Raw genomic sequence first — 72,089 nt, forward strand, 5'->3', positions numbered from 1 at the left:
GTACGAGCCCCATGGACCCACTTGCGAATTCTCACCCCCATCGGATGTGGACGGGCGTGATGTACGAACCAAACCCCCTTTTTTTCATAAGTTACCCCTTGGGTACTATGCAAAAAATAGTGGGTGGCAATACACCATCCCACCCATCTGGTGTTCGATGAGGGTAAAACTTTATGAGTGGAGGGTTAGTAGCCACATGGACCCACTTATAAATTTTCACTCCCATTGGACACTGGATGAGCGTGATGTCCCAACAAAACCGGCTCTTTTTTGCATAAGGACTCCTTGGGCACTATGCAAAAAGAGCAGGTAACAACACACCATCCTACCCATCCGGTGTCTAATCGAGGTGAAAATTTATGAGTGGAGAGGTAGCAGTCCCATTTATCCACTCACAAAGTTTCACCCCCATGGGTGTGATGTCCCACCCAAACCCGCTCTTTTTTTCATATGGGACCCCTTAGGCAACATATCGTCCCTCCCACCTAGCGTCCTGCCCACACACCGTCCCACCCATTTGGAATCAGATGGTGGGGATAAAACTTTGTGAGTGGAGGGGTAGCAGCCCCATGGACCCACTCACAAAATTTCACCCCCATTGGATGCGGTCACACAGGCGTGATGTCCAACCTAAACCCACTCTTTTTTTGCATAAGAGACCCGTCTCACCCATCTGGTATTTGCCGATGGGGGTGAAACTTTGCGAGTGGAGGGGTATCCATGCTCTTTTTTACATAGGGACCCCTTGGGCACTATGCAAAAAAGAGGGGTTGGTACCACATGAGTACCACATCCTCTCGTCCATCTTGCATCCAATTGGGGTGAAACTTTGTGAGTGGAGTGGTAGCAGCCTAATCGACCCACAATCAAAATTTCACCCCCATAAAATGCCTTACGTGCATGATGTACCACCCAAACCCACTCTTTTCTACATTCGTCACCCCTTGGGCTCTATGCAAAAAATAGCAGTTGTCCCACCCACTGATGGTGGTGAAACTTTGTGAGTGGAGGGGTAGGAGCCACATGGCTACACTTGCAAAGTGGTACCCTCATCGGACGCCAGATAGACATGAGGTCCCACACAAACCTGCTCTTTTTTGCTTGCTCTTTTTTGCATAGGGGACCCCTTGGCTATTATGCAAAAAATAGCAGGTGGAAAACAGACTGCTCCGCCCATCTGTTGTCCAGTGAGGGTGAAACTTTTCTGGTGGAGGAGTAGTAGCCCCATGGACCCAATCGCAAAGTCTCACCCCCATCATATGTGGGACGGGAGTGATGTCTTACCAAAACGTGCTCTTTTTTGCATAGTCTCGAGACCCCTCGGCACAATGCAAGAAACAGCGGGTGGCAAAACACAGTCACACCCATCCGAAGTTCAATGAGGGTGAAGATTTCTAAGTGGAGGGATAGCAACCCTATGGACTTACTCGCAGTGTTTCACCCCCATCACATGGCAGACAAATGTGATGTCCCACCCCAACCCACACTTTCTCTCATTGGGAACCCCTTGGGATCTATGCAAAAAAGAGTGGGTGGCAACACACCATCCTTCCCATCCAGTGTCTGATGGGGGTGAAACTTTGCGAGTGTAGAGGAAGTAGCCCCATTTATCCACTCACAAAGTTTCACCCCCATCAGACGCCTAATGGGCATGATGTCCAACCCAAACCCGCTCTTTTTTTCATATGGGAGCCCTTGGGCGCTATGCAAATAATAGCGGTTGGCAACATACCGTCCCACCCACCCTGATGGGGCTGAAACATTGTGAGTTGTGGGATAACAGCCCCATGGACCCACTCACAAATTTTCAACCCCATTGGACGTAGAATGGGCGTGATGTCTAACACAAACCCGCTAGTTTTTTTCATAGGGGACCCCTTGGAGACTATGCAAAAAAAGAGCAGGTGGCAGCACACTGTCCATCCCATCGGACATTTGATGGGGGTGAAACTTTGGGAGTGGAGGGGTAGCCTTGCTCTTTTTTTCATAGGGGACCCCTTGGGCAACATGAAAAAAACAGCGGGTGGCAACAAACTATCGTGCCCATCTATCATGCGATGGGGGTGAAACTTTTTGAGTGGATGGGTAGTAGCACCATGGACCCACTCAAAAAGTTTCACCCCCAAAGGATGCTAAACCGGCGTGATGTCCCACGTAAACCCGCTCTTTTTTGCATTAGTGACCCTTGGGCACTATGCAAAAAATAGTGCATGGCAACACACTGTCCTACCCATATGACGTCCAATGGGGGTGACACTTTGCAACAAGTGGAGGGGTAGCAACTCCAAGGACCCACTCACAAGGTTTCACCTCCATCGGATGCCGGATGGGCATCATGTCCCACCCTAACCTGCTCTTTTTTGCATTAAGTGATCCCTTGGGTACTATGCAAAAATAGCGGGTGGCAACACACCATCCTACCCATGGGTGGTTGCAAGATGAGGTTATCTAGTTTTGTTTACTAGGAACCCTTGGGTTTAGCCTAAAAACAGATAATGTTTCAAGAGAAGAATAGCCAATCTCTTCTAGTTAGCCAAGGAGTTTCACTTCAAGGTCTTCTAATGAAACATCACATGCAAAGTTAGGCAACTAAAACTATAACCCAATCGAATATCCAATAATCGCAAATTCCCTTTTGTCTAGGTACAAAAATTGTATACAGGCCCTGTCCCTCTCGGTAGGTTTGGTCAGGTACATTAAATGTGAGTAAATTGCCTATAACTTTTACATTATTACTCATATGATATTTCCACTTTGCACACAACTTCACATAACATAGAGCTTATCTTTATTGAGTAACTCTTGATGTATTGTACTATTTATCCTCCCACCACATCTACCATTTAAAATGCTCAATTTATATGGATCTAGTGATGATTAGATTAGGGAAGATTATTAGAATATGGATCTAAGGTAAAAACTCTAGGGACTAATTTACTTATTACCATGAATTTATTTAAAAAAATTGGCTTAATTTGAGTAAGGGAAGGTCCATTTTCAATCGTCCCAAGTGAAATTTCCATATTGTGTCCACTCTCTCCTTTTCAAGTCTAAAACCAATCTTAGTTGGGTTTGGAAATGTAGGCTTGGTAATCTTCGAAGCCTAGAGATCATGCAATGTGTGAGCCTTGGGTGGGCACAAATCTTATATGTACATGCCACATTATGTCCACATCAGCTTCTAGAGGATCCACATAAGCACCATGCCACCTCACCTTGCCACCTCCACTCCATGTCAACATTGTCAACCTAGGTGACTTTCCACCTCATCATCCTAGTCATCATTAATGCCACATCTTCTTGTCACCTTTGCATGCCACCTCACACTTGGTGACATGGCATGCCACATCATGGAATGTCATGTCATGCATCTTTCCATATCATCCCTCTATATGTCAACCCGTGTAGACATGGGGAGTATAGTCACATCAGCCATAATAGTGTCACATGTCAAGTAAATGCCACATGGCATTTACACCTGACATGTGGCACCTCTCTCCCAACTTTGCATTTTTTTTCAAAAATATTTAAAAAAGGTATTTTTTAGTATTTTCTAAAAAAGAGAATAAAAATATAAAATTTCAAAGAATAAAATATATATAACCTATAAATATAAAAGAATTTAAAATCACTGATTTTTAAAGGATTATATTTTTTAAAATTAGATAAATAGTAAAAAATTTAAAGTCCATGTTATTTCATTTTAAAAATTTAATTTTTTGAGTTCAATATTTCTTGAGAATATTTTGTGTAGGAAAAAACTTTTAATAAAATAAAAAAACACATTATGAAAGAAAATATAGTTATATTCTAAAATAAAAAAGAATTTAAAAAATATATATTAAGTATTAATAAATATTTAGATTTATAATATTTATTATTAATAATATTTATTTTTAAGTGGATAATAGATTTATTTTTATCTTTATGTTTATCTTGACTATCCAATCAATCACGTACTATGTAGTTAGGAAATCCAATGAGATCTGAAGTGGATAAGATACTTTTCCTATATGAACACACATGTCTAGTACTATCCCATCATTGAGCCTTCATAATTTTGTCTCTCTTAGCCTCCTTGAGAATGGGTTCTCAAAGTCGTAGGAGTCAAAATGTGATAAAACTAGACTCCCCCCTTCCACCAAGATCAAGAGGAGGAGAGGAAAAGGGTAGCTTGTGAAAGAAAGAGAGAGCGCTGATGAGTATGTCAACAAGAAACACCTTCCATTAGTGAGACGATCCAAGCTGTGAGACCCCTGTCCCCTCTGAGATGCCCCCTCCGAGGGCGCTGATGACGAAAGCAGCGTCATCCTCTCGCGCGGGGCAGGGATCCACACTCGGGGCCTCGCCCATGGATGTCTGGATAAGAGACTAGCCTGACGGCTCCTCTGAAACCGAACCCAAAAAACCTTCCCTCGCCCAAAAGGCACGGGCGATTCCACTAGGAAACTCATCTAACAGGAGAATTGATCTAACGAGTCAAAGTCTTAACTAACCAAACTGATCCGACCGAACCCAAAAATCACATGGCCAGATCAAGGAAGAGACTTGCACTTGGTCCATAGAATCACTGCTTTTTTTCCCCTTCAGCGAGGCACACCCCTGATTCCCTCCCACATAGAACAAGGGTCTTTCTAGGACTTAATCTAATTAACGTAACTTAATCGTAACTATTTGTATTGCAGGAATCCTTCAATCTAGCCTATGGGTTAGCTAGTCGCCCAACCATTGTATTGGTGGGATTCCTTTATAAAAATTTGGTTATGTTTTGCCCGAGTACCGAGGAAAAGAGTTCCCAGGCCCCTAGCCGGCGGTGCTTTAAGCAAAATTTAAAGTAGATATAGCACTTACACACCCAATAAGAAATTGCCATTTTAATAGATTCGGCTGTCTTTAAAACAATATTTCAATGAAACCATACTATTATTGATCATAATCCTCTAAAATATTGAGTCCATTGTTCTACAAAAATATATCATCTGGGCTCTCCGTAGAAGACCAGCTGGTCAACCAACGACATCCAATATCAAAAATTCAGTTCACAAAAGTAATTCCTTCCAGTTCATCTATATCTTCCTTGGTGTATGCATGGGTGTCCTAGCAACCGCGAGCCCGTGCATCACCTGGTCAGAACCCTCTAGGATCCTACTTAGGTGTCCTAGCACTTCACTCAGGGACCGCTTCATCCGTCCTAGCCCATCGTATCGAAAGTGCACCATTTTAATCATACCGAGGCTGGTCAAGACCTAGATAGGATTTGCCATGAAAAAGCAACGTCCCTCGACATTTCCGTGCGTCAACGAGTCTCTCCTTAGTTAATCACAAACCAAATGTTTCCTCCAGCATTTTGGCGTAAAACAGTCCTTTTAAAAAAAGAGGTTCTATGCAAGTAGAATTCCCGGTTTGAGTTTTATTCCACAAGGCCCTTTTTTTCCACAATCCAGATTTTCTTAATGAGAATCATTGATCTTACATCAAGGTAATCTACCCATGATTTGACTGAATTTCCAACTTGATTCTTGGTGATTTTGGTTAAAGGAAAACTACTCTAATTTCAACGGTAGTCTATTCCTTGTGTCAAGATTTGCGATTGGTCACGAGGTTTTTGCTTGATTCGGATTCAAGAGATGGGCAAGTAATTTACTGGCCGCCATTCTTACGGTCGTGGTCTAACAAAAAATTATTCGGTTTACTTCTAACTTTGATTCCTAAGGATTTTCTTCAGATAAATTAACGAAACTTCTAATCGTAAGAAAATTCTAACTTTATGAGTTTCTTTCCTTCCTAACCACAATAGAATTAAAAAAATAGTTCTATACGAGAATATCAGGATTTTATAAAAAATACTCTTCTTCCACTAGTTCAATTTTGGGTATATATCAATTTGTTGATTTATCCACATAAAATTATCTAAGAATATTCTTTCCACCACCAATTTAATCATCAACATTAGTATACCCTAATTTTCTATGTCGAGATTTGGTGTAAATTTCCGTTTATCATCAAAATTAATTTAGACCTTTCTCTACCTAAATACCAAGAAAATTTATCTTTTTAAATTAAATAAAAATACCAATTTTTTTGAATATGCCAAAAATTCCTCTTTTTGCAATTAAATGATTGAATCCCAAATGTCATGGGAATTCCTCTTTTATCATTTAAAAATTCTTATGCGTAAAATAAATTTATCAAAAATTACTCTTTTTTCTTAATTAAATAGTTTTGCATAAATACAAAAAAAGTATTCTTTCATGAATATGGTCAAAATCAATCTTTTTGCTTAAAATTTCTAAACCCACAATATGGTAGGAATTCCTCTTTTAGTATTATGAATAAAAATAAGATATGTATTTTTTTCTGAAAACTTTACCGTAGCTTCGCTGCTATAACTGATAATTCTCAAAAGCCACAATAAAAGCATCCATATCTTTCTTTGAGCGGGACTTGCTCCTTGACTTACCATTGTTGCCTCTTCCCCTTGATTGAGATCTCCCACGTGCATTCAAAGCACTAGAGGCTTTGCCACTTTGATTGTTCCTTCGTTTCATCTCCTCAGTGAGAAGAGAACTCTCCACATCAGTGTATGACAAGCGTGTAAAAGCAGGAGCACTGTTACTCACTGCTGTCCTAAAAGTATCCCAACTTTCGGGAAGTGTGCAAAGCAATAGAACATCCTTCATATCCTCATCAATGTTCATCTTTTGAGCAATAAGTTTGGTCACAAGGCCGTTGAACTCATTGAGATGAGTTCCCATTGGTGTACCCTCTTTCATCTTCATTTCAAAGATCTTTTTCATCAAGTACACCCTGCTGCTTGCACTTTCCTTTGCATAAAGACTGCTCAGCTTTTGCCAAACTCCCCACGCGGTAGTCTCACCTGCCACATTGAAGTAGACATTCTTTGACACGGACAACAAAATTGTATACTTGGCAAGATCATCAAGTTCTAGCCATGCATCATCATCCATATCATCGGGTTGAACGCCTTGTAGCCTGATTGGCTTGATAAGCTTTTTGATGACCAACACACCATATATTTGCTCCTTCCAATAGTTGAAGTTCACCTGGCCCTCCAACTTTTCAATGGTGTAGCTCCTGCCTTGAGAAGTCTCAACTTGGGAGGATGAAGCCATTGCTTTAGTTGAAAGAAGACTCTTGCAAAAAAGTCTCGCAAAAAAGTCTCGCAAAATATTACTCCCTGAGCGAAAGCACTCCCACTTAACGTGATCTGTCAAAGACCACTTTGCATCCGCAAAACACCTTGCTGGAATTTCTGTCCAGCTCTGTATTTTATTGTTTTTCTTCACTTTTCCTCAACAAAGAGATGTCAAAATTGTCCCAAAACTGTCCTAAAATAGTAATGAACAGATCAAGTCTGATTTTTCCACTTCTGGACAGTCAAACTTGGTCAAACCTGACCTAAAACTCAAAAATGGAGGGATTTGGGAAGATTCCAACAAGCATAAACTCCACCAATGCTTCTGAAGCAAAATTTCCAGAAAGCCCTTTGATTTGTGACTGCAATGTCACTCCAAATGCATTCCCGGGCACCAATTACAGCATGTCAAGTGCACCAAAAGCATGTTAACCTCCAAAAGGCAAAAGCCCTTTTTTTCAACCACCAAATGTAGCACAAAGGCCACACAATCCACTGCCAAAGTGATGATGTACCTGCGAACCACGACGCCCCGACCGACTATAGTCACAGAGGGAGTCGTAGAAAGAAATACCTCGAGTAAAATAGGCTCAAGGTGAGCACGGTAGGGAATAGAATGTCCGCCGAGAAAGAGGCACTCGAGCCTTCCCACACGAGCAAAAGAACCGCCAAAAATTGTGAGGAGAGACCAAAATAGAGCTGGCCTACTCCAAGAACATTGAGGGATAGCTCACACACGAGAAAAAGAAGCCCAAAACAGTACCAAAACAGTTCCAGTACTTCGAGAAAGAGTTCGGGCAGCTCGGGGCTGTGAAAAGAGCTCAACGGAGTGCGAAATCAGCGGCGGCAAACAACTATCCAAACACCGAGGCAACGTCGGAGAAGGTTCGGGACGTCGGACGTCGACGGAGGCCAGAAGCTCACAGGCTTAAAGAACCTCGAACGGAAGAAATCCACGCAAGGAAAGTGTCCGCGAGCGAAAGAGGCGACCGAGACATGGAGAGGATGCGAGGGTGGAAGAGGATCTCACACGGAGCCAAAGCTCTGATACCACATGTGAGAGTAGAAGGGAGTGAGCGTGAGAGAGAGTGAGAGCAAGAACACACAATGGTGGGTGTGTAAAATGAGAGTGGTGAGGTACACACCACAACCCCTCATGTTTTATATTAGAAAGGTACAAAAACCCTAAGTACAAGTATGTACACACATAAGGGTGTCATAGGGGTCTAGGCATAAATGGGCCTTTACCCCCAACACCTTAGGAACCCATTTCCAGGTAGATTTGGGTTGCCACTTTGTAGCTCGTCGAATATGTTCATTCTTTTGATATGCAGGTGTCTGCTTTATGGATTGAGAAACCTTGGAAACCCATTTCTAGGTAGATTTGGGTTGCCACTTTGTAGCTTGTTGAATATGTTTGTTCTTTTAATATGCAGGTGTCTATTGTGTGGAGGTAGAAGGATCAAGAGTTTTTGAATATTAGACGTTGAAGTGGAGGGGGTTGAAGCTTCCATAGATTTTGTGGATGTTTAAGCTTCCTCCTCTTTGCAACCCTCGATAATAGTGAGAGGCGAGAGGGGTTTATGAGTAGATTGTTTAGTTGTGGTTTCACCCACAAAGACACACCCTATCGACCAATCAATAATACATCGTGCAACCTTCATCCATGTACGACCAAGTATTACTGGTTCAAGGAATGTTCTGGTAGGCATAACAACCAGGAAGTATGCCACCAGTCACTTGTTACCATCATAGTATATCTCTATTTGTAATAGCCCAAGAACCTTGGCATTTCTACCATGGATACCTATCACCTTTAAGGAGGTATCTACAAGTTGGGGGTTTTCCCAACAACTGGTTGCATGCATTGAAGTAAATTAGATTGTGTCTAGCCCCTGTATTAAGTAATGCATTATAAAGCACTTTACCATTAGGGCTAGGATATTCAATGGATGTTTGTAGAGGCACTATGTGATCCTCTATGTCCCTTTAAACTTCTCCCACAAAGGCTTGTGCAGTATGTCTAAGGTGTCCTTCTCATGGTTGTTGCAATTTGGCTCATCTTTGTTGAAATATACAAGTGAATAAGGTGTGTGCGGGAACAAGCCCTTGGCAAGAGGCTGTAAAAAAGAATCTATAAATGTGAGAGAACCTGTGAAAAGGTGAAAAGTATCTATTGGGAGAGAATAAAGGGTAGCATGAGTGAATTTAGGAGGTGTGGAGATATTCTGGGAGAGGTGGAGAGAATCAAGCAAAAGAGGTGGAGTGAATCAAGGAGAAGAGGTGGAGTGAATCAAGGAGAAATCAATGGGATTGGATGCTTGGATGTAAACTCTATAAATTGAGGCATTAGCCTAATGAGAATTTGCTGGTTTTTAATTATACATGCCTACATCATTAAGCTATCCGTTAATTGCTCACTAATCACATCTTAATTATCATCTAATCTCTTTGTTAATGATGTTGATTCTAGCATTTGATCCACCATAGCTCATCACATTGCTGAAAATTTAACATGGTATCAGAGCCTAGCCTAGAATCCATCAAGTTTATGAGCCTGTTATCTTGCTCATCACTTGGCTAATTAAGATTAGTAGATAATTAGATTTTTTACCTCTTTTCTCAACTAACCTCTATACCCTTAGCCAGTGGAGGGGCTTGATCTCCCTCCAGGAGAAACATTAAGGGAAGTGAAATGCTTCCAGCCCAGCATAGCTATACTCCCCACAATTCAGCCCATCCAATCGGCGCACCAAACCGCCTTCCACAGCTGTAGAAATTCGCGATTTTGCAGGCATCACTTTTTTGAAGCAAATCTGAGATTTTTGCTGCTCCAGTTGCAATGGGTCTAATTCCTCTTGGCCCTAGGGGTTTTCAAGGGTGCTCTACAAGCTGGTGAAGATAGATTTTGATTTGATCAAGTCTACAGTGAGATCCAAGCTCTTCATCAAATATGCAGGTGACTTTGGTAAAACAGAGATTAAGCATTCAATGTTTGGTCAAATCTTGTGTTTCTTGGCTTAATCCTCTACTAGACTAATTGCTTTTGATGGCCTTGAAAGGATTTGATCTCATTTAAACTCTAAGGCCTCAGATTTGGACTCCCTGCATATTGTGTTTTTTGCACACAAAGTAGAGGATTCATTTGCTAATCAATGATTAATCAATACTAATCACTATATTTTGGTACAACTGAGGGTTTAAATTAACCTGATACAGATCCCTATAACTTCAGATTGCAATTCGGAGATGGTTTGATACCCAACCATTCCATACAAATTTGTTACCCTTGGTTTAATGTAATTTCTGGTGATTTTATGCTGATAAATCTGTTTGTAATCATCTCCTAAACACCAGATTGAGTTGTAAAAGGGTACACACTGTCCTTGAATCTTGAAATTGGATCAAGAGGTAAGACCCCCTTCACATCATCATGGGTACGGCACAAGAGATAGCCAAATTTAATGGGGAGCAGTTTTACACATGGCAGACAAAAACCATGTATTTGCTCATGAGGAAAAAGCTGTGGGGGCTAGTTGAGGGAAGAGATTAATGCCCAGAGGTGAGAGGGAAACATGAGTGGAAGAGAAGGAATGAAAAATCATTGGAAATTATCGCACTTAGTTTAAATGATGAAATCATTCATCACATCACAGGGATACAGTGGGCAAAAGATGCATGGGATGAACTCAATAAACTATTTGTCACACAAGCTAAAAATTCAAAGGTAAATCTATTACCAGCAGTGCTTCTGAAGAGTGTGGACAAAGGTGAACATGAAAACATTGTAGCAACATTAAAGAATGTACCTGAATTGAAGCTACATAAGATAGAAGGAGCTCTACTAGAGCAAGAGACAAGAGGCAAAGAGAAGAAATGGCTGGACTCAACAGTAGGAGAAGAAAAAGAATTCTTCACCCAAGGAGGATTCTCTTGACGAGGAAGAGGCACAGTAGGAGGAAGGACCTTCACTTGCCACACAACTATGGAAAGCCAGGAAACATGGCAAGAGACTTCTACAGCAAACCCAGTGGAGAAGGAACAACATCGGCAAACATCATGGAGGCTCCTAAGGAAGTGGAGCCAGATCATCTTTTCTGAGAGAGAGAGAGAGAGAGAGACCCCACAACGCAATGTAACCTGCCCCAATAGAGTAAAACCACCTCTGTGCCACGGATGATGTAGGCCATGTGGTAGATGTATGTGTGAACACGTTAGTCAAGGTCACCGGCACTTGTAGTAGCCTTGGACACATAGAGAGAGAGAGTGTCAAGGACTATAAGTTTAGGGACTTGAGGCACTGGTCACGGACTATCAAGTAAGAGGGAAACTTGGTATAGGGTCCAGGTGTGCTAGGAGTATTCACTTGAGGGGAGGTGTTGAAATATACAAGTGAATAGGGTGTGTGCGGGAACAAGCCCTTGGCAAGAGGTTGTAAAAGAGAATCTGTAAATGTGAGAGAACCTATGAAAAGGTGAGAAGTATCTACTAGGAGAGAATAAAGGGTAGCATGAGGAGATTTAGGAGGTATGGAGATATTCTGGGAGAGGTGGAGAGAATCAAGCAAAAGAGGTGGAGTGAATCAAGGAGAAATCAGTGGGATTGGATGCTTGGATGTAAACTCTATAAATTGAGGCATTGGCCTAATGAGAATTTGTTGGTTTTTTATTATCCATGCCTACATAAAGCTATCAGTTAATTGTTCACTAATCACGTCTTAATTATCATCTAATCTCTTTGTTAATGATGTTGATTCTAGCATTTGATCCACCATAGCTCATCACATTGCTGCAAATTTAACAATCTTTCCCTTGCCCCCGGCTTGGGTCTTTTTTGAGCGGCCCTTTCCTTCGCAGCTTTTGTTCCATGTGAAGAATTTAGTAAGAGGTCCATAGTATTTTTTACTTACTTCCATTAAGGAAATCAACAGTTTCAACTTCATTAAGAGTCTAAACATGTATAGTAACTTGTGGAGTAACTTCACATATCCTAAGTGGTCCCTTTACAATACATTTAAGCTTTTTCTTTTCACTACAGACTCCATAAATAAGTACAATATATCCTACGTCAATCTCCTTGTCGTTGAGATTTTTGTCAAACCACTTCTTTCTTCGGTCCTTTTTTGTCAAGCATGTTTTTTACTACAGTTTGTCTCTCCTCATTGAGTTAGTCTAGAACAAATAACCAAGCAACCAATTCATTACCTTCAAGTTTTTCACTTACGACTACCCTTAAGCTAGAGATCATGAACTCCCAAGGCATTGCTTCCTCAAGTCCATACACCATCTTAAAAGGCATCCAACCCAATTTGTATGATGTGTAGTAGGCCCATAAAGCTGCTATGAGCTTACACTCCCAGTTAGTGCATCGATCTTCAAGAGTCTTTGTTGTTTTTAAAATAATAACCTTCTTAGTGCTCTGTGCTTGCCCATTTTCCTATGGGTAATATGGCGTTGACTTACGGTGAACGATCATGAATGTGTTAGTGAGATTTTTTAATATATCATTGATAAAATACTCATCTTATTCACTCACTAGCTTAAATGGACATCCAAAGCATGTAATGATGTTCTTATAGAGAAACTTAGCAATCATCATGGCATCCGCTTTTTGTGAAGCTCTTGCTTCTACCCATTTGGCGACAGAATCTCTAGCAACAATGATGAAGCGTGCTTGTGTGCCATGTGCAGCAAGATTAAGAGGATGAATGAAATCTAAGCCCCATTTTTTGAAATATTGGTGGCATCATGTACTTCTTTTATAGCTTTTTACATCATTGGTAATTGTCACATCCCTTCACAAATAGTGCACAATCTTTGAGGATCATGGGCCACCAATACCCCAATTGGAGTATTTTTCTTACTGTAATGTCACCTGCAAAGTGTCCACCAACTACCCTTGGTGTGCTTGTTCAATGATGTATAAGTATTCATCCTCCCTAGGGCAGCGTCTTAGTATGTCATCCTTACCTCGTCTATAAAGAGCAGGGATTTTATATTCACGTGATCACAAGAATTTTTTTGTTAATAACACTTGTGAACATGTTATTAACATGTTCACATGTTTTCATGTTCACAAAATAGCAGGTTACCAGTGACCTGGTAACCTGCCGAAGCCCGCCGGGCTTTTTGTTTTCCCGGCGGGCCCGCCGGGAAAATCCATTTTTCCGACGGAAAAAAAAGTTAAAAAAAATGGTCAAAATATATTCATGTTCACAGTCATTCCTACCATTTTTGGGCCTTCTGGACTCATTTATGGTGTCAAAAGTTCAAAATTCTTTGTACAAAAAAAGTTATCTCTAAATTTATCACCTTAAGCTCGATTACCATCAATTAGATCTTATTATACTTCCAATTGAGTCTAATTGACATCAATTAATATCCAATTGAGTCCAATTGGTATCAATTAAGTCTAATTGGGTGTCAATTGATCGATTGGGCTCAATTGACATCAATTGACACCCCGTTGGACTCAATTGGGCTTAATTGAACTTAATTGGATTCAATTAATTGACACCCAATTGGACATAACTGGGCTTAATTGGACTCAATTGACATCGATTAACACCCAATTGATGTCAATTGAGCTCAATTGACATCAATCCTAGTCAATTGATATCCAATTGATGCCAATTGAGTCGAATTGACACCAATTGCACTCAATTGGTACCCAATTGATGTCAATTGAGTCCTCAATTAACATCAATTAACACCCAATTGAGTCCAATTGACATCAACTAATACCCAATTGAGTCAAATTGATATCAATTAAGTATAATTGGGTATCAATTAATCAATTCGACTCAACTGATATCAATTGATATCCAATTGGACTCAATTGACATCAATTGGGTGCCAATTGAGTCCAAGTGACACCCAATTGATATCAATTGCATCCAATTGGACTTAATTGATATCAATTGGGTGCCAATTGAGTCCAAGTGACACCCAATTGATATCAATTGCATCCAATTGGGCTTAATTGACATCAATTTATACCTAATTGATGTCAATTGAGTCTAATCCAGTTCAATTCACACCCAATTGATGTCAATTGAGCTCAATTGACATCCAATTGATGTTAATTGGACTCAATTGACATCAATTAACACCCAATTGATGTCAATTGACATCAATCGTAGTCAATTGACACCCAATTGATGCCAATTGAGCCGAATTGAGCTTAATTGATATTAATTACACTCAATTGACACCCAATTGATATCAATTGAGTCCGATTAGACTCAATTAACATCAATTAATATCCAATTAAATCTAATTGATATCAATTAATACCTAATTGAGTCAAATTGATATCAATTAAGTCTAATTGGATGTCAATTGATCAATTGGGCTCAATTGGTACCAATTGACATCCAATTGGACTCAATTGACATCAATTGGGTGCCAATTGAGTCCAAGTGACACCCAATTGATATCCATTGCATCCAATTGGGCTCAATTGACATCAATTCACACCTAATTAATGTCAATTGAGTCCAATCACGTTCAATTCACACCCAATTGATGTCAATTGGGCTCAATTGACACCCAATTAACTCAGCCCAATTGATATCAATTGAGTCTAATTCAAACCCAATTGAGTCTAATTACATCTAATTGGACTCAAGTGACATCAATTAACACCCAATTGATGTCAATTAAACTCAATTAACATCAATTAACACCCAATTGATATCAATTCAGCTCAATTGACATCAATCGTAGTTAATTGACACCCAATTGATGTTAATTGAGCCAAATTAGGCTTAATTGATATCAATTGCACTCAATTGGCATCCAATTGATGTCAATTGAGACTCAATTAACATCAATTAACATCCAATTGAGTTCAATTGACATCAATTAATACCCAATTGAGCCAAATTGGGCTTAATTGACATCAATTGCACTCAATTGGCACCCAATTGATGTCAATTGAGACTCAATTAACATCAATTAACATCCAATTGAGTTCAATTGACATCAATTAATACCCAATTGAGTCAAATTGATATCAATTAAGTCTAATTGGATGTCAATTGATCAATTGGGCTCAATTGATATCAATTGACATCCAAGTGGACTTAATTGACATCAATTGGGTGCCAATTGAGTCCAATTGACACCAAATTGATATCAATTGCATCCAAGTGGGGTCAATTGACATCAATTCACACCTAATTGATGTTAATTGAGTCCAATTAGGTTCAATTTACACCCAATTGGGCTCAATTGACACCCAATTGATATCAATTTGGCTTAATTGATACCTAATTGATATTAATTGGACTAGATTGACATTAATTAACACCCAATTGATGTCAATTGAGCTCAATTGACATCAATTGTAGTCAATTGATACCCAATTGATGTCAATTAAGCCAAATTGAGCTTAATGGACATCAATTACACTCAATTAGCACCTAATTAATGTCAATTGAGTCTAATTGAGCTCAATTAACATCAATTAGTATCCAATTGAGTCTAATTGATATCAATTAACACCTAATTGAGTCAAATTGATATCAATTAAGTCTAATTGGGTATCAATTGATCAATTGGGCTCAATTGATATCAATTGACATCCACTTGGACTCAATTGACATCAATTGGGTGCCAATTGAGTCTAATTGACACCCAAGTGATATCAATTGCATCGAATTGGGCTCAATTGACATCAATTCACACCTAATTGATATCAATTGAGCCCAACTGATATTAATTGAGTCTAATTCACACCCAATTGAGTCCAATTGCATCTAATTGGACTCGATTGACATCAATAAACACCCAATTGATGTCAATTAAACTCAATTAATATCAATAAACACCCAATTGATATCAATTGACTCCAATTGGGTTTAATTGACACCCAATTGATGTCAATTAAGTCCAAATAGATACAATTAGGCTCAATTGACACCTAACTGATGTCAATTGAGTCCAATTGGATTCAATTGAGTCTAATTGGGTTAAATTGGATACAATTTGGCTTAATTGATATCAATTGAATTAAATTGGATGTAATTTGTCCAATTGATATCAATTGAGTTCAATTGGATGCAATTAGGCTCAATTGACACCTAATTGATGTCAATTGAGTTCAATTCATACCCAATTATTGTTAATTGTGTCCAATTGAGCTCAATTAACACCCAATTGATGTCAATTGGGCTCAATTAACATCAGTTAACACCCTTTTGAGTCCAATTGATGTCAATTGAGTCCAATTAGGTGTTAATTGATATCAATTGAGTCTAATTGATCAATTAATATCCAATTAGACTTAATTGATGTCAATTGGACTCAATTCATTCAATTTAGCATCAATTATAATCAATTGACACCCAATTGATATTAATTGACATCAATTAGATATTAATTGATGTCAATTGAGCCCATGTGACATCAATTGTGTGTCAATTGAATCCAATTGATGTCAATTGAGCCCAATTGACATCAATTGTGTGTCAATTGATACACAATTAGCTTCAATTGGGCTCAATTGACATCAATTGACACCCAATTGATGTCAATTAGGCTCCATTGACACCCAATTAGACTCAATTTGGCTCAATTGACAACAATTGACACCCAATTAGACTCAATTTAGCTTAATTAAGTCTAATTGGACTCAATTAGACTCAATTTGGCTCAATTGATATCAATTGACACCCAATTATACTCAATTTGACTCAATTGACACCCAATTAGACTCAATTTTACTCAATTGACATCAATTGACACCCAATTGATATGAATTGATGTGAATTGAGCTCAATTGCATCGAATTAGGCTCAATTGACATCGATTGATACCCAATTAATATCAATTGAGAGCAATTGATGTGAATTGATGTCAATTGAGCTCAATTGCATGGAATTAGGTTTAACTGACACCCAATTAATATCAATTGAGTGCAATTGAGCCCAATTCAGCTCAGTTGTAATCAATTGACACCCAATTGATGTCAGTTGCATCCAATTTGGCTCAATTGAAACCTAACTAATGTCAATTGAGTCCAATTGATGTTAATTGGCACCCAATTGATGTCAATAAGGTTCAATTGATGTTAATTGACCCCCAATTGATGTCATTTACGTCCAATTGAGCTCAATTGACACCCAAATTATCCAATTGAAGTCAATTAGACTTAATTGACTTCAATTGTGTTAATTGGATATTAATTGATATCAATTAACACCCAATTGCTATCAATTGAGTCTAATTCGGCTCAATTGACACTCAATTTACATCCAATTGGGCGTGAATTGAGCTCAATTGTATCATATTAGGCTCAATTGACATTAATTGACACACAATCGATCACGCAATTGAGTGCAATTGAGCCCAATTGATATCAATTGTGATCAATTGACACCCGATTGATGTTAATTGCATCCTATTGGGCTCAATTGAGCACAATAGGATGCAATTAACACCCAATTGAGTGTCAATTGAGTGCAATTGAGTGCAATTGAGCCCAATTGAGCTCAATTGATATCAATTGACACCCAATTGATGTCAACTGAGCTCAATTGATATCAATTGACACCCAATTGATGTCAACTGAGCTCAATTGACACCCAATTGATGTCAACTGAGCTCAATTGAGCTTAATTGACATTAATTGTAATAAATTAACACCCAATTGAAGTCAATTGGGCTTAATTAATATCAATTAACATCCAATTATTATCAATTGAGTCCAATTCGACTCAATTGATACTTAGTTTACACCCAATTTTTGCAAATTTGGTGTAAATTGGGCTCAATTGCGTCGAATTAGGCACAATTGACATCAATTGACACCCAATTAATATCAATTGAGTGTAAATCAAGTGTAATTGAGTCCAATTGGGCTCAATTGAGTGCAATGATGTCATGGACAATTGAGTCAATTGATGTAAGTATAGTTAGATTTAATTGGTGTGTCAATTGAACTTAAGGCCAGCAAATTATACAAAACTTTTTTGTGCCAATAATTTTGAACTTTTGACATCATAAATGAGTCCAGAAGGCCCAAAAATGGTAAGAATGACTGTGAACATGTTTTTTTTATTTTTTTTATTTTTTTATTTTTTTATTTTATTATTATTATTTTTTTATTTTTTAAATTTGCCCGCCGGGAAAATGGGTTTTCCCGGCGGGCCCGCCGGGAAATGCCATTTTCCCGGCGGGATTACTGGCAGAGAAGGTTTTTGCAGGTCATAAAAAATGCCCGTGAATATACATTGTGATCACAAGAATTTTTATGTTAACAATAGGTTTTGTTAACGTGATCACAAAATTGTGAAGACGTTAATGAAATCCCTGATAAAGAGTTCCGGCAATAAGGTGGTGAGATGCACTCTCTTTTTGCAACTTTCTTACTAAATCTTTCCTTAGTTCTTTTCCTTTTGGAAAACCATTAGCTAAAAAGTTAATGATTTTCTCACTCCACAGGAAGGATCACAAGGTGGTTGTTGATTCTTCTTAATTTTGATTTCACAGTAGTTGTGAGGCCTAGAAAGAAACATGTCACGGCAGATCATCTATCTTGCATACCTAATGGCGAAGCACCAATCAAGGTTGATGGTTTGTTTAATAGATACAACAAGGCTTGATGGTCAACATAGAAAACAAATTTGTTAGCAAGAAGGTAATGCTGAAATTTATTTAGAACATAAACCATTGCTAACCCTTCATGCTCAATGGTGGTGTAGTTGATTTTAGACTCATCTAGTTTGGCAACTTGCAAAACTAATATGATAGTCTAATTTATGTTCCCGTGGTTGTGCTAGGACACATGCAATTGCAAAGTTAGATTGCAAAGTTAGAGACATCAATGTACACATGAAAAATGAGATCCCAGTTAGGTGTATTGATTAGATCGAATGTCATAACTATGTAAGCATATAAACCATTCTCAATGATAAAGGTTGTTCTGGATTGGTCCTCAGGAACGATTAAAATTTGATTATAGCCTGAGTATCCATCTAGAAAGCTATAAGCCTCCTTTCTTGCAACTTGTTCGAGCACATGTTTTGAATATGGCAAGGGGTAGTGATCCCCGTGCGTGGTAGAATTCAATTTCTTGAGATCAATACACACTCTACAATGGGTGAGACCCATCCTGAGTGTTTAATCTCATAGATTAATCCACACTCAATGAGTTTATCGATTTCTTTCCTTGACAATGCTTGCATATTTGGGATTCATTAAATAGGGTTGTTGTTGGATTGGTCTAACTTTGGGTACCATGGGGATGTTGTGTGGAACCACTTCTGCAGGAATTCCCTTCATATCATGGTATGTCCACGCAAAGCAATCCCTATACTCCTTGAGGAGAGCTATAAGCTCAGCCTCCTTGGTCTTATTTAAGTCCTTAGCTATGTAGACAAGCTTAGGATTTTCCCTTGGTTCAGCCAAGTCTAGTTACTTGACCTCAACAAGCTTGTCATAGACTCCTCCACTTTCAATTATGGGGTTACGTTTGGCATTATCAAACACAAACTTGCATTCCCCTATGGTTTATGACTTGTAATTCTCAGGTGTGCTATGCACAAATGAGACTCATTTAGCCTTTAATTCCTTCTGTGTGAGTTTACAATTTTCTTTCCTTCTAGTGGAGTGGCTTAGTTTTGGTTCATAAGAGACTTCCACCTTAGCTATATCAATTGGGGGTGGTCTACAATACTGGACCGTTTGTAACTCTTCTCCTCAATCGACTACTCAATCGACTATAACTTTTGATGTAAGTCAACTGCACCCATGTGTACTGTAGCCATTGGGCGGTAGTGGTTCTTTCTTGCAGGCTTTTATGATGATTCACTACGTAGCGTTTATGTCTCCACCATCTTCAGAGATTCTCCTGGGCATCTTGATGAAATTCATCCCTTCCTCTGAGATCGAGAATTCGTATCAAATTTGGAGATACTCTCTAAAGTTTCTTTGGATGTTGTGAGCTCTGTTTTTCTTACGATGACTGAGAATTTACTGTCACTTTCAACCTCTTTTTTAGACCCGTCACCTCATCATTATTTGTGCTTAAGCTTGAGGTATCCCATGTGGACTCAAGTTCACTATAACCTATCCCCTTAGTATCGAAAGGTAGAGAATGAATCATTGATAGGGGAACAACCTTAGAGAGCTCCTCACCATCAAGTGTAACCCATGTAGATCCTCTAGCTTCCCAGCTATAGATTGTAGCCATCATATGTATCTAGTTTAGATCATCTTCATGCTCAATAGCTTGTTTTTTAGCATCCTTGTGGACTGGATCCTTTCCTACCTCAGTCTCTTCTCTACAAGTATAGAAATATTACAATGGGGTTGAATGAGTGGTGGTGTCTGAACGGTTTCAAAAATTCCTCCACTACCCATAAGATGTATGTGTCCAGTCACAAGATAAACCCTCATGATGGAATCATCGAATTGGAGGTAGACATGGTTCCTAGGCCAGTCATGTACAATCTTTTCTTCTCTCATGAATGAGCATCCTAAGATCATTTCGTATGATTCTTGTTGTTTGGAAAAGTCCACAACAATGAAGGTATTTTTAACTTGATGTTGAAGAAATTTGATGTTTAAATCTTGTAGCATCCCAATAGGTTTGGCGACATTCCTGTCAACCATTATGACAATGATAGACTCATCACCTTCAAAATATTGTCCCAGTTTGTTGAGTGAAACTTTAATAATAGATTTGGTATTTTCTTCTTCCACTGGGACTATTGATTTGTGTACAACTCAAGGTGCCTCCATTGTATTATTGGGATGAGCCTTATGCATATCAGTAAATGGTGGTAATCCGACATTGAGTTCTCCATTAAAGAAAAGCTCTCATCACTCCAAACAATTTAGGATCTCCACTCAATCGGGCAGTTATAGTTGTAGTGGTTTGTGAGGCCATAAAGTCTAACAACTAGGGGATATTTAGAGGTGCATTAATGACCTATTTCCATAAGTTGATGCCAGTAAGACGACTAGAAAATCCATTTTTGAGATGGGCTCAAGGATTCTGTATGGTATTTGTCCCTTAAACTAATCAAGGATCAAACTTTAAGAGGTGGAGGCCTCAATCTCTTCCATGATCACTCAACACATCTAGAGGTTTGCGAATCTCAGTAGTAGGCATTAAGGTACTAGGGTGTACAATATCTGAGACTCTCACTTACTTGGGTTTTGGTTCAAGCTCCTCTTGGTTTTTCGTAACTAAATCACCAAATTGATCTTAAGAGCCAAGTTTTGTCATGTGTGATCAAGTTTCAAGAATCGCATGTTCCCATGGGGTCTCCATTCCCATTCTCTTAGTTTTGGAGGGTACTTCCCTATCCTATTCACAATCAACCCTTGTGTCCAAGCAGTGTGAGTCCTCATCTAGGTCTCTAATGAATACTGGTTCTTGAGGCGTCCCAAGATTTGTCTTTTTTGTTTCCTTTAATTTACCATTCTTAACAGAATTTTTTCTCCTATTTTTCTTCTTCTTAGATTCCTCTACTGAGGCCACAAATCATTGCTTAAGAACATGCTGGTTTTAGGCTTGTAGCCAGGTTAGAGCATTCAATGGTGTGTGATCTAGATTTTTAAGGATCTTCCTTTGAGTTTGATTACTTACCCCAATCATATTTAGGGGTGTGATGATGGGTCCTGTTTGTGGAATTGTCACCATAATCTTATTGGGACAGTCCTTAATTCAATGTTCTATGCCATAATAGTTATAGGTAGTCGGTGGCTTGTTTGAGGAGACTACTTAGTTGAGATGAGGAAAATCGAAAGGGCATTCTGAAACTCAATGGGGACGTTGAAATTGGTAGCATTGAAGAGGCATTCTTCTAGATTTGGCATTCATGTCCCAGTCCCTACCCATCACAGCAAGTTGGTAAACTGGCTTGATTCCCCCTCTGCCATCCACTACATAATAGTCAGGATAAAGTTTTGTGGGGTCCTCAAAGAGGTGGGGGTGGGTTCGACATCAACCTCGTATTCTTGGTATTCAATAGGCTCCTCAAAGCTTACTTGATTAAGAGGTGTGATCCTTGGCGGGGGTGGAGGTTGAGGTCCCAACACTAGTGGAGGTAAGAACACATTTTGTGCATTGTAAATCCACCTTGCAATGGGTTGTTGTGTCATTTGATCTGCATTGGGTTCAGATGTTGCCACAAGCATTATGGCTAATGGCTGTGATGGGGCTGGTAAAGCCAAATGTTGAGGCCTAGAGGCATTAGGAAGGGTTTGCAAATGCGTGCGGCACTGTGAAGCTTCATCACCATAACATCCACAAAAAGTACAATTATCTTTATAGCATGCCCTTAGGACTGGACATTCACTGGTTGAATGTCCTTGCCGACAGATTGAGCACCATTGAAGCTATCTCCTTGGGTACATATAAACTTTTTCGAGGGCCCTATTAGCCTTCATTCCCTCCTGGGATGCTTTCATGAAATCTATGAAATTCATCTTCGCTAAAGTGTCACCTTTAGCAAGGGGCTTAATTGTAGAAGTGTGATTTCCCATGACTCCAGAGGAAATAGATTTAGAATATGATGTTTTAGCTCCTTTAACCATGAGATTATCCTCTAGTTAGATGGCATTTGTTGTGACTTCATCCCATGTAGTGATCCCTCTAATGACTAAGCCATTATAGATCGCTCTAATGACTAAGCCATTATAGATCGCTTCATGGTTGAGCTCGTGGATGAATCTATCCAAGAATTGATTATTCGAATAGCATTCATGAAGAAGGCAATGAAAGTTCAAATGCTTGAGACTACTAACATAAAATATCTAACTGACTCCTCTTCCTCTCTCTTTGGCTTTGTGTAGCTAGGAAGCTACACCCCATAAGACTCCTTCACGCATAAATTTCTTGAAGAACAATCTCCTAAGAGCGGTGAAGTTCAAGCGTTCCTTGATCCTGAGCGTTGTATACCAATCCCTTGCCTTACCGTCTAATGTGAGACAAAAGGCATTGGTCTTACAAACCTCATTTTGTTCTCCTAGGGCCTCACACACTTGATCGAATACTTCTAGGTGTCTCCTAGGATCACAATTGCCAGTGAATTTATGGATTAGCTTGGCTATCTCTGCAACTTTCCATGGCTCTATGGACCACCATCTCTCACAATAGGTCCTATTCTTTTTGCTACCGCTCTTTGTAGGGTCTCTTCTTCCTTTGGCATACAGCTTGGATCAATTCTTCTACCGCTCTCACTTCTTCCAATGTCCTTCCAGTGGGCATAAGCACTTGTGCTGCAGGGGGTGGTTCGATGGTCACAACAGTTATAGGCAGGTGCAACAGGAATTGTATGGATAGGTATATCAACATAAACACTCCTTGCTTGCAACGATGAGAGTACACCAGGTGTCTCTCTCAAGTTAATCTCAACACCTTCATCATATGGTTGTAGGTCTTAAGGTTTGGTTCAGAGGTAGCGGTTGACGCATTAGACCTCTGAGGTAGCTAGCTACGTGGCAAAAAGACTGGTAGCTGGTTGGCTGGTGAGACCTAGTTAGGGTTCTCACTTCTTGGGACTCAGGATCCTTCCATTGAGTCAAAATATGATGATGTATCACTGGTCCCTAGTAGAGGTCCTTGTACAATGCTAAACTGGGTTCCTACAACCGAAGGTCTTGAGCCCTTTGTATGTTGGTATATGTCTGCTTGATAGATGCACTATCGTTTATATTGGCCTATAATACATGCCCAGATCATAGGTGCATGTGATTATAGGGTGCAGGAAGGTCCTACAGATGCCCCAGACAAGTTTGAAAAAAAAAATATTTTTGAATGTTTTTTGGATTAGCCAATTTTTTTCCGAAACACGTCTTTTGTGTTTCTTAACTTGTCTGACACTAGAAATAGTGTATTTTTTCCAGGTTAGTCAAGCGTTGCAGAGGCACTAACTCCCATAGTTAAAGAGCTTTGTTAAGGAAGCTCTTAAACTATGTAAAATTGTAATTGTTTTGGGTGTCACACAAGTTGTGTCAATGTGATTGCAACAGCCTAAAACATATATTAGGCAAGTTTGTGCGAGCACTCTCTGAAAAATTTCTTTACTCTCCTCGAACTTTTACCTTTTTCCTTTTCACTTTTAACTTTTCATTTTTTACTTTTTACTTTTTACTTTTTTTATTTTTTACTTTTTACTTTTTACGTTTCGCTTTTTCTGTTTACAGTTTACGGTCTCACTTTTTGGTTTCACCAATTCACTGAAAAGGGGTTATCCTAGAATCTGACTTGGGACCTACATGCATTAACTGCGTCCAACCACACAAAATAGGCTTTTGGAAATTTTTATACTAATTGTAGCACTCATGTGGTGGGAAATGAAAAACAAGTAGAAATTGAACAATATGCAGGAATTTGAACAAATGAAGAAATTGTAGAAATCAAGAAGAATGCAAACAATGCCATGAAATGAAGACATTATCATCTATTCATTTCTACCATTCTTATAAAAACAAAAAACAAATTTCCTTCATACACACACGCATTCAAAATACATTGTGGCTATCCAATAGGGAAAAAGCCCCAGCAATAGTGTCATTTATGGGAAGCCCTTGCACCATAGAAAGAATGCAGGTAGCCAATGTCATGGGGCTTTGCCTTACCTCACTTGGGAGCATAAAATAGCTCAAACCTAGAGGTTAATCTACCATAACCTAGCCCACAATTCCATAAATAAGATGTGTCACTCACCTCCTTGATTGCTTGTGCTCGGATTCTCGTAGGAGATGATGTTGCCACGGAGCCACACTCCAAGTTCCACTCCAATGCCGGCCGCCGCCCGCCGCACTCCAATGGAATCTCAACCATCCTCTCTCAATCAATCACACACACTCACTCTCTCACACACATGCAAACAAGCACACAAGAGATCAAATAGGCAAGAGGCAAGCGAGAAAGCAATAGTATAGGAGAGTAGAGAAGAAGTCTTAGAGCACTCTATTAAATTAGCATAAAAGAATGAATGGTGATTATTCACAATGACCCTTATATTGGTCCATAGCCTTCACACGTTGGGCAGCATACTTAGAAAATAGGTCCATGGCTACCCATGGCCGCCTAGGCTCATGCAAACACTTAATATAAGAATATAATCTCCATTATTAATCCTGGATGTGCCTTTCATAAACACGTGGCGATTGCACACGTAAAATATACAATGATGCTGGGGGGTGAAACTTTCCGAGTGGATCTAGAGGGATTCTACCCTCCCACTCATAAATTTTCACTCCCACCGACACGCTGGATGGGTGAGACTGTGTGTTGCCACCCGCACTTTTTTGCATAGTGTCCAAGGGGTCTCCTATGCAAAAAAAGAGAGGGTTTGGGTGGGACATCATGCCCATCCCACGTCCGATGACGTTGAAGCTTTTCAAGTGATTCCATGGGGTTGATACCCCTTCACTCCCAAAATTTCACTCTGATCCGACATTGGATGGGCTGGATGGTGTGTTTCCATCCGCTTCTTTTTGCATAGTGTACAAGGAGTCCCCTAAGCAAAAAAGTGCCAATTTGGGTATGGGACATCACACTCCTTCTGCATTCAATGGGGGTGAAACTATTTGATTGGTTCCATGGGGTTTCTACCCCTCCACTTGCAGAGTTTCACTCCCATCGAACGCTAGATGGATGGGACGGTGTGTTACCACCTGCTCTTTTTACATAGTACCCAAGGAGTCCCATATGCCAAAAAGAGCGGGTTTGGGTGGGACATCACACCCGTCCAATGTCCAATGGGGGTGAAAATTTACGAGTGGGTCCATGCAACTCCTACCCCTCCACTCATAAAATTTCATCCCCATCAGATGGGTGGGACGAGTCTGTTGCCACCTGCTATTTTTTGCATAATGCCTAAGGGTTCCCCGTGCAAAAATGTAAGGGTTTGGGTGGGACATCACGGTGTCTTATGGGGGTGGGATATGGGGGTGGGACATCACAGTGTATTATGGGGGTGAGACCTTTCAAGTGGGTCCATGGGGTTTCTACCCTTCCACTCACAAAGTTCCACCCTCATCGAACCCTAGATGGACAGGATGGTGTGTTGCCATCCACCCTATTTTGCATAGTTCCCAAGCAGTCCCCTATGCAAAAAAGAGCTGGTTTGGGTTGGACATCACACCTGTCTTACATCTAATGGGGGTGAAACATTTCTAGTGGGTCCACAGGGTTTCTAATCCTTCACTCATATAGTTTCACCCCTATTGGCTGGATGGGTGGGACACTTGTATAGTACCCAAGGAGTCTCAGTAATGCAAAAAAAAACGGGTTTGGGTGGGATAACACACCCATAAGGTGTCCGATGGGGGTGAAACTTTGCAAGTGGGTCCACGGTCCTGCTACCCATCCACTCGCAAAGTTTCACACCCATCAGACACCGGATGGGTAGGACAGTGTGTTGCCACTCTCTATTTTCGCATAGTGCCCAAGGGGTCCCCTATGCAAAAAATTGCATGGCTACCCCTCCACACAAGATTTCAACCATTAGACAATGTCAGAAAGGTAGGATGGTGTGTTGCGACCTGCTCTTTTTTGCATAGTGTCCAAGGGTTCCCTTATGCAAAAAAGAGAGAGTTTAGGTATGATATCATGTGCGCCTGATGTCCAATGAGGGTGAATCTTTATGTGTGGGTCCATGGGGTTACTATCCTTCCACTCGCAAAGTTTCAGCCCCATCCAAATCCGGATAGGTGGGACGATGTGTTGCCACCCGTACGTTTTTGCACAGTGCCCAAGGGGTACCCTATGCAAAAAAGTGTAGGTTTAGGTGGGCAATCACGTCCACCTGACGTCCAATGGGGGTGAAAATTCATGCATGGGTCCATGGGGTTTCTACCCTTCCACTTGCAAATTTTTAGCCCCCCATCACTGGATCGATGGGATGGTGTGTTGCTACAACTCTTTTTTTGGATAGTGCCCCCAAGGGGTCCCCTATGCAAAAAAGAGTTGGTTTGGGTGGGACATTACGCCTGTTTGCGTACAATGGGGGGTGAAACTTTGCAAGTCGGTCTATGGGGTTGCAAACCCTCATTCTATAATTTTCATCCCCATCAGTGTGTCATCGGATGGGTGGGACAGTGTGTTGCCACCCGCTTATTTTTGCATAGTGCCCCAAGGGGTCTCCCACTTATACAAAAAAGAGCGGTTTGGATAGGATATCACCCCCATCCCCAATGGAGGTGAGACGTTGCGAGTGAGTCCATGGGACTGTTACCCCTCTATCCACAAAGTTTCACCCCTGATGGGTGGGACGTTGTGTTGCCACCCGCTATTTTTTGCATAGTACCCAAGGGGTCTGCTAAGAAAAAAAAAGAGAAGGTTTGGGTGGGACATCACCTCCATCCATCGTCTGATGGGGGTGAGGATCCATGGAGCTACTGCCCCTCCACTCTCAAAGTTTCACCCCCATCGGACACTGGATGGGTGGGATAGTGTGTTGCTACTCGCTATTTTTCGCACGGTACCCAAGGGGTCACTAATGCAAAAAATAGCGGGTCCATAGGGTTTTTACCCCTCCACTTGCAAAGTTTCACCCCCATTAGGTGCTAGATGGATGGGACATTGTGTCGCCACCCACTATTTTTTGCATAGTACCCAAGGGCCCCCCCTAAGCAAAAAAGAGTAGGTTTGGGTGGGACATCACCCCCGTCCATTGTTCGATGAGGGTGAAACTTTGCGAGTGGTTCCATGGGGATGTTACCCTACCAGTCACAAAGTTTCACCCACATTGGCAGATGGGTGAGACGATGTGTTTCTACTCGCTATTTTTTGCATAATACCCAAGGGGCATTAATGAAAAAAAGAGTGGGTTTGGGTGGGACATCATGCCCATTTGGTGTCCAATGGGGGTGAAACTTTGCGAGTGGTTCCATGGGGCTTCCACTAGTCCACTCGAAACATTTCACATCCATCAGGCACCGGATGGGCCAGACAGTTTGTTGCCACTCGCTCTTTTTCACATAGTGCCCAAGGGCTCCCCTAGACAAAAAAGAGTATGGCTACCCGTCCACTCGCAAGGTTTCACCCCATGAGATGCCAGATAGGTGGCACAGTGTGTTTCCACCAGCTCTAGTGCCCAAGGGGTCCTCTATGCAAAAAGGGCAGGTTTAGGTGGAACATTCGCCCTACGTACAATGGGGGTAAAGCTTTGCGCGTGAGTCCATGGGGTTTCTACCCTTCCACTCGCAAAGCTTCACCCCCATTTTAGGAACCATATGGATGGGAGGGTGTGTTGCCAACTGCTCTTTTTTGCATAGGTCCCCAAGGGGTAGCGTATGTAAAAAATAGCGAGTTTGGGTTGGACATCACGCTCGTCCGGCATCCCATGGGGGTGAAACTTTCCACGTAGGTCCATGGAGATGCTATCTCTCCACGCAAAAAGTTTCACCCCCCTCGGAGACATTGTAACTGGGGCCATGGGGCTGCTACCCCTCCACTCGCAAAGTTTCACCCCCATCAAACACTAGATGGGGGGGATGGTGTGTCGTCAGTCACACTGCTTCTATTTTTTGCTCAAAACTGGAAACTCTCTTCAAACTCCTAAAGTGAAGCCCAAGAAGAACAAGACCTATGGCTGGAGTGTGCGTCTATATTCACTATCTGAAATGTGCAATGCAATCTTGTCTAAATATCCCCACTAATATGCTCAATGTTTATGCACAAGATGTGTGTATTAAATAGAGATAATCATCTTAAGGAGACATAATCAAGACAAAATGTATATATCAATTCTAATATATTTATGTCACTCATATAAAATTATTTTCATCACACACTTTGAATAATCTTGTTTGGATGTGATTTCGTTATCATGTGAGAGTGTTGCAATTGGTAAACATTGGTATTGAACAAAAATATCTTATCTCTAGCTTTCTTGTTCACCTTGAAGGTTTGCAAGCTCCTTCTCCTTTCACTAAGTCTGAATTATGTCTATGTGGTTGTCATTCTTGAGTGTGTATATCACCTAGATGTTCAAGGTACAAAATTAATATAATTATACATTTTAGTAGAGCTTTTGTATGTGTATATTATCATGTGAATGTGGTTGTCTTCCCTTTTTTTTTAAAGGAGAGGAGTCATCACAAACTACCACATTGCTGTGAGATTTATCCCACAATGTTAATTTATTTTAAATTGTGATGACTTCTCTCCTTTTTTTTAAAGGAGAGGAGTCATCACAAACTACCACATTGCTGTGGGATTTATCCCACAATGTGAATTTATTTTAAATTGTAGGGACTTCTTGAATAATAAAAATTTCCCATCATGCTATATATAATTGTTGGAAATGTCTCGATGATTAGGTTCCAATTGTGCAATCTTCTCCAACTTTGGATTTGATTTGCAAAAATTTCACCATGAGCCCATTTTTCTAGAGGAGAGGAGGTGTGGAAATCCTTAAGGGGAAAAATTGAGAGTCAATATTTTGCCTAATGTCCACTCCTTGTGACTCATAGGTAGTCTTCTTTAGAATAAACAATGACCAAGTTTCCTTCATAGGCTTGCACCCCTTTGACATGGTGTATCTTCTCTTCTCGTTTTTTTGTGAGGTTGCACTCCATCTTGTGGTTACTTTGGTGCTCACGATCTTTGTCCCTATTGAAATAGCTCCTGAAGGAGGCTGATCAAGTGATATCATCATCGGTGTGAGATAAGCATTCTGCAAGATTCACTTAACAGTAGTAAATGGACACATCCGGATTTAAAACACATACATGCATTCAATGTTCACACAATAACATGAACTCACCGAGGATAGAAATGTCCAAAAAAATAACATGCACTCAAGGTTTTATTTTAACTTCTAGGGTTTATATACAACTTTGAACTTTTATGGCTTTCATCAAGTGGATGAGAGAGAGAGAGAGAGAGAGAGAGAGAGAGAGAGGGAGTGTGTCCTCCCATGCATTGGTTGCTGTTGTGTGTGTCATTTTTCCCTCGTCTCGGTGTTGCTGTTCTCCCAAAAGGCACCCCTTCATTTCTTCTCAAATTGCCCCTTTTCAAAATTGTGGATATACCTAGATCTAAAGTTCCCCCTTTCATCAAGGATTATAAACTTTCTAAACTCTCCTTTTTTTGGTTGCCCAAGGTTTTTATTTCTTTATTATTGCTAGGTGAGGTGCTTCTTTCTTATATTAGTTTCTTTCTCTCCGCTTATTTTACGCTTCTTCTACAACCATCTCTTATGCTTCTATGCAAGGTGATACGTATCTCTTCTCTCTGAGTATTCTCCAAGCTTAGTATGTGCATGTCTCCTCTCTATCACCGTTAACCACATGATGCTTCAAAGGTGAATGGAGTGGAAGGTCTCAAATGTGCACCCCTTCATGTGTTTTTTCACCACAAGGCCGGCTCGGGTCTTTTCTATCAAAATATTTAATTCCAAAAATTTTAGCCCCCTTTCACATAATTTATGCTGGCTTTATTTATGGTGACCATAATGCCCCCCTTTTCTTTAGAAATATGTAAGAATTAGGCAAAAAATGGACTCTCGTTTTTGCCCCTTAAGGATTTCCACACTTTGTCCCTCTAGAAAAATGGGCTCATGGTGAATTTTTTACAAATCAAATAAACATTTGGCCAGAGATTGGACATTTGTAATCTAATCATCGAGACCTATCCAATGATATATAGCATGATGGGAAATTTTGATTATTCAAGAAGTTCCCAACTTAGTGATGATGTGGCATCTAAAGGATTTTCACACTCTCTCTAGGAAAATGGGCTCATGGTGAAATTTTTTCAAATTAAATCAAAAGTTTATGAAGATTACACATTTAGAATCTACTCATCGAGACCTTTCCAATGATATATAGCATGATGAAAAATTTTGATTATTCAAGAAGTCCCCAAATCGGTGATGACATCGCATGTCACATGCCACATCATTACCAATTCAGAGACTTCTTGAATAATCAAAATTTCTCATCATGCTATATATCATTGAAAATTTCTCGATGAGTAGGTTTGAATTGTGCAATCTTCTCCAACTTCTTATTTGATTTGCAAAAAATTCACCAAGGAGCCCATTTTTCTAAAGAGGAGGTGTGGAAATCCTTAAGAGGCAAAAACGAGAGTCCATATTTTGCCCAATGTCCACTTCTTGGGACTCATAGGTAGTGTTCTTTAGGATAAACAATGACCAAGTTTCTTTCATAGGCTTGCATCCCTTTGACATGGTGTATCAACTCTTCTCGTTTTTTTGTGAGGTTACACTCCATCTTGTGGTTACTTTGGTGCTAACGATCTTCATCCCTGTCAAAATAGCTCTTGAAGGCTAATCAAGTGAGATCATCATTGGTGTGAGATAAGAATTCTATAAGATTCACTTAACGGTATTAAATGGACACATCTGGATACAAAACACATACATGCATGCAATGCTCACACAATAACATGTGTTCACTGAGGATACAAAAAAATGTCCAATAAAATAACATGCACTCAAGGCTTTATTTTAACTTGTAGGGTTTATATAAAACTTTGAACTTTAATGGCCTTCATCAAGTGGATGAGAGAAAGAGAGAGAGAGTGTGTGTGTCCTCCCATGCATTGGTTGATGTTGTGTACTGTGCCATTTTTGCCCCATCTCGGTGTAGCTATTCTTGCCCGCTCATGTAGTAGCTGTTGTTTCCCACCTTGGCCTAGCTGTTACTATATGCACCATGCCAATTGTTGTGGCTAGCTTTGTGATGAACGGAGCCATTGTCTATGCCCTCTTTTCTTTCACCCCTCGACTTCTCTTCTACACGGTGGTTTCTTCCTACTAAAAGGGTGTACCCAAAAGCCACCCGTTCATTTCTCTTCAAATTGCCCCTTTTTAAAATTGTCGATATACCCATAGATAAAGTTTCCCCTTTCATCAAGGATTATATCCTTTCTAAACTCTCCTTTTTTTTTGTTGCTCAAGGTTTTTATTTCTTTATTATTGCTAGGTGATGTGCTTCTTTCTTAGATTAGTTTCTTTTACTTTGCTTATTTTACGCTTCTTCTACAACCATCTCTTATGCATTTGTGTAAGGTGATACATATCTCTTTTCTTTGAGTATTCTCCAAGCTCAGTATGTGCACGTTTCCTCTCTATCACCATGAACCACGTGATGCTTCATAGGTGAATGGAGTGGAAGATGTCAAATGTGCACCAATTTGTGTGTTTTTCCACCACAAGGCCGGCTTGGTTGTTTTCTATCAAAAGCTTTAATTATAAATTTTCTAGCCCCCTTTCACATGAGTTATGATGGCTTTATTTATGGTGACCATAATGTCCCCTTTTTCTTTGGAAATATGTAAGCAGGCAAAATATGGACTCTCATTTTTTTCCCCTTAAGGATTTCCACACCTCGTCCCTCTACAAAAATGCACTCATGGTGAAATTTTTACAAATTAAAAAAAATTTGGTCAGAGATTGGACATTTGGAATCTACTCATCGAGGCCTATCCAATGATATATAGCCGGATGGGAAATTTTGATTATTCAAGAAGTCCTCAACTTAGCGATGATGTGGCATCTTAAGGATTTTCACATCTCCTCTCTCTATAAAAATGGGCTCATGGTGAAATTTTTACATATTAAATCAAAATTTTACGGAGATTACACATTTGGAATCTACTCATCGAGACCTTTACAAGGGTATATAGCATGTTGGGAAATTTTGATTATTCAAGAAGTCCCCAAATTGGTGATGACATTGCATATTACATGCCACGTCACATTCCACATCATCACCAATTGAGGGACTTCTTAAATAATCAAAATTTTCCATCATGGTATATATCATTGGACAGGTCTTGATGAGTAGGTTCAAATTGTGCAATCTTCGCCAAATTTTGACTTGATTTGCAAAAATTTCACTGTGAGCCCATTTTTCTAGATAGAGGCGGTGTGGAAATCCTTAAGGGGTAAAAATAAGAGTCCATATTCTGCCTAATGTTCACTTCTTGTGACTCATAAGCAATGTTCTTTTGGATAAATAATGACCAACTTTCCTTCATAGGCTTGCGCCCCTGTGACATGGTGTATCTTCTCTTCTCGTTTTTCTATGAGATTTCACTCCATCTTGTGGTTACTTTGGTGCTGACGATCTTTGTCCCTTTCAAAATAGCTCCTGAAGGCTGATCAAGTGAGATCATCATGGTGTGAGATAAGCATTATGCAAGATACACATAATGATAGTAAATGGACACATCCGGACACAAAACACATACATGCATGCAATGCCCACACAATAACATGCACTCGTTGAGGCTACAAAAAATGTCCAAAAAAATAACATGCACACAAGGCTCCAAAAAAATCAACAGTAGCATCCTACGTGGAAACTCGCATGAACGACCCACTATACAAGTGTCAACTCAATTGCTCATCTCAATACTGGGGAAAATATAAGCTCCATCCGGTATTATGAGATCTCTTTATCGCCATTCAAGCTGACCAACAACCATAACAAGGAAAAAGAGCACTCTTAGACAACAAACATTGATGGACAAAAGTTGCATTAGGGGAAGGTTGAGGTCTATGGGGGCCCTTTAAGCTGCCATATTATGTTTTTAAGTACTTTTGCTTAAGGACTCTAAGCATACTTTGACTAGGCCTGACAAGGGGATCTTTATGCAATCATTATTTGAATTTCTATTTTTTCAAATATATATTTGCTTGAGCTAAAATGGGGGTAACTTTTTGGTTTCCCCAAATTCAAAATGGCTGAAAAGCCTTCCCTCCTCTCTTCCCTCCACGTTTAGGTCCCCCCCCCACTTTCTCTCTCTACATTCTCTCTCTAAGACGCCCTCGTTTCTCTACCACTCTCTTTCTCTTCCCCTTTCTCACATTTGGGTGTGCCATGGCTCTGCATCTCTGATTAGTAAGCTTCCATAACCTCTGCACTTCCAAATGCAGATATCTCACACTCTCTCATCCTCCATGCCTCATCTTTTTATCATTTTCTGCTCTCTCTCTCTCTCTCTCTCTCTCTCTCTCTCATGTCTTTCCCCCATTGAAGTGCAGAAAATCCCTCTGTCAACCTCCATAGCTTCAAAGCTTAAAAAGCTTACCATTTTCCATTCTTGCATTGTTTGCCATACATATCCCCTACTTCTGTCTGCAATCTACATCTCTCTCTCTCTCTCTACTGCATTATGCTGCAAAACCTCAATCTACCATTTTCTATGCCTCTTGCCATCTTCCTTGTCCTTTCTCCTATTACCTAATCAGAAGATCTATGACCTTCTAATATTTTTTACAGCAAAACTTCATTGCACTCTCCTCAGAATACCCTATCCTCACTCTTGCATTGTGTTCTACAAGAAGCTCTTTTCAGCATTGCCTAACCCTAAAGAAAATGCCACTTGAAGATATATCTAACAGAGCACCAAAGTTCAGGTTACATGTAGATTTGGCTGCTGAGTATGCTACAATCCGCAGCACAAAATCAAGTGGTGTGACCGATGTGCCATTGGGTACTCTTCGATCACAAGGGCGAAAATGTATTGACCTCTGGACGAATGGATTCATATACCCTATTGACCCGCTCACCAATGCTCCACCTCATTTTGTTAATATCACTACATTTCTTAGTTATGTAGGTGATGGAGCTAATGGTCTATTTGGCTATTGTAGGAGGCTTTCTTTTGTTGCAGCTCAGGAATCGCATTCAAGACTGCATTTTCGAGGCTTATGGCTTGAGTTGCAGAAGCAACACAAGAAGGACATTGATAGACTTGAAGAAGTGGTGAACAACTTGAAAACTCAGAATCAGGAGCTCCAGAAGAACAACTTTTTGCTTAAGCAGGCCTTTGATATTGAACGGGACAAGGTGAATGCAGCCAAACAGGATGCACGAAACAAGCAACGACACCTTACAAGCCTGAAGAAGCTTCCAGTAGGCTTTCGACAACGGAAAAGAAAGCGCCAGTCCCTAGAAACCTTGGCAATCCTAAGTGGAGCAAGAAAACGGCGTGTACGAGCAACAAGGTAACTTCTATTCTTGCCATTGTTTTGCAGGCCTTTCTTTTTTGTGAAACATATTGATGTTATTTTGTATTTATGTTCCATGTAGAGATATTGCTGGGGATATGATGGGATATGAAGGTGGTGCTGAGGAATGTAGAGCAGGCATATTGAAACATGTTGTTAAGTTATCAGACATATATAAGCTGCTAGAAGATCCCACATGCAAAATATCTAAGCAAATCCGAAACAGAATTTCTGGAGAGCTGCAAAATATGGCAAGCCCCATACAGATTATGGATGCATGTGATAGTGCTGGTGTCAGTAGGAAGGGATATGAAGCCATCTACAGGGTGTTTACACTAGGTCATCGTGCTAAAGGTTTTCTTCGACCCATGCTACCAACTCCATACAGTGTAACCATGGCAAGAAAAAGTGCAAACTCAGAAATTGCGACCATGTTAGGTGGCTACCGTCATGTGGAGGATGCTCTGCCTGTATGTACTACAAAGGTATTTGAATACAACAAGTACAACAATGTCTTTATTGATTTAAGGACCCTTCAGAGAGCTATGATTTCTTATTATGGTCTAAGCATTGAGGAGTGCCAAGGTCAGGCTGTGTTTGTGTTAAAGCTTGATGAGTGTCAAATTGTAAAAGGACGAAAATTAGAAAGAGTCAGCCTAACACTTATGAACAGGGCTATCAAAGGAAATCTGGAACAGGATGATAATCTTCTTGACTGTAGTGCACAAGCCTCAAATTCCAACAAGGGAAGTCAATCTCAGGGAAAAGATTACTATGGAGTGCAATCAGAAAATAATATATGGTGGTTGGCAGCATTTGAGCTTCCACAGGAGACGAATGATACATTGCGATGGTACCTTACCCGAACAGGCATCCCAAATGTCATATCATTGCAATCAAAAGGAGAAACTTTGCATGTGGAAGATGTAGGAACATTTACAGTTGAGTGGCACATGGCAGGTGATTTGAAGACATTGAAGTGTATGCTGGGATGCAAGCTAGGAGCAAATACTTTTTTTCCATGTATTTATTGCTGCCATTCAAAATCAGAGTATATTGATCGCGGCAAAGCTTCAGGCAAGGTTGCAGCCACCAAGACGACCAAATCTCATGCAAAGGGCAAGAAAAATGTACAACCAACTTCAATGAGTGCAACGCAAAACAAAGATCCAAAGAAACCTATGCAGTGGGTTAATGGCATCATGAATTGTAATACCAATTGTCCGCCTAATCGTGATCAAGAAGACATCTCATGGAGCCCTATATTAGAGATTCCACTTTCCCCGTGTTCATATTTGCACGCTTCATGCTAGGTTACGCATAATGGACAAATTACTTAAGTTACATATCAATTATGCATGGAATATGGAGCCTGAACATCTTCGCAACGAATGCATCAGTAAGCTGGAAGATGTCCTTTCAAGTGTGGGGCTTCATGGTGGTGCTGTAAAGTTGACTAAGGATACTAAAAAGTCAGGACCGGGTCAGGATAATCCAAACAAAATATGCATGGGTGGGTCCAAAGCAAGACACCTTCTCTCAAATTACGAGGGGTACAATAGTCATACAAAATATAAATTATGGAAGGCCATTTGTGAATGCACCACTTATCGTGGGAATAATGCAGAGCTTGGTCTCAAGCGGGCAAGGCTGTGGGAGTCACTTGACAAAATGATTCAATTGCTAGAAAAGGCTCCACTTGTTGTTGAGGAGATTGCCAACTTGAAGACTGCAATACATACATTTACTCAGCAAATGGTTGATGCATGGGGAGAAACACATATCACCCACTATATGGTACTTACCTTTCTATCTATTTACTGATATTAATCGCCAAATAGTAAAATTCTGATATGATCTTTGTTGCAGCACATTATATTTGCCCACGCACAGTTTTTTCTCAACGAATATGGTCCAATGGCAATTTGGAGCACCCAAGGAATGGAGCGCTCTCATTATCAAGCTAAGGCAGCATACTTTAAGAACACGCGACATGGTGGAGGTGGTAAGGAAAAAAGTAATGCCTTGCATGAGATGTTTAATTGGTTTTATCGCAGTTTGGGAGGTCGACGCCGACAGAAACCAAAAGGGCAGGTGTCATTACTACGAAGGGTTGTAAAAAATGTCAATCTGCAACGAGCAATTGCATGGCGAGCATCAAGTGCCGTGCATGGGATGCGTGAGTGGTTCGCTGCGCGGAGGCGTATGGGTCGAAAATGGGTTCCATATTAGAAAATTGTAGCCTTTTTTAAGTTAGAGCTTTTTTATTAATGTCGAGATTTTTTTTATTAATAAGTTTTTTTTCAAAAACTATATAAACCTGTGAAAGTGAGTTTTAAAATTACATTTTCACGTTCATTCACTCGTGTAAGTCAATGGATGGCTAGAACTAAGCACACCGCACGCAAAACTGAGAACCCAAACGTACCGTCTGATGCACACAACTTAATACACGCAGTAGCCGCGGCACAGGCATTTCAACAAGTGCAAAAACATATCAAAAAGAAGCATACAAGCATGGACAGAGAGGTAGAGACCCGACAGGAAGATGTACAGCCGGATGTGTTCTCAGGACTGGACAATATTGAGGATGTCTCCAAGCAGCCTGGAGACACCGGCTCATTTAGAGCCACGCATACACCATTCCCCCGACCTCTCTCAGAGGCTGAGCAGTAGGAGCGTGTGCTGGAAGAGCAACAACGCCAGATTGATGAGGAGGAGCATAGAAGAAGAGAGCAACAGCAAGCCCTATTCCCTCAGCAGCTACAAGAGGAGCTAAGGGTCGCATTTGAGGAAGACCAGGAAGCACTTCTGTGTATTGAGCAAGAGCAGTTTCAACAGGCTACTGACTTCTATGAAGCAGAGGAAATAAGCCATCGTGAAGAGCAGGATAGGCTCTTAGCACAAACACTACATGAGGAACTTGAGAGGCGTCAGCCCCCGTCTCCACCTAAAAAACAAAGAATAAAGATTCGTGTCAAGAGAAAGAAGGAACGTGCAAACAGGCAGCAAGAGGTGGAGATGGAAGAGGAGGATCGACGACAAGTAGAGGAGCAAAGGGAGAGGGAAAGACTGGAGCAGGAGGAGCAAAGGGAGAGGGAAAGACTGGAGCAGGAGGTGCAAAGGGAGAGGGAAAGACGGGAACAAAGAATTCAAGAAGCACGCAGATTAAAACAAGAACAAGAAAAGAAGAAGGCAGAAGCAAGTAAGAGAAGACTAAATCTAGATCCAGCCGAGCAAGAAAGGCGAAAAAAATTTAGAAATGATAGACAACCATGGGAAGAGAGGTCGCATCCACCACCACCCCCTGTAGCCAACAAGAAGAGAAGATGGAAACCAAGGACCGTGGCTCTGCGAGAAATCAGAAAGTACCAAAAGAGCACAGACCCCATCATGGCGAAGGCCCCCTTTGCAAGAGTTGTGAAAGAAGTCATCGACAAGTACAGTGACAGGGTCACTCGGGTACAGAGTACGGCACGGAGGCCCTCCAAGAGGCGTCAGAAACAATTTTGGTCTCTCTGTTTCAAGATTCGGTGCTGTGCCATGCTCACGCCAAAAGGGTGACCCTAAAGCCTGTTGACATGGCACTTGCACTACGTTTACGTCAGGATAAAGCGCTCTATAAGGAAGGCTTTATAGGATAAGATTAAGCTTTTAGGCGGCGGCCTTTGTGCCTTTTGTAATCTCGACATTGTAATACATTTTTTTGAATCTATAAGATATTGTCAATGATTCGTTAACCAACGTATTCATTTGTTTCAACTGTTATAAAAGCAGACATTTCATTTCTTGTACTGTTGTTTGAATGAGAGAAAGTGTTGATCATGTATTAAGAGCCTTAGTTAAATAGGAACAAAATTCTATATTATTGATAAGGTGATTGTGAAACATTATCTTGTTATACGTGGCATTGTTGTTGGCATTGAACAGAGGATCCTTACATAGTGCAGAAACAAAATTATATTGAATTTATTTTCGGTCCGAAAAAAAAGGCATAAAGCTCAATAAGGCCTTAGAAAAGCTCAGGGACAAAAAAAAAAGTTATTTGGGGCTCAAAATCACCTGGTGAAGTCTGGCATTAGATAGAACAATTTTTAAAAAAGCAACAGTTTTCTTTTTTTTTATGTTTCTAGGCAGAGTAATCATCAAAATAAAGTGCACACAATGCATTTTTGTGTGAAAAAATGATCAAAAAAAGGGCTGTGCGCTACGGCGCGAATTTAAGCCTGGCCTGCAATTTGAAAGGCTGAAATTCGCGCCGTAGCGCACAGCCCTTTTTTTTTAATTTTTTGACTCTATCCAGCATTATGTGCACTTTTTTGATGAAAAATATGCTTACAAATATCAAAAAACATAAAAAATTTTGATTTTTTAAAAATTGTTCAGATTTTGTACTGCCAGATTTCAGCTGGATGTTAGGTGACATTCAAAGAACAAATACTTGATCATTATCAATGAAATTTCCTACACATTCACATGCCTGCCAAAAGTTTAGAGGGCACAGTGCTGACACAACAAATTAACAAGAGAAATGGTTCAGACTTCTTAGAAACATTACAATTAAAAAAGTATACATTTTGTATTGATTTCGTAGAAAGAAAATTACAAGTTCCTGAGAAGATTTCTGAGAGCTTCTTTAGCTTCGTCACTCTGTGTGGTTTTCTCACCTAGGCTATTAGCTATAATAATAGGATTGGTTACACCTTTGGAGATTGAAGTGGCACAGTGGCTTAGCACGTGGCCGGTGTAGTTGCCTGCAAATGTGTACATGGCTGCCTCCCTGCTAATAAGTATACATTTGTTTGCATTATTTGCTAGCCCATCTTCGGTGAGAACCCCACTTAGAGCTTTACACTTGATGAGCTCTGCTTGTGCCTCCTTAGAGTAGTCTAAATGGATTACTCGAATAAATGATGGAGAGAGGCTAGGAAGGTAATGAATCAGGGAGGTGTCTCGTCCATCGGATTGCACACGAACTCCACCTCCACGTGCAGCAAACTTGTCAAAAATATAAGCTTTCTACAAGAGAAAACAATCAGGTGTTAGTAATAACTCACTTATAAATATGAAGGCACAACTGTGATTTAACCCCACCTCAATGTCATCATCACATTGGCTAATGCGTGGGTTGCATATGTCTATACTGCTTCCACGCTGCTCAACTGATGTATCTACATGCAAGTGCTTATGTGGTTGAAATGCTTCTTGAGGGACACTTTCATACTCTGCTGCTACATTTTCTATAGCAACAAGAGCATTGGAAACAGTTTCCTCAATTGTACGTTCTGTATCATAACCTTGGAATGCTAGCGCTTTGGTAAGATCATGGTCATCAAAATCAATTTGTACACCTGTAGTCTGTTGCTCAAGTGTGTCTTCTTTGCAGAAACCAGACCCAATTGCTAATATGCTTAAGGCCTCATCCTCCCTTAACCCCAAGGATTTACAAATGTCATCAAGGAAAAGAAATTCCTTGTTATCCATGATGATGGGATTCAAAGTGGTTACATCCAACTCAGGGATCTCTTCCACAATTTCATCCCCTTCGAGGTCACGATGAGGCTCTTCATCCTCAGTTGACCCTTGTTGGAGAAGCACCAAGGCCATGGACGCTTCAGCTTCTTCTGAGAAAACCTCTTCCACCTCGCCTTTGGATTCCTTCACAAGAGCTACTTCCCTTTTCACTGCCTTTCCCTTCTTTTTTTCTGTATCCCTGGCTTCTTGCAGAAACAGTGCTAACATCATATCCCATGAAAGGAAGGTGGTGCCTACATTACCAACCTGCAATTCATAAATGGTGTCATCATCTTCGACCCTATAATTGCTAGATGTAAGCCCTTTCAAAAATCGGTTGAGCCTGAATCGGAACGACTTCTCACCATGGTACAGATGCCCGATTAAGTCCACTGGAACCCATTTAGTGGTGGATTCAGGCAATTGCACGACATATTGTGCCACTACATCATTCATGTACTGGACCTGCTCTTGAAAAGCCTCTGCATGAAGGTCTATAGTTTTTTTGCATTTCGATCACCCCCTCAAAAATGGCGATGTTCTCACCTGCACCTGCTGAGAGCCCAATTTTCTCAAGTTTTGCGCGTAGCGAGTTAGAGCTTGAAGCCATGGCGGGATATTGAAGGGAAATAGAAACTGCAAGATCTTAAGAATGAAATGAGCTTTATAGAGCAAAACCTATTCTTATAAAGCATTCCACTATAAAGTTTAATAAATTTATAGAACATACTTAAAAATTTTAAAATTAACAAAATTAAAATCCAAATTGCAGTGAAATACAGAGGACATTGGGACTATGGTGCAATCAATAATTTTGTATTCAAAAGTACACCGCTATAAATTATCGCCCAAAATCACTCAAAATGTTACCTAAGTCTGCAACTTAACAGTCTTTCAAGCTAAGGACCCTAGGGGGCTCCAATGACACACAGAGTGTATGTTTCTCTGACCTTTGACGCATGGGTCGATTAGAAACAACAAACTTGAATTGGTTCCTTACTTTAAAGGACATGACAATACGATCTCTCAACTGAGCAAAATTCCAATCATCATTAACTACCACTGTATGCTCCTCTCCTGGGTGAACTTCAATATGAAGTTCTACCTCCTCCCTAGCATAGAGATCAGAGTCCAAAGCCTCCCATTCACCATGCGAGCATTTCCACCTTCTAATAGGGTACACCATAGTTAGATTTTGCTTGCCTATCTGATACCTGCATCTTACCATTGACATTACCGCTGAGCACTTTATTACATCGCCCTTATGTTCTGCCACCTTGGTGGTCCAATCGCCTTTTAGAAATGTATCTAGAGCTTCAAAGGCCCCATCTTTGCTTATCCACATTGTTGGGGTGCGATGGAACTTGCCTGCTTTGAAAATAGCAATAAACACATATAAAGGCATGAAAAGAGATACACTTATCCTGTGGGATCCATATGCAGCCTTTAGGCTTGACTGAATGTCATGGAAAATCCTGCGCTGAAAGCACTCCATTGTAGTGGGGTCTGGAATGGGCCATTCCGGGCTATTTAGTGCAGGAGGAGAAATTGGCTCAAGTTCTCCAAACCTTCCCCTCTGTGGCACAACATATGTTGCAGCAATGAAAAATACTCCTCTATTTGCAAGTTCAGAACTTGTTTCCCCAGCATACATAAGCCTACCTAGATCAACATGACATGCTAACATTCTAGAGGCTGCCATTCCACACATGTTGAAGGGAAAACATCTGCATACAATAGAATACATTGGAGTTCTAGATATTCACATAGTCTTCATGCAAGCATTTCTCCAAAGCAAAGAAACATTAAACAAGTACTGAAACTTACAGTTAGTTGGGAACCGTGGTGAGTTCTCATCTTCAAGATGTATTTGGCTTGAGGTGTAAACATGTTGCACCTTTGCAAGCCGCTTTCCATCCTTGTTGCAAACTTTGAATTCTAAGATCCTTCCTTTCCAGTGATGGCTTGTGGAAGCCATGTGCCTTCGAGGAACCTTGTGTGCACCCCTCAAACTGGGCTGCATTGTTATCCACATGAACCGCTTAAAAACGGTAGGAATCCAATAACCTTCATCATCCTGTACTGTGGAAATAGCCATGGACTCGATAGAGGATGATGGCCTGCGTACACACTGAAGAGCCATAGATGGCCCAAATGAAAAGAAAGTGAATGTTAAGAATATGGCAAAAAAGCAAATACCTGCTCAGAGAGAGAGAGAGAGAGAGCTAGCTAAAGCTTCAAAGAAGTTTGCTGCAAATCCATACACACACACACAATACACACACACACACACACACACACATGCACACACACAAAGAAAGCTAAACCTTCAAAAGAAAGCAAATGAGAGATTGCATTAGGTGCCTGCATGCACAGAGAGAGAGAGAGAGAGAGAGAGAGAGAGAGAGAGAGAGAGAGAGAGAGAGAGTCTGATAACAGAGCTTCCTCTAGAGAGAGAGAGAAGGGCTGATAACAGAGCTTCCTCTGAGTAGCTGGTAGCAAAGAGCTTTCCTCAAAAGAAAGCTAATGAGAGATTGCATTAGGTGCCTGCTTGCACACAGAGAGAGAGAGACCTAGAGATAGAGTCTGATAACAGAGCTTCCTCTAGAGAGAGAAAGAGGCTGATAACAGAGCTTTCTCTGAGTAGGTGGTAGCAAAGAGCTTTCCTCAAGTTGGGGATGAAGATAGGGCTGCAAGTGAGGGTGTAGTGAGTGGTAGATGGAAAAAGTGGGTTAGTCTAAAAGCGAGGAGAGAGAAACACGCCCCTACTTTTGGAGGGAAGAGGGAAGTGAGGGGGGTAACTTTTTGAAACTTTTCCTTTAAAAAAATATTTAAAAAAAAGATATTGAAGATTTTCTTTGCTGGCAGATCTGAAAAAGGTAAGATTCCACCTTTGACCACAAGATTTAGGGTCTTAATCAATCCAACGTTTTTGTACACATGTATTTTTCCTATTGGCCTTCACACTAATCATCTCCTTAATCTCATGGCAGCTTAAAGGGCCCCCATAGACCTCAACCTTCCCCTAATGGAGGTGATGGTTGCAAAAAACCTAGAATACCGTTTGGGAGGTCAAGGTATGATAGAAAGTAGGAAGAGGGGACTTATGCTAATATCATTACTTTTACCTCCACATTTTTCTCTCCAACAAAGTTTATGTCCATATAGGAGAAAAGCTAATCCATGATAATCTAGCTTGACCCAACATTGTACAACAATATAGAAATTATACACATACTAAAAAACCAACTGACTATACATTAAAAAAAAAGGATGATGAGAAGGAGGACATATCAAATAGAAGAATGAAATACGACTCTGTTGTGAGTATAGGCCGTGAGCATGGACTTTTCGTGGACCGACATGAGTGACCCTATCCTAGACCCAGATTGCCAAGAATGGTACTATTCAGGGCACCTAAGTATTCCCTCTTTCCAGACCCACTCACGCTATTTTTATGCACCGTTAGGGAGAGATTTTGTGTAGCCACCTCTGTAGACCTTTTCTACCTCCAGTTCCATCCCCTTGCACCATGCATTACCTATAAGCATCATAGGTTGTACACAGTGTCCTACTTATGTTGGCACTATAGAACTTATTTTACACGCTATGGGAGAGGACTATCGCAGTCCATGGTAGGAGAAATAGTCATTAGGAATTTTTTGGACCCAAAAAGGGCCTCCTAAGGATTCCTAATTTTAAGGGATTAGAGCTTAAAAAGCTAGGCTTAAGGGAGACAAAGGCTATGATGACCCCTATTTTTTGCCTTGCCACATCAGCCATACCCCCCTAGTTTCACTTTTTAAAGGGAATATTCTCATACTCTCTCTCTTACTTTTTGACTTTTCTCATACTTTCTCTCTTACTTTTTGAATTTTTTATCTTCACTCTCTATAAATTGAATCTTTCTTGTCAGTTTGAAATCTCCTTTCTCATTAACTCCCACCATATCTCCCTTCCACATCAGCAAAACATTCTGGTATTTAGGTGGACCCCAAAAAGTGATTTTTTAATTATTTTTTTACATTTGAGGTGGAAAAAACACCACCCAACCAATATGTATGATGAAAATAATTTTTTCCCTCCAAAAGGCTTGTAATTCAAGGGTCACATCAGAAGCCTGTCAAGAGCCAGTACATCCATAACTAACTATCAGGTCCCCACAACCCCATAAACATAACTAACTGTCAGATCCCGAAATTGTGGAGACCCCAAAAATTATTATTTTTTAATTTTTCTCATAAATGTAATTTATTGATGAAAAACTCCATGTTAGTATATTTGTATATCAAAAATACCATTTTCTACTTAGAAAAACGGATTTGTGTTAAACCTGTAAAACAGCAAAGTTTTAACAGTCTCTCTCACTCACTCACTCACTCTCTCTCTCTCTCTCTCTCTCTCCCTATGAGGATCTCTCTGCTTTATCTTCTTCCTCTGCTTAGCTATGGAGCCTTTGCAAGCTGTGTGTATAGCCCCTTGTGAAGCTAGAAAACGGAAGGTTGATTTACACATTCGTATTCCTGAAGAGTATGGCAGCTCTAAAAAAACCCATCCTACTGATGCACAATCTATCCAAGCTCGTAGGATAGCTAAGGAGAAAAATGTAGATCTTTGGGCTGATGGGCATCTCTATCCAGTTGACCCTCCATTAAGAGCAAACCCTCCTTTCCGCAATTTATCATCTTTTATGCAATTTGTTGGTGAAGGAGAGCTTAGCTTGTTAGGATACTACAGAAGATTGACTACAAGTGGAGCTTGGCAAACCCATATTCTCCAATCTCATTTACAAGCATCACAATTCATCCTTTTACAATGTTAAGAAGGACTTAAAACATCATCAGATAAAATGAAAGAGATCCTCGCAGAGAATGTGGAGAAGGATGCAAAGATTCACAGGATAGAGGAACTTATCAAACGATTCAAAGCAACGCCAAATGGTGCTCGTGAATGCAAAAAGACATTGGCTCGTATAGAATCTCTTGCGTTTAAAGGTGGAGCACGAAAGAAAAGGATTTGTACAAAAAAGTAAGTAACATAAACTTTCATTATGCACTCAGTGATTTAAACAAAATAGTCATGATTTGTGTTCTGCCAGGAATTTTCTGCAAGAGGATCGCTCGACATGTGGAGTACCCAAGGGATGGAGAAATCACATTATAAAGCAAGAGGGGTTTATTTCAAAAATACAAGACATGGAGGTGGAGCTTCTATAGGAGAAACACGTACAAACTATCTACAAGAGATGTTCAATTGGTTTTATCGCACAACCTTTGGAAGGGTATTGGTTAGGGAGCGGGCCCAACAATCTAAGCTTACGCAAGAGGCACGCAAGATTTGTGCACGCGCCAGCATAAATCTAGATGTAATAAGGCTAAGAAAATAAGTTTAGTTAGTTTTTTTTTTCCCTTAAAAAAAACTATTAATAGTTCCTTCTCTAACTTCATTTTCATTTCACTTTTTTAGAGAGCTTGAGCTCAAGATCTACGTAGAAACCCACGTAAGGACACTAGCACATCAACACGTTAGCATAGTCGTACATGGATATGGCACGCACCAAGAACACCGCACGTGTTACCATGCCTTCACAAAACACAGTGCAAGGCACCCAACGACCACATACTGGCGACACCACGGAAGAGAGTGACCTCTTGGATTCTAGGACACGCCCAATGGGATCGCCAGTCCAACCCTCCTCCCACAGCAACACTAGCGCACACACATGTAGGCCTTTCTAGTGGGAGCAAGCATGTGAAGAAGACCCCACAATGCAGCCACCCTAGAGATCAAGACAGAGAGGCCAATGATGAGCAGTTCGACTGGGTTGGTGAAAACATTCCTACATTGCGCATTACCATAGGTGGCAAGACCCTACTACTAGGACAGGGTCCCCTACCTATCTGGGAGGAACTTGACACACAGGTACCACAGCAAGGAGGAGGAGGATTCAGACTATGAGAGAGACCAAGAGGAGGTTCATGCAAGTGCGCGCAAGCGTAGAAAGGTCAAGCTCTTCAAGCCAAGGAAGTCCCAACCTCGCCAACACACTAACACAACATAGAGAGCTCCAAGGAGAAGGATGCGCCAAGGGCATAGGGCTCTACAAGAAACCAAGTTTTATCAGAGAAAGACTGAGTTGCTGATAAGAAGAGGCCCTTTTACTCGCACAGTGAAGGAGATTCTCCAATGATATAGAACAGAGTTCCGTGTGCAGGGGATTTCCCTTGAAGCATTGCAAGAAGCCTCCGAGGCTTACCTTGTTGAGATTTTTGAAGACACCAACCTCCTTGCAATACATGCAAAGAGGATTACCATATCTGCCAAGGACATGCAACTAGCTCGGCGCATTAGAGGCGAGCGAGACATGATCTAGAGATCTTAGATGTTAACCTTTTTTTTGAAGCAACTCTTTTGTATCAAACCCCCCTTTGTAACAAGCCTATTTGGCTTTCATTTGTAACCTTTTGATAATTAAAATTTTAAGTTTTTCTCTTACAATGTCTCGGTGTCATCATGTTTGTTTAACATGGAGTGTCTATCATGTGCCAGTTTGTCACCCAAGGCATCAAAAATACTCCTGGGAGGACTGAGGAAGCTGTGCTAGAACAGTGTGAATTCTGCCTCTGCGAGACGACGACGATGTAGGCTCAAAATTTGCACTGTTCTGGCACTTCTTTCCTAGCCACTCAAGATCATTTCTGATGCATTTATAATGAAGTTGAGCACACTAATTGTGAGAAACAGTAGTTTATAAGATAAAAACACCTTTAATCATGTGTAGAAATATAGTGTTTATCATCCAATGCATCACAATTGCTCCTGGAGGACTGGGGAAGCTATGCTAGAACATTGCGAATTTAGGCTCTTCAGCGGCGGCGGTGCAGGCTCAAAATTCGCAATGTTCTGGCACTTCTCCCCCAACCACACAGGATCATTTCAGATGCATTTATAATGAAGTTGAGCACACTAATTGTGAGAAATAGTAGTTTATAAGATAAAAACACCTTTAATCACGTGTAAAAATATAGTGTTTATCATCTAATGCATCGGAACTGCTCCTGGAGGATTGGGGAAGCTATGCCAGAATAGTGCGAATTTAGGCGGTGCAGGCTCAAAATTTGCAGTGTTCTGGCACTGATCCCCTAGCCACTCAGGATCACTTCTGATGCATTTATAATGAAGTTGAGTACACTAATTGTGAGAAACAATAGTTTATAAGATAAAAACAGCTTTAATCATGTATAAAATTACATTGTTTGTCATCCACTACATCAGAATTGCTCCTGGAGGATTGGGAAGCTATGCCAGAACAGTGCTAATTTAGGCTCTGCAGCGGCGGTGAAGGCTCAAAATTTGCACTGTTCTGGCACTGCTCCCCCAGCCACTCAGGATCATTTTTGATGCATTTATAATTAAGTTGAGCACATGCACTAATTGTGAGAAATATTCGTTTATAAGATAAAAACACCTTTATTTATGTGTAAAAATATAGTGTTTATCATCCAATGCATCAGAATTGCTCCTGGAGGACTGGGAAAGCTATGCCAGAACAGTGCGAATTTAGGCTCTGCAGCAGCGATGCAGGTTCAAAATTTGCAATGTTCTGGCAATGCTCCCCCAACCACTCAGGATCATTTTTGATGCATTTATAACAAAGTTGAGTACACTAATTGTGAGAAATAATAGTTTATAAGATAAAAACAGCTTTAATCATGTGTAAAATTACATTGTTTGTCATCCAATGCATCAGAATTGCTCCCGGAGGACTGGGAAAGCTATGCCAGAACAGTGCGAATTCAGGCTCTGCAACGGCGATGCATGCTCAAAATTTGCACTATTCTGGCACTGCTCCCCCAGCCACTCAGGATCATTTTTGATGCATTTATAATAAATTTGAGTACACTAATTGTGAGAAACAATAGTTTATAAGATAAAAATAACTTTAATCATGTGTAAAATTACATCAGAATTGCTCCTGGAGGACTGAGGAAGCTATGCCAGAATAGTACAAATTTAGGCTATGCAGCGGCGGTGCAGGCTCAAAATTTGTACTGTTCTGGTACTGCTTCCCCAGCCACTCAGGATCATTTCTGATGCATTTATAATGAAGTTGAGTACATTAATTATAAAAACAGTAATTTACAAAATAAAAACAGTGATATACTTGATGAAAATAAGTTTGCAAAATTTGTATTGTATTCATAATGTAAGATCCCTATTCCCACCGAGCAACGGATTCGGGGTACTAGCAGCGGAAGTAGCACTTCTCGCGTGGGACAGGGGTCCAACACTCGGGGCCTCGCCCACGGATATCCGGACAAGAGACTAATCCGTCGGTTTGTCCAAAACCGAAACTGGAAAAACTTCCTTTACCCGAAAAGCACGGGCGATTCCACCAGGATAACTCTTTACTCTAACGTAGTCAAGATCATTACTGATCAAACTGATCTGACTGCACCTTTAACGGTACTTGGTCAAATCAAGGAAGAACTTGCACTTGGATCATTGGGATCAACGCTTTTTTCCCCATCAAGAGGCACAGCCGTTGATTCCTATCCATAGAACAATTTCTATCCGGGATTTACTTCATCTATCGTAATAATAGAAATTAAATCTCGATTTACGGATCCATCAGTCCAGTCTAACCCCATCCGATCCCATGGGTTAGCCAACCGCCCAACCACTGTAGTGATGGGATCCAATTTTGGAATTTGGTTAGGTTTTGTCCCGGGTACCAAGGAAAAGAGTTCCAAGGCCCCCTAGCCGGAAGTTCATGCAAACATAGAACTAGCCACACCACTTACACACCCAATATGAAATTACCTTTTTCTTAGCATCAACTAACTTTAAAACAATCCTTTAATGAAACCATAGTACCACTGATCATAATCTTCCAATTTATCCGGTTGATTCATAATTTCCCATCATTCCTTCATTAGAGTATCTATGGCATCATTGGCAACTAGAACGCTCACCACCTGTCCACACAGGGGGCCTTTTCAATAGTTCCTAGCCCATAATACTCGGCAATATAATCACTTATAAAAATCAAGATGGACTCTCGTTGAAGATCAACAAGATCAACCAACAGATCCATAAAAAGAGCCATGGACTCATCCATTGAAGACCAGCAAGGTCAATCAACCAGATCCATGCCCGGTTTCACAAAACAACTCTTACTCCTTGTTCCAATATCTTCCTCGACGCACGCGTGGGTATCCTGGGTGACCCAGAGCCCGAGCACCGTATGGTCAGCACCCTCTAGGATCCTTCGCAGGTGACCTAGCGCTTCACTCATAGGCCGCTTCCTTGGTCCCTCATCCACCGTACCGGAAGCTCACCATTTAAATCGAACCGAGGCTGGTCAAGACCTCGGTCGACCTTGCTACGCGAGACGTCCTCCATTGACTCTCCGTCAGCAGTTGCAACTTTAACAGTTAGGTCTTCATGACCTTAATCCACAAGATGGTCAAAATGCTTCCCCAGCATTCTTGACATAAAACAGTCATTTACAAACAGTCACAAAATACAGTTTCTAAATCAAACTCTCGTCTTTCCACATTATCCCTCCTTAGTCCACATTACTTATTCCACATTCCATTCAATGTGTACTCATTCTCATCCATTTCCTCATATCGACCACACATTAATTCACATTCACATTCATACATCCATATTTACATGGATACATCCATTTTCACATCCTCATTTATACATCCACATCCCATATCCACATTCATACATACACATCCATATCCACATCCATACATCCACATTCACATCCACATTCACATTCACATCCACATTCACATCCTCATTTATACATCCACATCCACATCCATATTCACATCCATACTCCACATCTACATGCATACCTCCATTTTCACATCCTCATTTATACATCCACATCCCTTATCTACATTCATACATACACATCCATATCCACATCCATACATCCACATCCACATCCACATTCATATTCACATCCATATATCCACATCTACATGCATACATCCATTATCACGTCCTCATTCATACATCCACATCCACATACATACATACATCCACATCCACATTCCCATTCACATCTATACATCCACATCTACATCCACATACATACATACATCCACATCTACATCCACATTCATATACATCCACATCCACATTCCCATTCACATCTATACATTCACATCTACATCCACATACATTCATACATCCACATCCACATTCCCATTCACATCTATACATCCACATCTACATCCACATTCACATCTATGCATATACATCTTCATGCATACATCCATTTTCACATTCATACATCCACTTTCACATTCATACATCCATACTCCCATCTCCACATCCACACATCCACATACATACATCCATTTCCACATTCCCATTCATGTAACCCCATATGTCTTCACATCTAATCTTTTACATCACATCCATTCTCGCCCTATCACAACCCATATACATCCTATTCTATCACATACACTTCTTACCTCATCCCATACACATCTTATCACATCCTATCACTTTCCATACGCATCTTATCAATTCTTATCACATCTCATACACCTCTTATCACATCTTATCACATTTCATATCTTTTTTTTTTTAAAAAGAGACTTCTTATATTTAATATAAGATTTCTCTACACATTTATTTATACATAAATTCCATTTAAGGAGACTAACACTTTCGAAATTAAAATCAATCTTTTATGCATCTTCTTATGCATAAATTCAGTTTGGTAGAAAATTACACTTTTAGAATAAAAGAATTTCTCTTATGCATCTAAGTTAAGCATAAAATCCATTTATGAGGAAAATCACACTTTTAGTATAAAAAGAATATCTTTTATGCATACCTATATACATGAAATCCAATATGATAAAAGTAACACTTTTGATATAAAAATTTTTCCTTTATGCATACTTTTATGCATGAAAATTAAAAATGATAAAAGTAACACTTTTGATATAAAATTTTTTCCTTTATGCATACTTCTATGCATGAAAATTAAAAATGATAAAAGTAACACTTTTAATATAAAAATTTTTCCTTTATGCATACTTCTATGCATGAAAATTAAAAATGATAAAAGTAACACTTTTGATATAAAATTTTTTCCTTTATGCATACTTCTATGCATGAAAATTAAAAATGATAAAAGTAACACTTTTAATATAAAAATTTTTCCATTATGCATACTTCTATGCATGAAATAAAAATGGTAAAAATAACACTTTTGATATAAAAACTTATCCTTTATGCATGATATTAAAATTCAATTTCTCCATGATTGTAATGAAATTCTTTCAATTAATCTAGGATGATAATCCCTAGAATATGGTAGGAAGTCCTCTTTTTATGCTTTGAATGAGATTATTTTATGCATAATTTTTATAAAAATTTTGCCATAGCTCCGCTGCTATGACTGATAAATCTCAATTTTTCTAAGGGATAATGCTTATCATTAAGGAATAATTAAAATAATCTCTAATTGGATTATTAATCCATAATGGATTGAATCATTAATATACATAAACTAAAAGCATAGAAAAAAGCTAATAATTTGGCCTCAAGCATAGCTTAATCTTGGGTTAAGAAAAAGCTTTATGAAAAGCTTGATTTGGATTGAGAATGGGTCATGAGTATGACCATTTCTTGAGTGAGAGAGGTAACTTACATAAAAATCATTAGAATTTAAACATAAATGAAAATTAACTTCAATAGCATTATGTAACTCTTCACTACTATTCAAACTTCATTAGCATTTAAAAAAAACCATACCAATTAAACTTCTCAAGCTTGAGAGGGGTTGAGAAGAGAGAAACATTGAGAAATTATAGAAAGATCAATATTCATTAATTACCTTACAAATTGCTTGATTCTTTGTTCACGGTAGAGGCCCCCAACCAATCAATTGGTTAAGTATGTTGATGGAGCCACTAATGGGGATTGAAGAAAGAGGGAAACTCCAAAAACTAGTGAATTATTAAATGAATTCACAGTTCTTGGCTTAGGTGGAGTAGAGTAACGATGCATAAACACTATATATTTTTCAACAAGGGGGAGGCTTCTATTTATAGGAAAAATTGAGCTCCTAACCAAACAAACTGATTCTAGAATTTTCTAAATCAGTTTGGTCAATATTTGACCATTTTTAGGTCAGTTAAGCTAACTTTTTGGAATTAGACTTAAATGAGGAGAGAGGAGAGATGAAATATCTCAATTTTTATGAGTTTAAAACTCATTCAAGCATGTGAAATATGCACCTCCTTTAAAGAACTCTCTTTCCTTACATATGTGTCATAATGGAATCATTTTAATATTGCTCATAGTTTTTTACTAATAAACCTTGTACATTTTCAACTCTTCATCTTATGTGAAATATGCACATCCTTTAAAGAACTCCCCTTCCTTACATATGTGTCATAATGGAATCATTTTAATATTGCTCATAGTTTTTTACTAATAAACCTTGTACATTTTCAACTCTTCATCTTATGTGAGCATTTAAGGGACTCCCCTTCCTTACATATGTGTCATAATAAAATCATTATTCCCAAAATATCTCATATTTTTAATATTGCTCATAGTTTTTTACTAATAAACCTTGTACATTTTCAACTCTTCACCTTATGTGAGCATTTACTCATTTTTGGGTATCTTCTTTTTTTACAAATTGGATTTATCTACTCCCTACACATGGATTGATGCTATTGGCCCATAGGAACCTTAATTGGACCATAGTCTAAAGATTTCTGAAAATCTAGACCCTTAGACTAAGGTTCTTTATACCTATTTCCAATTAATTCCAATTGCACATTGGAAAATTCTTTTTGAATTCCTGTTTCAGGGATTCATCTGAATTATAAGAGATATTTTTCTATCCAAAAATATTCAAAATCTAAATATTCTCTCTCTAGAATATTTTCTCTCTCTAGGCTAAAATAGTTAGAAACAAGGTCTTTATATTTCTGAAGAGGGGTTGATTACAGGGGAAGATACTAGACATCAAAAAGGGGGTTGGGAGAGGAATCTTACATTCTACCCCACTTAAAAAAACGCGAGATGCCCTCATCTCGCAAACTGGGGGTAATTTCGCAAGATGCACAAGTATGAGACTGAGAGAAAAAATTTTTTTAATTAAGATTAACCACCAATTAAAAAAAAAGTCTCAAGAGAGCAAGATTCAAGATAAGAACAAGATTTAAACTTTATTCATTCTTGGAACTTATACAGTAAAGATAGAAGAACTCTTTACACTTCCATAAGTCCGTCCATCATATGATCACAAAAGCAGTCCTCACAAGCTGCACAAGTATAAGGTAACTCATCTATGGGAATGATTCTGTGGGTTATTGCTGCGCCTATCTCAGTGGTATGAGGTGTTCTAACAAAAGGACCTCTGAGAGGCAAGCCAAAAACGGGGTAAAGGCATATCTTCTCATGAGGAAGAAAACACGCCAGTAAGAAGACCCGCTCAGAAAACCCAGGATGCCTTGATCTCATGACGCAGTAGTATCGGGGACCCAAACCCAAAGCTTCGATAACCATGGCCAAGCGGACATTGTTACGAAAGTGCTGCTGACCCCAGGGTGTTACCCTAGTTATGTCTTGATAGGTCCGCCATTTGGTCTGCGCTACAGAAGTTCCTAGGTGAGGAAAAAGTGAGCGCTCATACTGTTCTATAAAATCCTTCTTCACAGACTCACTTGCGTCTTGAAGGTGAGGAATCATTATGGATAAAACTAATTCTTGTTGCCAAGCCATGAAGGAGATTAAGAAAGAAAGGAGATCGATGGGAGTAAGATTACTGTGAACGACAAGTAAAAGTTATGACTTATATAAAGGAAGGAGCTAGCGTAACTTAGAAGCCAACGGTAACTTGCCACTGAAGTTTTACCGTCTTTCCATGATTTGGGTTTGGCATATTTTTCTATAGAAGGCATTTAGAACTTTGAGATGAGGAGATAAAAGAAGTTCGTAAGCTAAATCACCTACTTTCTTACAATATCTGGGAGATAACTTCTTATACTTCCCAAGAGATAAAGAACTTCTTTTGGGCCGTACTCGAATGAAGACCAAAACCTTGATATCCAAAACATCGATTCTCACTTCTGAACTCATTGTTCTGAATCTTAAAACAGGTGGGACTCTTGAGAAGTATTCAGTGAAAAGGTTCTTCCTTTTTTAAACAGAATCTTTCTTTTATTTTAGAGAGAGAATAATTATAAGATCAGAAAGGGAGATTCTTACTCCTGTATACCTCGAAGGCTGTGGGGGAGAATCTTACATTCTACCCCACTTGAAAAGTGCGAGATGTCCTCATCTCGCAAGGTAGAGGACAACTCTTTTCTTAAGATCCAATTTATTCTGGGGTTCCTTATATTCTGGTCAACCCAACAGAATACGGGGATAATTATCCCTTATATAGAACTCATCATTAAATAACAATTCATTCAGATCATATCATTCATATCTTTAACACGATAATGGTCCATTAGTCTAAAAATTTTCCTTCTGAACATTCCTCCACAGGAATTTTAGTTAAGCAAGTTCTCAATTTGTCATCCCTTAACTTAATCTACCGTCTCAAGTGTTAACAGTAGCAATCTGACAGCACAATTCACTAATCTCATAGTGATTTGCTGAAATCATTATCATCATTCCAGTTATGAATATCATCACTGGGACTCGTCCCATTCATCCTCATTGTGGTTTCGCTCAGCTTATTACATTTCAACTAAATTTTAGAAATCGTCATTTTTCAATCAGAATCCAATTCAATTCATCAATTCTCAAACAGAATTAAAAATCATATCAACCACATTCGAAATCATTATCTGGATAGCATTAACGCTTATAATTTCAAGTCTTAGATTTACTCGTATATACTGTCGGTAAAGAGCTGCAGTTATACCCTCGGTATATACGGATAGTCATGATACTCGAAACTATAAGGTAAATACCATCATGTCTAGGTCTCAAGCAAGTCAGGGTTCCATACAATTGCGGTACTTCAATTGAAGACCCAATTACTAATTTACGAATTTCAATTTGAATTAACAATTTGTATGAATTATATCAACAATTACAACCTTTTTGTGCGTCTTGATAAACTTTTGACATAATTTGCACCTCAGTTGATCTTATTGGAGATCTATGACTTAAGTCTGATAAATAGATTTTTCTTTATCCACAGATCGTCCGCCGTAAACAATCATTTATATAACAAGAAAATTTTTTTTCCTTCGGAAAATATTTTTTTATTTATATAAAAGTTGCATTATGTACATAGAGCAGCTCGGCTCCAGAATTCAAAATCTCCTTGGGAAACGCATATGACGACGGTATTGGGCCATAGCCATGCCCTGATACAAACGTCCACTTACTGACAAGGGAGCTATTATATTCCATTTAGGAATAAAACAACTAAGAAGCCTGTAGACTTGGCATGCAAGCCTGAAATTTCGAGGCGTTGAATGATATAAAATGACGCCACGTACGATTTTCAGCTTTAACAAAATCATAGCCAATGAGAGGTTCTCCCACAGCATTGCACGGCGGTCGCAAGAGGCGTGGACATATTGCCCTGCAAACCACTTATGCTGAATTCTCTCCGCTGGGTTAGGAAAATATAAATCCTCGAAATGGCGTGCAAGTCTTCTTCGGCTTATTCGAGTTGAAGCGGGAGAGATGAGATGCTCGAAGGCAAACGCAATCATATCTTGAGACTGGGTGAGGTCGGGAATACCAGTTAAATGGGGAACTTCCATCTATAAAAATAATTTTTTTTTTGATTAAAATTTCTTCATTAAAGAAGCTTACAGAATGAAAATACATTATGAAAATGTTATTTCTGAATTCTTTTTACCAATTTCAGATAAGAATTTAATTATCTTTATTAGCTTTCAATTTCGCTCTGATACCAACTGTAAGATCCCTATTCCCACCGAGCAACGGATTCGGGGTACTAGCAGCGGAAGTAGCACTTCTCGCGTGGGACAGGGGTCCAACACTCGGGGCCTCGCCCACGGATATCCGGACAAGAGACTAATCCGTCGGTTTGTCCAAAACCGAAACCGGAAAAACTTCCTTTACCCGAAAAGCACGGGCGATTCCACCAGGATAACTCTTTACTCTAACGTAGTCAAGATCATTACTGATCAAACTGATCTGACTGCACCTTTAACGGTACTTGGTCAAATCAAGGAAGAACTTGCACTTGGATCATTGGGATCAACGCTTTTTTTCCCATCAAGAGGCACAGCCGTTGATTCCTATCCATAGAACAATTTCTATCCGGGATTTACTTCATCTATCGTAATAATAGAAATTAAATCTCGATTTACGGATCCATCAGTCCAGTCTAACCCCATCCGATCCCATGGGTTAGCCAACCGCCCAACCACTGTAGTGATGGGATCCAATTTTGGAATTTGGTTAGGTTTTGTCCCGGGTACCAAGGAAAAGAGTTCCAAGGCCCCCTAGCCGGAAGTTCATGCAAACATAGAACTAGCCACACCACTTACACACCCAATATGAAATTGCCTTTTTCTTAGCATCAACTAACTTTAAAACAATCCTTTAATGAAACCATAGTACCACTGATCATAATCTTCCAATTTATCCGGTTGATTCATAATTTCCCATCATTCCTTCATTAGAGTATCTATGGCATCATTGGCAACTAGAACGCTCACCACCTGTCCACACAGGGGGCCTTTTCAATAGTTCCTAGCCCATAATACTCGGCAATATAATCACTTATAAAAATCAAGATGGACTCTCGTTGAAGATCAGCAAGATCAACCAACAGATCCATAAAAAGAGCCATGGACTCATCCATTGAAGACCAGCAAGGTCAATCAACCAGATCCATGCCCGGTTTCACAAAACAACTCTTACTCCTTGTTCCAATATCTTCCTCGACGCACGCGTGGGTATCCTGGGCGACCCAGAGCCCGAGCACCGTATGGTCAGCACCCTCTAGGATCCTTCGCAGGTGACCTAGCGCTTCACTCATAGGCCGCTTCCTTGGTCCCTCATCCACCGTACCGGAAGCTCACCATTTAAATCGAATCGAGGCTGGTCAAGACCTCGGTCGACCTTGCTACGCGAGACGTCCTCCATTGACTCTCCGTCAGCAGTTGCAACTTTAACAGTTAGGTCTTCATGACCTTAATCCACAAGATGGTCAAAATGCTTCCCCAGCATTCTTGACATAAAACAGTCATTTACAAACAGTCACAAAATACAGTTTCTAAATCAAACTCTCGTCTTTCCACATTATCCCTCCTTAGTCCACATTACTTATTCCACATTCCATTCAATGTGTACTCATTCTCATCCATTTCCTCATATCGACCACACATTAATTCACATTCACATTCATACATCCACATTTACATGGATACATCCATTTTCACATCCTCATTTATACATCCACATCCCATATCCACATTCATACATACACATCCATATCCACATCCATACATCCACATTCACATCCACATTCACATTCACATCCACATTCACATCCTCATTTATACATCCACATCCACATCCATATTCACATCCATACTCCACATCTACATGCATACCTCCATTTTCACATCCTCATTTATACATCCACATCCCTTATCTACATTCATACATACACATCCATATCCACATCCATACATCCACATCCACATCCACATTCATATTCACATCCATATATCCACATCTACATGCATACATCCATTATCACGTCCTCATTCATACATCCACATCCACATACATACATACATCCACATCCACATTCCCATTCACATCTATACATCCACATCTACATCCACATCTACATCCACATTCATATACATCCACATCCACATTCCCATTCACATCTACATCCACATACATTCATACATCCACATCCACATTCCCATTCACATCTATACATCCACATCTACATCCACATTCACATCTATGCATATACATCTTCATGCATACATCCATTTTCACATTCATACATCCACTTTCACATTCATACATCCATACTCCCATCTCCACATCCACACATCCACATACATACATCCATTTCCACATTCCCATTCATGTAACCCCATATGTCTTCACATCTAATCTTTTACATCACATCCATTCTCGCCCTATCACAACCCATATACATCCTATTCTATCACATACACTTCTTACCTCATCCCATACACATCTTATCACATCCTATCACTTTCCATACGCATCTTATCAATTCTTATCACATCTCATACACCTCTTATCACATCTTATCACATTTCATATCTTTTTTTTTTTTAAAGAGACTTCTTATATTTAATATAAGATTTCTCTACACATTTATTTATACATAAATTCCATTTAAGGAGACTAACACTTTCGAAATTAAAATCAATCTTTTATGCATCTTCTTATGCATAAATTCAGTTTGGTAGGAAATTACACTTTTAGAATAAAAGAATTTCTCTTATGCATCTAAGTTAAGCATAAAATCCATTTATGAGGAAAATCACACTTTTAGTATAAAAAGAATATCTTTTATGCATACCTATATACATGAAATCCAATATGATAAAAGTAACACTTTTGATATAAAAATTTTTCCTTTATGCATACTTCTATGCATGAAAATTAAAAATGATAAAAGTAACACTTTTGATATAAAATTTTTTCCTTTATGCATACTTCTATGCATGAAAATTAAAAATGATAAAAGTAACACTTTTAATATAAAAATTTTTCCTTTATGCATACTTCTATGCATGAAAATTAAAAATGATAAAAGTAACACTTTTGATATAAAATTTTTTCCTTTATGCATACTTCTATGCATGAAAATTAAAAATGATAAAAGTAACACTTTTAATATAAAAATTTTTCCATTATGCATACTTCTATGCATGAAATAAAAATGGTAAAAATAACACTTTTGATATAAAAACTTATCCTTTATGCATGATATTAAAATTCAATTTCTCCATGATTGTAATGAAATTCTTTCAATTAATCTAGGATGATAATCCCTAGAATATGGTAGGAAGTCCTCTTTTTATGCTTTGAATGAGATTATTTTATGCATAATTTTTATAAAAATTTTGCCATAGCTCCGCTGCTATGACTGATAAATCTCAATTTTTCTAAGGGATAATGCTTATCATTAAGGAATAATTAAAATAATCTCTAATTGGATTATTAATCCATAATGGATTGAATCATTAATATACATAAACTAAAAGCATAGAAAAAAGCTAATAATTTGGCCTCAAGCATAGCTTAATCTTGGGTTAAGAAAAAGCTTTATGAAAAGCTTGATTTGGATTGAGAATGGGTCATGAGTATGACCATTTCTTGAGTGAGAGAGGTAACTTACATAAAAATCATTAGAATTTAAACATAAATGAAAATTAACTTCAATAGCATTATGTAACTCTTCACTACTATTCAAACTTCATTAGCATTTAAAAAAAACCATACCAATTAAACTTCTCAAGCTTGAGAGGGGTTGAGAAGAGAGAAACATTGAGAAATTATAGAAAGATCAATATTCATTAATTACCTTACAAATTGCTTGATTCTTTGTTCACGGTAGAGGCCCCCAACCAATCAATTGGTTAAGTATGTTGATGGAGCCACTAATGGGGATTGAAGAAAGAGGGAAACTCCAAAAACTAGTGAATTATTAAATGAATTCACAGTTCTTGGCTTAGGTGGAGTAGAGTAACGATGCATAAACACTATATATTTTTCAACAAGGGGGAGGCTTCTATTTATAGGAAAAATTGAGCTCCTAACCAAACAAACTGATTCTAGAATTTTCTAAATCAGTTTGGTCAATATTTGACCATTTTTAGGTCAGTTAAGCTAACTTTTTGGAATTAGACTTAAATGAGGAGAGAGGAGAGATGAAATATCTCAATTTTTATGAGTTTAAAACTCATTCAAGCATGTGAAATATGCACCTCCTTTAAAGAACTCTCTTTCCTTACATATGTGTCATAATGGAATCATTTTAATATTGCTCATAGTTTTTTACTAATAAACCTTGTACATTTTCAACTCTTCATCTTATGTGAAATATGCACATCCTTTAAAGAACTCCCCTTCCTTACATATGTGTCATAATGGAATCATTTTAATATTGCTCATAGTTTTTTACTAATAAACCTTGTACATTTTCAACTCTTCATCTTATGTGAGCATTTAAGGGACTCCCCTTCCTTACATATGTGTCATAATAAAATCATTATTCCCAAAATATCTCATATTTTTAATATTGCTCATAGTTTTTTACTAATAAACCTTGTACATTTTCAACTCTTCACCTTATGTGAGCATTTACTCATTTTTGGGTATCTTCTTTTTTTACAAATTGGATTTATCTACTCCCTACACATGGATTGATGCTATTGGCCCATAGGAACCTTAATTGGACCATAGTCTAAAGATTTCTGAAAATCTAGACCCTTAGACTAAGGTTCTTTATACCTATTTCCAATTAATTCCAATTGCACATTGGAAAATTCTTTTTGAATTCCTGTTTCAGGGGAACTCATCTGAATTATAAGAGATATTTTTCTATCCAAAAATATTCAAAATCTGAATATTCTCTCTCTAGAATATTTTCTCTCTCTAGGCTAAAATAGTTAGAAACAAGGTCTTTATATTTCTGAAGAGGGGTTGATTACAGGGGAAGATACTAGACATCAAAAAGGGGGTTGGGAGAGGAATCTTACACATAATAAGAAATGATACATCATCTTTACAAAAGCTTTCTTACAATATTGAGCTTCCTTCTCTTATTATTGGGCAGAGTGTCCTCAAGGAGTGATTGGGCTATTTCTTGAGGATCCTCTATACCTATGCTTTTTGCTATACCTATATGAGCAAGAAGCTTACCCCTAAATCTAGAACCAAAAACATTGAAGGCAAGGGATTTCTTAATCAGAACTATACATTTGGTGCTCTGTGCCATAGAGGCTACACAGAGCACCTTAGAGAGGGCTTTCAAAAAGAAGAGAGTGAAGGCAGATTGAGGGGTGTAGTCCTTGTGGATAATGGCGATGCCATCCACAGGAAGTCGACCAAGATAGTGCGCCAACGCAGCATCATGTCCATGACCTTGGCTTGGTCTCTGCTACCACCGCCTCTCCCCCCAGCAAATGCATCAATTTCAACCACCCTCCTCTGCAATCAAAGGAAAAATCAAAATATTTTCCTATACATAATTACAAATGTTTCTAGGTTGTAAAAGGTCGATTATTACCTCTTGCTCAATGTCTTCTTTTGCCAAAGTGCTGGTGGCAGCGGAGAGGTCAATCGAGGACTTAGCCTCATCCTTTTTTGGTGCTTTGGTCTCCTCCATTACTCTAGTAGCAAGGGTATCCTTTTCAGCCTCTAGCTTGTCTTGTAAGGTTGTGAATTCCTCCTCTAGAACTAGGGCTTGCTCCGCGGTCTCAACCACAGTTTCCTTCACCAAAGCAACTGTCTCTACGATAGATTCTCCAAGGGGTAATATAGCACTATCTAGGTGAGGACCGAGGTTGGGACGTATCAAGGTCCACCTCACATCGCGTGCATATAATGCCCAAGCATTCATCCATTCTCAAGCCAGCTCTCTTTTCAAGGTCATGAAGAAATAAGTATTCTTCACCTTCCACCACAATGGTGCTCAAGAGATTTATCTCAAGCTCTTGCAGCACCTTGCTCTCCTCATGTGGGGAAGATGGCCTTGCATCTTCTACTACAGTCGGCTATTCAGCTGTAGATTGTGCACCCTCTGGAAAAAGTGATCTGACGCAAGCTCCTCTTCTACACCAACACTTGTTCTACTGCCGTCACTTCCTTGTCATCCCTCAAATACCCTGCCAACTGCAATGCAGGCATCTCTACCTCCTCATCCGAATCCTCATCGCTGATGAGGAACGCAAAAGTGGTGAGCCACGAGAGGAACCTAGTTCCTAAATTGCCCTTCCCCAACCTCTTCACCTCCTGCTTATTGAAGGTACAGTAAGCTCCTGCGGGGATGCAGATGTCGATGAAGCATTCAAGGGACAAGCATATTGTTGAATCTACTTAAGCAGAGCTCAACAGGCACCCATCTATCATTGGGGCAATAGGGAAAGGAGATGGACTAGGGAGCCAAGCATTGCTCCATGTATGCAATCTGCGTCTCACAATGTTGGGACGCAAGGACGAGTGACTTGTCAAAGTCGATTTCACGAGAGAACATGACAAAGAGCTCGCTCTTGCCCACCCACGGGGTGGTGGAGAGGAACTCACAGAAGTTGTCAAAGTGGGTAGCCATGTGAATGCAAAGAGATAGTGTGAGCTCGTGTGCTTGGTTTCTATCGCGTGAAAATGAGAAATCTTCTATTCAAGCTATAGTGAACTCACTATCATACTTCCCTAGCCAAACTCAATTCAGCACCCATCTGACTTACAACAACAGCAATTGAACATGTTTCTAGATAATATCATGTCTTTAACACAGAAGCCTCATAGAAACCATCAAGTATACCACTCTTGAATGATTCTCTGGATCCCAACATCTTCTCTGCTCTGATTTTTCCAAATCCACCTCGATTGTATTGAACATCTCTTCTATTTCCTTTTAAAACTAGATGAACTCTTGTGTGCAGATAGATCACTTCACTGTAGGAACTTCTCCTGCTTCACTCACTTCTTGAATTGTCGTAGCTCCTTTTTTCTTCTTCATCATCTACCCTGTAAATTGTCCCAAAAAACTCCTTTTTCTTTGTAGCACACCTCGTTGTCTTCTATAATCTTTTTGCCATCTCTCTCCTTCAACCTTACACCTTCTATTTTGGCTTTCCAACACCTGCTCTTATCCTCCCCCGCTACCATGTTGTCCTTACCACCTAGGAACCTTTACACATCATTATATATTTGTTATTTATTGGCACCCTCCATATTTTTTAAAGCCTTGGGAACCTCTCACATATTGCCCCAACCCTGTAGTGAAACACTTTCAAGTGTTTTACATTCTCAGTTCTTCTTTCACATTACTTTAATGTGTTATGGCCTCAGTCTCAGACCATTCACCGTGCTTGCATGCATCTAACTACTCAAATCTTGCAATTGATAAGATCCATTAATGAAAACCTCATGAATGTTAAATGGTCCTTCCCATATGACCCTAAACTTGGTTTCAAAAGTGGTATCTAAAGCATTATTATAGCTGAGGAGGACAAACATCCCTTTCTTCAAGTCTTTGTTTCCTAGCTTCTCATTGAAAGTCTCAATTCTTTTCTAGTTGACCTTTTCATACCACTTAACTGCTTCTTCTCTGTCCCCAATAGTAAAAAATACAAATTGGTTAGCCTCCTCTTCTCCTACTCTTCTTGGGTCATGTTATGCTGTAGAAAAAATAAAATGATGGTAACATCACATTCACATGCATCACACAATTATCTCCATACACTAAAAGTGATAAGGGGTTTACCCAATAGCATTCTTTTCATATACCCTAAAGGCCCAAACTTCTTTGTCCAGGTACATATCCCAATCACTGGGATGATATTCCACAATCTTAAACAAGAGTCTCTGTAACACTTCATTTAAGCTCTCTACATTGGGGATGGTATGATGTAGTAAATTTGTGTTTAATCCCCAACTTCTTGGTCAAATCTTTGATTAAATCTACTCTAAATTATCTCCCTTGATCACTAACCATATCTAAAGGAACTCCAAACCTACAACAAATCATTTCATACACAAATTTGCAGACCTGTTGAGAACAATAGCATTGCTAGTAGCTGCCCTGGCGTCTGGCCATCTTGTCAAATAATCCACAGCAGTAATGATGTAAAAATTCCTACTTTTAGTTCTTGGTAGTGGCCCTATTACATCTATACCCCACTTCTCAAAACCCCCATAATTGATGATACGATGTAGGGGTTTAGGAACCAAAAATCTTCCTTTGAAATGTTTGACATTGAAGACAACTCCTACACCAATGGTGGATATCTCTATTCATTCTTGGCCACATAACTTCTGCTGTCAATACCTTCCTCTTTGTAATGTCAATCCTATAGTGGCCACCACAACCCTCCTCATGACAAGATTTCAAACAATCTAGAATCTCCTCTTGAAACAAAACTCTTCTCAAAACATCATCATTCCCCTTATGGTATAGTATGTCTCCAATCAATACATACTTTAAGTCTCTTCTGATAGTTTCCCTTGTCTTTGAAGAATCCATCTCTCTTCTAACAAGTCCTATCAAAAGCACTTCATCCTCTTCAAAAAGGGTCTCTCTATCTTCATACAGTGGTTCTTGGATTCCCACAACGTGAAAATCCTTTGAGAAGACCTGCTCAGCCAAGCTCATGGGCTCTCATGTTACTCTCCCTAGATACATGCCATATTTGGAAAGCCTGGAAAAAATTTAAGAGCTTCCTCACTTTGAAAAACTAGGACCTCATATCATCTTTGTTTACTTTCCAAGTTCCCTGTACCTGTCTTATAACCAATAGAGAGTCCCCCTTTATAACCAGTTTTCTAACCTTACTCTGTCTATACTCTTCTAGACAACCCAAACTGAGACTTGCATACCCAGCTTCATAATTTCTTTTGACTTTAATCGCTTGGCTACCAGTTCACACCTCTTTGCCTTGTTTGCTTACAGAGATAAATCAAGCACCCCCTTTACCCAGACTTCTCGTAGAAGCCCCATCAAATAAAGAGTCCCATCTACATCCTACAGCTCCTCATGTATCCTATGGTCTGGAAGCACTTGCTTTTCAATGTCCTACACTTGTTCGTGCTTCACCTGCACCTCTTTGTAGGTTAACAACATATAAGACATATGGGCTCTCACACTGTCTTCTTTAATAAATCTCATATCATACTCCTACAATGCCATGATCCACTTCTGAACTTTTTGGTTATCCCTAGGATACTTCATTACATGTGGAAAAAGGTTACAGGAGGTAAGAACAATAAAGGTCTATAGATAAGATAGGATTTCAACCTCTTGGTTGCATAGACAACTGTCCACCAGTAGTTTAACTTCATGCCAAGCTTTCTCGACCTCACCCTTTTCCATGTTGATGTAAAAGGCTCGCCTCATATATGATTGTTTAGATCCTTTTTGCATGGGTAGATAGCTTATCCTTAAGGATGTCAAAGGCATCCTCTTCAACCTGGCTCCAGCTAAAAGGATCTTGCTGACTTGCCTTTTGCAAAGGATAGATAAACTTAGTCAATATGCAAAAAGACCTGGACAAATATTTGAGTTTTCGTACAAATCTTATCAATTCTGTAGTTGTCTTAGGGTTCTCCAATTGCAGTAGGCTTTCCACTTTTTATGGTTATGGTGAAATTATATTCTCACTTATCTAATGTCCCAGCAATAAAACTCTGGCCTTAGTTATTTTACACTTGGTTGGGTTCAACTGGGCTCCATTATTATCTAGATGCTTGAAAACAACATCTAGCTTCTGTACATGCAGCAACCTATCACTATACACACAAAAATCAGCCATGAAAATTCTCACAAAAGTCCCCAGGTATGGTGCAAGAATCTTGTCTACCCATCTCTGGAAGCTAATAGTGGCATTAAGCAAATCAAAGGCATCACCCTGTAGCAGAATACTCCCCATGGACTAATGAAACTAGTCTTCTTCTGGTCTTCAGGAGTATTTCTTATTAGTAATAAAATCCATCACATACAGAGTACCTTTCATGTCCAGCTACTTGATCTAGGATCTTATGTTGAAAGGGAAGTGGATAGTGATGTCTCTTAGTAGTTGCATTCAATGGTTTATAATCTACATGTCTCGCTACTTGATCTATGATCTCATCTTGAAAGGGAAGTGGATAGTGATGTCTCTTAGTAGCGGCATTGAATGGTTTATAATCTACATAGATCCTCCATTTATTACCTTTTTTAGGAACAATCATAATGGGAGACACCCACTCCCATTGTTTACAGGATAGATAAATACTGCTTTGCAGAGCAGCAACTTTGTAACCTCTCTCTCCAAAATTTTTCTCTGTATTGTTTCTAGTCTGATTACCTTTTGAACTACTAGTTTAGCACCTTCTTTCAACTTAATTTCATGTACAACACTACTGGTTCTCCTCATCTGAGTGTAATCTTTTGCAAAATATTTGGGATACTTGTCCAACAACTCTTCATGCTGATCTTTCTCTTCTTTGGTCAGATCCTTTGCTAGCATATGCATCAACTCATCTTTGGGAATATTTGGCTTCTCATTTTGAATACCAGTTGACTCTGTTGGATGGTCAATCACCACATATGTCTAGGTCCTCTAGTTCTAACAGACTCTAGTCTAGCTTTGACTCCCCATTTGTCTCAGATGAACCTGTAGAATAATCTTCATAACTACCAGTAGAAGTTGAATCAGCTTCCCTCTCTATCTCTAGCTTCTCCCCAATCTCCAATATTTTACCTGTCTTTAGATTATACCTTATTCTTTTCCCCTTGGGTCTATCAACAAATAGGTCTATACACCCTCTGTACTAGTCTTGTATGGACCTCATAGAAATGAGCGGGGTCCTACCTAATATGATAGAGTATGCCCCAAGCCTAGCTAGCATTATATGCATGCTAATCATAACCTTCTACCCCAATACATTTATTTCCATATCCTTAATCACACCCAAGAGTTTGACTTTAGAGCTATTAGCCATTTTAAGACTAAAAATGGACTTCCCTGTCACTTTGAAACCTGGGTCATGAATTGCTTCCTCTGTCATTACACAGCCTTGGTCTCCACCATCTATATACACTTTACTTACCTTTATGCTATGTTTCTAGACATCTACAGTTGGTAGAATTTCAGAAATCCTGCTCAGCTGCACCACAGTGGCTCGAGGGGTCTTGACTTTGACTCTTCTGATAGTGGCCAGCTTATGCCATTGTCTTCTTATGTTTGAATTCAGCTGCAGTAACAGCTAGCCATAAGTTATATCTGCCTTCTTATTCTTGACATCTACCAAGAGGCTATAAGGAGGTTCCCCTTCTCCCAGGCTTCTTATATCCATTCCAATTTTCCTTGTCCTGTCTCTGACTCTCCCCTACTTTTACTAGGCTCAGGCTTCTCCACATGGGTGCCTTCCCTTTCTCTCTTTTCTTTTCTTCCCTAGTCTCCTTACCAACCTTCTCTGACTCAGATCTTTGCAGCCTAGTTATCTTGTTCGCTAACATGTCTGCCTCATCCTCCGCCACTTCTTCTTCAATGGTTTCAAGCATATGTACATTTCCTAAAGGACCTTGTGGTGGCACCTACCCTTGTACCTGCCCTTGAAACCCATTGTTCACCTCCTTATTTCCAACTCCCATGTTCCCTTTAAGCCTTTGAATTATTGGATATACAACCCCAAGTTCCCTCCTTGGTTGTTTACATTGTGGATAAATATGCCCCCTTTCTCCATAGTTAGAATAGTGAAAATTCTCCAACTTGTTTCTGAATGGTCTATCAGCCTGTGGTCTTCTAACTTGATTTTGAATACCCTCCTGAATAGCAAGGTTCAAGTTCCTAATCTGCTTTATAATCCTCTAGATCTTTTGATGCAATCCCTCCTAGTTTATGTCTTTGACTTCTATTTTCCTAGGAAGCTCAGCACGATGACCTCTCTCTACATGAACCTCAACTAGAAATGGTTCAACTACAGGCCCTCTAGCTCCATGTTCAAACCTGGCTCTGACAGAGCTAACTCTCTCTCTTTATGTGCCAGCTCCTTCCTTCTCACTTTCTTCTTTCATTGTTTTGTTGCCATTCTGACTGCTTCAACATAAGAATTTGGGTCCTTCAGCTCAACCTTATCCTTTGACTCCATGTAGCAACCCTATGAACTTGTCTTTCTTTAGAAAATAAATTAGGGAATACATGATTTTCCCATAATACCCTTACTATTTTCCTCCAAACTCCCTCAGATATGTTTAAAAAAAGTAACAATATCCTCTTCCTCCTCTTGGTATAACCTGCTGAGCTCCTTCTAGAGCTCTTCTGGAATCTCAATCCTCCCATACTTCCTCCTTAGTGCATTCCTCAAATAATTTTAATTACCCCTTTGCTCCTCTGTCAGCACTTCTTCATACCACTCCCAAGCCGCCCCTTTTAGAAGCAACCCCATCATCCTAGCCCTATACACATCATCATATCTATTATTTCATAAGGCTATCAACTCTGCCTTTGTCAAGAACAGAGAGACATCTTCCTCTCACCTCTAAAGACATTACACCATTTGTCCTGAGTTGATCTACAAGTAATCTCCAACCTACAAATCTGTGAGATCCCTGTCCCCACCGCGCAACGGATTCGGGGTACTAGCAGCGGAAGTAGAATATCTTGCGCGGGGCAGAGTCCCACACTCGGGGCCTCGTCCCCACGGATATCCGGACAAAAGACTAATCCGTCGGTTTTTCCAAAACCAAACCCGAAAAAACTTCCTTTATCCGGAAAGCACGAGCGATTCCACCAGGATAACTTTTTACTCTAACGTAGTCAAGACCATTACTGATCAAACTGATCCGACTGCACCTTTAAAGGTACTTGGTCAATCAAGGACGAAACTTGCACTTGGATCATTGGGATCAACGCCTTTTTTCCCCATCAAGAGGCACAGCCGTTGATTCCTATCCATAGAACAATTACTATCCGGGATTTACTTCATCTATCGTAATAACAAAAATTAAGTCTTGATTTACGGATCCATCAGTCCAGCCTAACCCCATCCAGTCCCATGGGTTAGCCAACCTCCCAACCACTGTAGTGATGGGATCCAATTAGGAATTTGGTTAGGTTTTGTCCCGGGTACCAAGGAAAAGATTTCCTAGGCCCCCTAGCCGGAAGTTCATACAAACATAAAACTAGTCACACCACTTACACACCCAATATGAAATTGCCTTTTTCTCAGCATCAATTAACTTTCAAACAATCCTTTAATGAAACCATTATGTCACTGATGACAATCCTCAAAGTCTCTGGTTGAATCCTTATTTCCCGTCATTCATTCATCGGTGTACTTATGGCATCATTGGCAACCAGAACGCTCACCACTTGTTCACTAAGGGGCCTTTTCCATAGTTCCTAGCTCATAGTAACTGGCAATATATTCATATAACAGAATGGAATCTCCGTGGAAGATCAGCAAGATCAACCCACAGATCCATATTAAAGAGACATGGACTCATCCGTTGAGAACCAGCAAGGTCAATCAACCAGATCCATGCCCGATTTCAGAAAACAATTCTTATTCTTTATTCCAATATCTTCCACGACGCACATGTGGGTATCTTCGGCGACCCAGAGCCCGAGCACCGTATGGTCAGCACCCTCTAAGATCCTTCGCAGGTGACCTAGCGCTTCACTCATAGGCCGCTTCCTTGGTCCCTCATCCACCGTACCGGAAGCTCACCATTTAAATCGAACCGAGGCTGGTCAAGACCTCGGTCGACCTTGCTACGCGAGACGTCCTCCATTGACTCTCCGTCAGCAATTGCAACTTTAACAGTTCGGTCTTCATGACCTTAATCCACAAGACGGTCAAAATGCTTCCCCAGCATTCTTGACATAAAATAGTCATTTACAAACAGTCATCACAAAATACAGTTTCTATAACGAACTCTCGTCTTTCCACATTATCCACTCTCGGACCACATTACTTATTCCACATTCCATTCAATGTGTACTCATTCTCATCCATTCACTCATATAGACTACACATTATTTCACATACACCTTCACATTCATTATTCTACATACATATCCATGTTCGTACGTCCACATCATACTTCCAATTTCACATTCATACATACGCATCTACATGCATACATCTATTTTCGCATCCTCATTCATACATCCACATTATACATACATCCAATTTCACATTCATACATACGCATCTACATGCATACATCTATTTTCACATCCTCATTCATACATCCACATTCACATACATACATCTACATCCGAATCTACATCCATAAATCCACATCCACATCTTCATTCACATTCACATCCATACATCCACATCTACATACATACATCCATTTTCACATCCTCATTCATACATCCACATCCACATACATACATACATCCGTATCTACATCCATACATCCATACTACATCCATTCTCGCCCTAACACATCCCATATACATCTTATCCCATCAGATACACTCTCTACCTCGTCCCACACACATCTTAACACATCCTAACTCATCTTAACACATTCTATCACATCTCATACACCTCTTATCATATCATATCACATCTCATACACATCTTATCACATCTTTTCACATCTCATACACCTCTTATCACATCCTATCACTTCCCATACGCATCTTATCACATCTTATCACATCTCATACACCTCTTATCACATCCTATCACTTCCCATATGCATCTTATCACATATTATCACATCTCATTTAAAAATCAATCTTTTATGCATCTTTCTATGCATAAATTCATTTTAAATGAAAATGACACTTTTGAATTAAAATTCCATCTCTTATGCATCTTCTATGCATAAACTCAATTTAGATGAGAATTGACACTTTTGAGTTAAAAATCCATCTTTTATGCATCTTCCTATGCATAAATTCAATTTGGATGAGAATAACACTTTTGAATTGAAATTCCATTCTTTTATGCATCTTCCTATGCATAAATTCAATTTAGATGAGAATGATACTTTGAATTCAAGAATCAATCTTTTATGCATCTTCTTATGCATAAATTCAATTTGGTAGGAATTACACTTTTAGAATAAAAGAATTTCTCTTATGCATCTAAGTTATGCATAAAATCCATTTATGATGAAAATCACACTTTTAGTATAAAAAGAATATCTTTTATGCATACCTCTATACATGAAATCCAATATGATAAAAGTAACACTTTTACAATAAAATAATCAACTTTTATGCATACCTCTATGAATGAAATCCAAATATGATAAAAGTCACACTTTTATAATAAAATAATCAACTTTTATGCATACCTCTATGCATGAAATCCAAATATGATAAAAGTCACACTTTTATAATAAAATAATCAACTTTTATGCATACCTCTATGAATGAAATCCAAATATGATAAAAGTCACACTTTTATAATAAAATAATCAACTTTTATGCATACCTCTATGCATGAAATCCAAATATGATAAAAGTCACACTTTTATAATAAAATAATCAATTTTTATGCATACCTCTATGCATGAAATCCAAATATGATAAAAGTCACACTTTTATAATAAAATAATCAACTTTTATGCATACCTCTATGCATGAAATCCAAATATGATAAAAGTCACACTTTTATAATAAAATAATCAATTTTTATGCATACCTCTATGCATGAAATCCAAATATGATAAAAGTCACACTTTTATAATAAAATAATCAATTTTTATGCATACCTCTATGCATGAAA

Source organism: Cibotium barometz, chromosome 65 (assembly GCF_041138505.1).
Source record: "Cibotium barometz isolate CiBa-2024 chromosome 65, ASM4113850v1, whole genome shotgun sequence".
Lineage (NCBI taxonomy): Eukaryota > Viridiplantae > Streptophyta > Polypodiopsida > Cyatheales > Cibotiaceae > Cibotium > Cibotium barometz.